Source organism: Watersipora subatra, chromosome 11, assembly GCF_963576615.1.
Source record: "Watersipora subatra chromosome 11, tzWatSuba1.1, whole genome shotgun sequence".
Lineage (NCBI taxonomy): Eukaryota > Metazoa > Bryozoa > Gymnolaemata > Cheilostomatida > Watersiporidae > Watersipora > Watersipora subatra.
The window spans coordinates 43,662,239-43,734,327 of NC_088718.1; the positions used below are offsets into that span (position 1 = coordinate 43,662,239).

General features: G+C 33.2%; 2 protein-coding genes and 1 long non-coding RNA gene across 3 annotated transcripts in view; 1 reads left to right on the forward strand and 2 right to left on the reverse strand.

The window, feature by feature from the left end:
• Positions 1-328: 328 nt before the first annotated feature.
• On the reverse strand, positions 329-4,835 carry LOC137408171 (uncharacterized). The gene is made up of 3 exons (XR_010980046.1): positions 4,775-4,835; positions 2,668-2,864; positions 329-417 (listed from the first exon to the last, which is right to left on the reverse strand). It is a non-coding gene; the product is annotated as an uncharacterized lncRNA (long non-coding RNA).
• Positions 4,836-5,074: 239 nt separating this feature from the next.
• Positions 5,075-47,435, reverse strand: LOC137408105 (tenascin-like). Its single transcript, XM_068094499.1, has 16 exons — positions 47,415-47,435; positions 44,346-44,520; positions 40,107-40,195; positions 38,686-38,863; positions 38,297-38,416; positions 30,785-30,937; positions 30,434-30,543; positions 29,367-29,575; positions 28,556-28,764; positions 26,029-26,148; positions 12,688-12,852; positions 11,025-11,176; positions 8,908-9,040; positions 6,559-6,664; positions 5,545-5,726; positions 5,075-5,130 (listed from the first exon to the last, which is right to left on the reverse strand). The coding sequence occupies exons 1-16, from the start codon at positions 47,433-47,435 to the stop codon at positions 5,075-5,077; spliced, it is 2,178 nt and encodes a 725-aa protein (XP_067950600.1).
• Positions 47,436-65,240: 17,805 nt separating this feature from the next.
• The window catches only part of LOC137408107 (monocarboxylate transporter 14-like), a 12,386-nt gene continuing 5,537 nt past the window's right edge, over positions 65,241-72,089 (forward strand). The window contains exons 1-4 of the mRNA XM_068094500.1: positions 65,241-65,505; positions 66,237-66,380; positions 67,971-68,222; positions 69,294-69,388. Coding sequence (XP_067950601.1) covers positions 65,241-65,505; positions 66,237-66,380; positions 67,971-68,222; positions 69,294-69,388 — 756 coding nt within the window. The remainder of the gene's footprint in view (positions 65,506-66,236; positions 66,381-67,970; positions 68,223-69,293; positions 69,389-72,089) is intronic.

The following is a 72,089-nucleotide window of genomic DNA, read 5'->3' on the forward strand; positions in this document are numbered from 1 at the left end:
CTTATTATAACACTATACTTATGTGGTGATAAAACTAACAAACATGGAATTAGATGTTAAAGCTCTGTTTAATTTTTTGAAGATATGCTGAAGCACACGAGTATTATCACTTTCCCGCCACATCATAAAGATGCACTTCAGAAAAGGCTTTTGGTATTTCATAAGTGGGATTGGCATTTTCTGGTTGTTTGTTGGATGTGCTTGAGAAACTATTAACAGAAGTTTCTGCTCTGAGCTCAACTGTATCAGCAATAACATCATACTCAGTGTTGGTTTGGGGAGCTGTCACTCCTTCATCTTTATTCTCTTCTTTCCGAATCATTTTAACATATTTGACTAGTAAGATGGTCAGAAGGCAGGTTGAAATAATGCCATATATTATCAGAACAATGATTCCAACTGTCCATCCACTTAAACCTAAACAAAAATAAACAACTTAGTAATCACTGTATTCATTAACTAAAAATTCCCCTGTCATACAGCCCACGACCAAATTGACAATTCACATCAAATCAACAGATGGACCTGGGTCCATTTTGTTGGCTGCAATGAACTTGTTAACAGTGTCAGGTCTAACCTGTTGCACGTATGACCTAGTTGTATTTGAACATTTTATGTAATGAAATGCTTCTCATTACATCCAGTACATGTGAGCTGTGATATGTTGTTGTCAAGCCTGCCTAGAATGTTGTTATGCAGTTCTTAAAAATCAGGAGAATCTTAAGATGAAAAAGGAAGAGTGTGATGGAGAGGGCAAAATTGGGAAGAGCAATATTTTTTTGTGCAATATTTGATGCAATATTTCCACGGTCCATGATGTCCATAAAATAATGATCACTATCTGGAAACAAAGGGACTGCCAAGTCCATGTCATTTACATTGCCTACAATATCTACTAAAGAATTCTCCAAATCAAATGAGTTGTTGTTGTTATTATTTGAGTAGCGTGTTGTTGAGCATTAGCATTAGATGTTGATGGTTGCTGTGTGGACCTTCTATTTCTCCTCCTATTTCGCAGTAATAATTGGGAGACACGTGGACAGCCACTGCAACGTCGTGGTTTTGTGGGAGGTTGTGTGTCTATGGTAGTTGTCAAGTTGCTTTGAAATTAAATTCAAAAGGTCAATTATGCAAAACAAAAGATTGTATAAAAATCAGAGCTAATCTACTACTATCTCAAACTTATGTTTTACAACAATAAAATAAGTATTAATTAAATCTCTAGGCCTAACCTACTGTACTGTATGTAATTTAACTAACAACAGCAATAATGAAATATGTTTATTATATCTCTGAAATGCAATATTACAAGCAAAATGGCAAGCTGATGTGTAATATACACAGTTTGAAAGTTGGTTATGTTGAATGTAGAATGATTGTGACAGCGGTCTGTAACAAAAAGCAAGCATTCGCATTCACACGTCTAAAAGTTTCCAGCAAACTGGAACAAAATAAAAAAATGTTCTTGTCATAAAGGGGCACTGTAGTTGGTCCCTGGCTTGTACATGAGATGCAAAGAAGTTTGGCTAATGTTCTAGATAATTTAATGAAACCTTTGGTAATTGGACAACAAGCATAGGATGATAAACTGTGTACGCCTCAAACGGCTACGTTTATTACAAAAGCCTTTGGCAATTGGACAATGCCATAGACTGGTGAAATGTGTATGTTTTTCTCATGAAATGCGCATGGCTTCATGGTTCTACTATCTGTTGCACGGCCTTACGGGAGTTTTGTTGGCCGGTCTTAATTTTGATTAAAAAGGCTTGTCAGGTTTTAATGGCGATTTTGGGCCAAATTATTTTTTCTATCTATGTATAATCCAATAAGATGTATAAGTTTTAGGATATTGCGGACATCTTTCAAAAACTTGGTAACATATTTAAATAAGTTTATATGTGTTTTGTATTATTATTATATTTGAACGATTCCATAAAAGAATGGTTAAATGTTTTGAATGGATTTCAGTACAAGGGTTTGGGTATAGCCGATGATGAATAATTTTCCTGAGTTGTGTGCACATATGCATTTATCATAAGGCTCCCAGACACTCGCTTCGCTTGTGTTTGGTAGTGGAATAAAAAGTACATACGGTTGTTTACTTTTGTATTATCATGTTTGTCTCAACAATGGGTAATGGTAACTAGCCAGAGCTAAGTCTTAATCTGAAGTTCTGCTTCTGGTTGCATCACCAAATGTACATTCATGCTGAAGTAAAACAAACAAATGCCAAAAGATTATAATGTTGTGCAGTGTATATCGCATTACAATCAGTATATTACATGGGACACAGGGGCACACTGTCATGCAGCTCTACTATGTATACTGTGTAGACATCAAAGTCAACTATGCCCTAGCTGACCTTCATGTGTAATGTAACCTCTTACCCATAGTTTTGCTAGATGATTAGAATAAAAAGAATTAAATTTTAACAAAAAGGTTCAATCAATTCAGAAAAACTAAGTTGTTCTCAAATATGTCCAAATAATGAGTTAAAATTAATTAAAATAAGTTATTGAGTTAAAATACTATTTTAAATTTCTGTGTATTTATACTTACATAAAATAATTTGATGTGACAGAGACAGTTTTCCATGTGCTGAGAAACAGAAATAAAAAATGGGTAGGAAATGTTAAAGTAAATGTAGTTAGAAACCATGCTACTTACCAGTGGCGGAAGTTCTTACATGTATAACAGTTGGTGGACCTTCCTCTCTTTTCTCATCTACATTTATGTATGCAGTCAAATTAAATTCATAGAGTGTGTCCGATCGTAAATCAGAAACAGTGAATTGCTTTTCTTCTTTGCTGAGATCAACAGAGACAATACTTCATGTGGTAAGGTTGTATCTCAATATGTACCCTCTGCAAGTGCATACATGGAATATGTGTTTGAATACACTAGATACGTAGATGGTGCATCCAGTTGTAATTCTTTCACAAATAGCATTTTTATGTCTAAGTCAATGCTAAGTGCTGAATCTTCTTTAGGTGGATGCAACATTGAATAATGCATGCCTTTGAGTCTGTCATGTTTCAACGATAGAATTGGTCAGCCGGTAGCTGCATAAATTTACCATTCACTATTAAAGGTACACGCTAATGTAAAGCAGTAGAGAAATGCTAAGGAGCTTTGATTTATTCAGAGCAAGGGCAAATGTGTTAGATTACCTAAAGGTAAACTAAGAGTTCTCGAAAGTACTGGTGGCATGCTAAAAAGCTATGAAGATCAAATACAAATAAATGCTCCGAGTGCAGCCATTTTCTGCCGGCTAAATGTTGTCCAGTCTGTGTAAATACCTCTGACCCAAATACTTTGCACCATTATCAATCTTTTTTTTTCTTTTTTTACCTGACATGACATTTTTGGTTTTTTATTTTAAACCTACCTTGACACTTCAATGTAGTCTAACCGTGCGATCATTGACAACATTATTTTATGTAGACACAAGCCACAGCAGTTTATTTGTCTATGTCTTGTAGCTGATGTAGAAACCATGTTTTTGAAGTTTAGCATTATGTAGAGCTGAAAATCAAACAGCCCAAACAACCAGCAATTTTGAGCTGTTTTTTGGCATGCTACAAGACTGCTGAAGGTCTAAACCTAATCCATAAATGTACGCTTAGCAACTGGTGATATATTGATAACTGGTGAGCGCTCAGTAACCGGTGAATAGGCAGTAACTATATCCTGGCTGTTGGAGAGATTCCATGCAAATGTGCTTATAATAATCATTATATATAATCAGTATATATATAATATATATATATATATATACATATATATATACAATGTATATATATATATATATATGTATATATATATATATATATATATACATGTATATATATATATACATGTATATATACATACATGTATATATATACATGTATATAAATCTCAGTGTTGGCCTACTCGTAGCGATAAAGTTTTAACAATAAGAAATCTGTGGCGCACTACATTTGAGCTCGAGTCCCCTAGTTCTGCATTTATTTAATACACAGACATTTATCCAATAAATAACGCTCTTTAACTGGCTATAATATAGAACAAATAATCACATACTTATTGTACCTGCCAATATTTAGCTAGCATTATGTGTGAAGCTATACTAAGAAGATAACTATGTAGGCCTACCTAGATGTTAAGGAAAATGCTTAAACTATTGCAAGATCAACGCAATACGTATAATAGAGCTGCAGTAGACACTCCAGCTGGTACAGTACGAACTATACAGATATGAACATAGTAAACATAAATAAACACAGTAAACAGAAATAAACCAAGACTTTATCTTAAAATTTAGATCAGTAAATGTTGTATATATTGATTAAAAGTCAGTTTTCTGGGCAAAAAACTTTTTATTGCCCATGCAATGTCAGGCATTCACCTAGTATTTAAATAAAACTGACTGGAGGCAGAACTGAATTCATATGACTGGCTGGATGATGAGAAAGACCTCACCTGTTAAATATAAACATAAAAACTGGCATAGTTTGCTTTATTGTGTAAAAGAAAGATAATACTTTATAAAACAATAAGAATTACACAAACCCACTATGTAGAAACTTTAGAAAAAGCTCTAATTAATGTATGCTCACTTTTTAGATTTTCCCTCTAATTGATTAATTATCATGATAGATGGAGAGCACTAATACAAGATCTGCCGACTGTCGTTTCCTTTATAAAACGGAATTAAATGTGATAAAAATCGCATTAGATTGCTCTTGACTTGATAAATTGCTAGCTATAAGTTCAAAAATGTTTAACATACCGGACATCTTCACTTATAGTCCAACTCAGATCTACTGACACTGATGAAGTACTGGTAACCATTAACTCTGCTGGAAAATCTGTTGAGAGAAAAAGAAGATATCAGTTTATGGCAGAAAACTTTTGATTTCATATTAATAAGAAAATAGCTGCAAACAACAATTTGGCTGAAGTATTCTTATTTTGAACAATATTTGGTTTTTAACTGGTTCAGTACGCTGAATTCTGAACCCTTATATTTATATGATCTAGAAACGTAGTTAACTTTCATATTACTAATTAAGATAAGTCTGAAGTATTCTTAATTCTGCACAATCATTTGTTTTAAAGGGTTTGTAAATTTGATGTTAAATGAATCTGAAAATTTATACAATCAATAAAAGCATAAGTTTGTATAGTATTATTCACCTTATGGTTTATCAGAATTAATCAGAACAATTTCACAGGCATTTCTCATCATTTATGTAATAAACTAATTTTCACAACTTCATTTGCTTTGGGCTAAGCAAGTTTCTCAAAGTAAAAAGTCAACAATTTGTGTCCTCCTAATTGTCATGACGTTCCCCTTCTATCTCCCCTCTTAACCCTCAGCTCTGGTCATTTATTTTGCTTCTAGGCTAGTCAAAATTTTAACAGGCACTATAAAAGGACATTACATTTTGATAATCATTAATATTTCAAATTTTATTAAAATATTATAAGCTTATATTATATTTATAAATTTCATCATACAATAATATTTAAAACTTTAACAATATAATATAAACTTACCTCCTCCTTTTGTGGTTCCCGCAATTGTAGCCGTTCTCCCTTCAAGTATCTCACGATTCCTGATCACATAGCCTACTAATGTGATGTTATATGCAGTGTTGGGTGACAATCCTTCAATAATGTGGTTTGTTCGACTCGCTGATATGTTTACACGCTTTTCATTGTATGACAGAATGTATCCCCTACATAACAACAGCGCGTTATCAGTCTATAATTAGACTTTTCTCCATATATTTGAAAATATTCTTTACATGACAACATATCTTTTATCGGTCCACCATTGTACAACTCCAAAATCTTGATATCTCAGAACAATAATTCCTAATAAATGCAATTGCATAATTGCATAATTATAATTTTAATTATTGTATAATTATTATCATAATTGTAATAATTGTATAATTGTATAATTATGATTCCTAATAAATACATTGTATTCCCATGAACTATCTAATATATTGATATCTGAGCCAAGCTAGTCTGAGAACGAAAAAGTCAAATAGAGTCGCACTATACTCCCAGTATAAGCAACCGACACACTATTGTTGAATATTCTTAATAGACAAACTTGTACCAGTTTATCAACTTTTAGACAGGGTTTTGCCAAATTTAAACTTTATGACTACTCCTTTAGACATTTGTTAATTGAATGTGTGAACCATCATTTTAATCAGCACAATGTAAATATGAATAGATTATTGCACCAAATCCTGTTGAGTCAAAACAGATGTTTTTAATTTCATATTTACGCATCTAATTAAAGAAGAAGACAACTTCAACAGTGTATTGAACAATTATTTTAAGGTTGTCAATAAGCTCATAGTTTTTTAAAAAACAAAAAGGAAAGCCAGAGCATTGCAAACACAGAAATATCTCTTTAATGCTCATGACAACAGTTTTATTTTAGTTTTACTAGGTACCCATACTAGTGAGTAAGGAGGTGTAAAATTCATTTAAAATGTTTCTAGCCAAAAGATGCTGTCTTGTGATACTGAGTTGGAGTTGTCTACTCACATAATGATACCATTTCTGTGTTCTTCCGGAATTTCTGACCACCTTAGCTCTATGGAGGTAGCAGAGCTGGATATACTATTGAAATCTGCTGGTGGAGCAGTAGGGGCTACAATAAAGGAAAAATTCCTCATTTGCGAGAAACAAATTTTATTGAAAATTTTATAAAAAGGGCTTCTTTAACCTGTTGTATTAGGAGCAACAGATGGTAATGCATAACTTTCATTCTTTTTAAGAAAAATGTGTAAAATTTATAAATATGTTTATGCTGTTATAGCAGTGTACCAAATTTGGTCTGCATTCATTTAAAGCCCAATTTCAGTCCGACTCAACTGTTCATGGTCATGCCTGCTGGTAATGCTTCATGTATTATTAAGATCATCAAGAACAGCTTCATCATTATCTTCTTCATCGTCATCATAATCATCATTTTCTAATTCAAATTTGTCATTAAAATAAAGGTTACCAACACCTAATGTTTTGTCTGCTCCACTATCATCAAACGTATTCAATACCAAATTTATAAAAAGCAAAAAATGATTGACAAAAATATCTAAAATTGGAATAAAAACTAGCAGTAGGAGTTCCAGTCTGAGAATCTATATAAGAAATAAACTGATTGGTTTCACGCTGCTGCTTAGAATTAGCTAGCCTGTCTTGACCAACTGTTGCTTTTGCGGAGTTGACCCCCACCCCTTTGAGCGGAGCAAGCAAAACAACAACTTGTCAAAATACGCACTGCAGCTGATGCATCAGCTGCATTGAAAGGGAGTTGTTCTCTTCTGTCTATGCGACCTGGCTGCGATATTACCTATGTCGGTCGCTCCAATGGTAGTCGTAACAGATTTAGCGCAAAAACTGATGTAGAAAATAATAAGATGAAAGCGTTTAACCGGAAACCAGTCTCTGCGGTAAATTTTAGTAGAACTTAAGAATAAAATAAATTAAAAATAAAATCAATAAGAGCAAATAAAGCTGACTGATAAAGAAGTACCAATAAAACTGACTAAGCACACAAATAACAACATGTTTAGCTGCTCTTGCTGTCTAAGTTCTTAAGTTCTACTAAAGTTTACCACAGAAACTGGTCTCAGGTTAAACGTTGTTATCTTATTTTTTCTACATAAACTTTTGATAAAATAAATCCGTTATGATTACCAATAGAGCGACCGACATAGCACTGGAGCTAAGCCGCATAGAGAGAAGATAAAAACTCCCTTTTAGGGCAGCTGATGCATCTGGTGCAGTGCATATTGTGACAGACTGTTGTTTTCCTCACCCCGCTCGACGGGGGATAACTCCACAAAAACAGCAGTTTGTCAAGACAGGCTAAGAACCAGCATGTGCAAACAAGGCTATGTGGAAGCTGATATACTGGCATCTGACTTCAAAGGACTAACACTAAATACCAGCTGGTTGCTCTTTTATTACAATAAATCTTTAGTTACGTTGCGTACAACATCACATATATGTATGTGTCTGTGCCACATGGTTTGGTTCCTTAATTTTTAAACACTTGCATTAGCTAGCCCCATTTCCAATCATCTATCTGAACACTGAAAAGTAGAAAGCAAACTGGAAGACAAAGCGTATCTGGTGACGCATACAAGTTATAAATACTAAACTTTTCTAAATGTCTGCATTCAGAGAGCTTGATATTCATGCCTGTTACATTACCATAGCTGACTTAATAATAGTCAAAAAGCATGTTGTAGAAGAAAATATAAAACATGCCCACAAGAAGTAACTTGTTTGATATAAAAACTGATTGAGGATAAGAAATTGTTACTTTAGTACTAAAACTTTTCAATAAAATTTACACTAAAAATTCAATATAGATTAAAAACTTAACGTAATTTGGCATGTTTGAATCTGCCAAATAAACAATTTTATGTTCTTTTCTACTAGTATATTTTGTAGAGTGAGCAAGCCAACTTGGATACTAGAACTCGCGTGTTTTAACACTTTTCATTTACACACTAACAATTCTGTTCGGATAAAATTTTAGCCCCTTGATGCGTAGTGGCTAAATTTACATATATTATGTTATGTTTTATGTTTTTAGCTATATTCTTCTCAATTCAAATAGAAAATTTTAAGCTAAACTCTAAGAGCAAACTTAAAACAAATATATTTGTATTTTAAAACTTTCCAGTAAATGACACCAGATATTTGTTAGTAAATTGTTGTATAGCATAAATTCAAAAAATTACCATAATTGCTTTCATAAATATTATTTCAGCAAATAACAAAAGCTGTAGATATCATTAAAATTCTTTTCAGCTTTTAGTGTATAAAATTTGACATACATGGCATTTTAATTGTCAGAAAGGAAGACTTTTACGTAAATACCTGCTTGTAGAGTTCTAGTTTTCCTTGTAGCTGCAGACCCCCATCGAGGAAAGCTGGTCATAGCTCTTACTAATACAGTATAGTTTGTATATGGCCTGATTCCGTCAGATATTCTTATGAAGGTTCCTGAAGTCTAAAAAATATAACAAAATTAAATGTGGCTAGAACAGCGAAACAAGAAAGTAAATATCATATATGTAAATAGCATAAACAGTATTATAAGCGTGTTTAAATGGAGAATACTTGCACAAGGTATTACAAATGTATGTATATAGAAAATACTTGTATAAGGTATTACAAGTGTATGTATATAGATAATACTTGTGCAAGGTGTTACAAGTGTATGCATATTGAGAATACTGGTATAAGGTATCACAAGTATTTTAATCGATAAAGTGGTAACTTATTTTGGATTGTATGAAAATCATGTTTGCCTGCAGTAGTCAAGGCTACCTGTAGTTGAACTAGAAATAAACTGGACCAAACCCCCCACCCTTTCATTGACCACTCGGTGTACCATATACGCATTCTGTTGATTTACTGGTTGCCAGCTATCGGGTTCCGCGATTGTTTTTGAAATGAACAATTAGATAGCTACGAGACAACAGGCAATTATACAAAAAAAAATTTTCCTTCATGATGTGCTTGCCCGTTTTTACCTGCCTCATGTCCAATTGACCAGTTAATGCTTGTAAAATTTTATCGATTTTTGAGACCAATGATTAAGAGAGGATGATGAGTAGCTTCTTATAAAATAGGTGAGCTGATTGATAGAGTGTGGAGATCCCACTTATTATGAGATGGTCTCTGGAGATGAGCATTAATAAATATGGATACTTGTTTAAAAAAGCCGAACATTGACATGCCCCCACATTTACACAAATTTTAGATATTGCTTAAAAACTTTGCTGCTGACAATAAATATTAGGTCAGCAAAAATCATTATTTATATTCAAAGATCACTGCATATCACTATACCACATCATCAATTTAGATATTTTAATAAAGTGTTTGTAGAAGTAGCAATGCTGTAGGAGAGTTAAGTAACCTGTATACTCTCTAGCTACATGTACTTCTCACTTTATTGCTCTCAGTTTAATCATGCTGAAGCCTCACAATACCCATATATTTTCTACATAATAGTTTAAGTAGTAGGGCACGTTAACAGAAACATGTGCGCACACAATGACAAACTGGAAGTTATTAACAGAGATTTTAAATGCCCTTAAAAGTGAATTGAGCCACAACTTCCGTTTTATCCAGGAAGGCTAGGTTATGTAACTATTACAAAGGAAAGCCAGTTTTTCTGTTCATACTCTTTGGTTTGCGAAATGCAAGATTAAATTACTTTCAGTTCTAGGAGGACAAAATCTGGTTCAACAGTACACAAGCTCTTACAAGTCTAATTAAAGTTATTATTAAAAAAAATTGTTAATTAGCAGTTCGAATATTTTTACTTCCACGCTGCCAGAACAAATCTCAAGCAATGACCAAACCGCGACACAGTAGCTGAACTTTTTATGTTGGTTACTTTTTACCATAAAACTATTTCCTGGTTTCAATAGTTTTGCAAAATATAAACAGACAACTTTGAAGACTACGAAAAAATTTTTTCTGTAATACATCACCATACCATTGGTTAATAAATCTATATGTATATTTCTAAAAGTTTGTCATATGTTTGTAGGATTGATTGTCCGGCTCTAGATCTTAAAACCTGGGAATAAATATTTCGTACTCTAGAACATTTGATCTCAGACCCTACCATTCACCAGTCTCCCGCCTTACCCACTAGACTACAGAAATCAAATTGCTAGCTTGCCAATATAAGTCACTATATGAGAGCAAATACCTAACTGCTTTACGTATGATGCGGGTCATAGCATAACATCATGAGAAGCTGTTCGCTGACATTATTAAACTAGCTAATAGCAAGCAACTCTCACTACTTCTCATTGTTTATAAGACAAAACACTTTCATGATATGCAGTTTGAAAGTTAGAATGGCAAATGTTGTTATATGTTAAATACAAATCAATTTTCTGTCCAAAGACTTTTCTATTACCTGGGCAATGCCAGGTGGCACAGCTAGTAATAGCATAAATTGTTAAACTTACACTCCAGTTAGAAACAAGGGTTTGAGATGTGCTGACTTGAATATTATACTTTTGAATATTTCCATTTGGGTTAAGTGGAAGTTTCCAACTTACAGACAGGTTATAAGAATCAGGTATGATCTGAAGATTCTCGACAGGTCCTGGAACTCCATCTAAAAAGTGTAATGTGTTATTGGAACAAATTAAAAGAGAAAATAAAAACAGCTGTAAAGGTCTTCAAACTTTGTCAAACAGCTTTTAAACTTTATATCATGCATAAAATGGTTTGTGCAGGTCAAATAATTTGAAGAAAATAAAACAACTATAAAAACCTTTAGATGTAAATGTAAAATAATTAGCAAGTAATAGCTAAATTAAGCCGATTTTGCCGGAAATAAAAGATGATTCAGTAATGAGACAATTAATAGGAGCTGAGAAAATGAAATAAAAAGTGTTATGAGAATAGAAATAGAATAGAAAATGATACTGCTCTATCAAAAGCTATCTATCAAAGCTTTAAATATGGCGCTACTGGTACTTTTCAACCTTGGTACGAATGTAAAAAGGAGATATCGGACTGTCTTTGTCTGATTGAATGGCAAGAGAATGTAGTGTCCCTTTTTCACGGAGACGATATAATTATCCGCGTGAGAAGAATTTGCCTTGACCCAAGATATAGTAATTGAGCCTCACAAAAAAATTTTAACAGGGGCATCGTAACGCTTGGCTACCTCGGTAAAATAATCAGCATGTGCTATAGCTATAGCCGGAATGACAGACAAACATACTTTGAGAAATGTATACATAGAGATGTTGAACATTGCAGGCTTCTGCTAAATGATTGAGAGTATGAATACGGTAGGTGAATAGTAAGAAGCCATAGTACTATTATAGTCTGTAGCCATGATATATTAACAATACTATCGTCAGTGGCTATGATATATTAACAATACTATAGTCAGTAGCCATGATATATTAACAATACTATAGTTAGTAGCTATGATATATTAACAATACTATAGTCAGTGGCTATGATATATTAACAATACTATAGTCAGTGGCTATGATATATTAACAATACTATAGTCAGTGGCTATGATATATTAACAATACTATAGTCAGTAGCCATGATATGTTAACAACACTATTGTCAGTGGCTATGATATGTTAACAACACTGTAGTTAGTAGCCATGATATATTAACAATACTATAGTCAGTAAGCTAAGATATGTTAACAATACTGTGGTCAGTAGCTATGATATGTTAACAATACTGTAGTCTGGTAGCCATGATATGTTAACAATACTATAGTCAGTAGCTATGATATGTTAACAATACTGCAGTCTGTGGTCATGATATATTAACAATACTATATTTAGTAAGCTATGATATGTTAACAATACTATAGTAAGTAGCCATGATATATTAACAATAATATAGTCAGTAAGCTATGATATGTTAAGAATACTATAGTCAGTAATCATGATATACTACTAATATTATAGTCTCTAGTCATGATTACTAGAAAAATCGATTTAAATCTAACTTTTTTATTAGGTAATACATATTCATAAAAATTCAACTGACCTACTGTAAGTTACCCTTAATTTAGTTAACTATGGCTTACATAGTGTCTACCAAATCAACCATTTAAAACTTATTTGGTTTTAAGTCAGCACTTACCTAGTTTACTGGTGCGTCCACCAACAGTAGTAAATTCACTAGATTTGTAACTACTAGAATTAGCGGCATCTTGAACTTGTGTCCTTACTGTGAAATTATACTCAGTGTCCACAGTAAGTCCATTATATTTTATTCTATGGAGACCAGACTCACTAATCACCTTACCTAAAATAGAAATCATATACCTTGTTTTCCAGTACATATCTCAATTCAGTTTGCTTCATTTACACTCTCTTACTTTTTACTTTCAGCATAAAAATAAGGTTTATATTTCTTTCTGAACAAGCTTCAACACAACCATAGGTTTACTCTCAACACCTTGGTAAGAGAACTTATTTTGAGCGATTGTCTTTGTAAACTGCAGGTAATTACCTGCAAGTATCTGTTAATAAGCTGAAACAGTGGTTTACAGAACAGACAAAGCAGACAAAGCAGTTTAACCTCTGATATTATGCGAGACTCTCTCTGTAATTTGATCTAGTCTTCCTCCAATTGTCTGATTTAGCAAAATTTCCAGGCTTTGAAAACTTCCTTCAAACCTACTTGAATATGAGTTGCTCACTTCATGCTTGGTCAGAGTTTTCCTCGGCTAATTTTCTACTTTTTAACTTTAGTTTGAACATTCCGTCTCAGCAGAATATCTATTGGACATAGAAGTCATTGCGACCAGTTGCCAAATTATTATTTATCTTATACGTTTACGATTGAGTCGGACCCAATGTCAATGACTGTGAGCTAAATATGTATATTCCAGTTTTGCTAACTGGTTGCCAGCTACTTGGTACAGGCATATAAAATCTAAAGTGTTTGTATAGGTTCATGCCACACGAGGTAAAATAAGTCTTTCAGGTACACCTTAATTTTTATGATATTCTGCTTGGTGCGGTCTTCTTTCAATATTGAAAAAAATCTAATTAATGATTGTTACCCAGCCAAGCATAAAACTAATAAAATGGCTGTGTAAGTTTTCCTTTGCTATCTAATCGTTCTTCATGCGTAAATTTACAAATGAATGAGGTACGATGTAGACCATACATTTACTAGTTTAGATTTTGTTGCAGTTCTGTAGTGTTCAGGCTAAATAATCTCTCTAATATTCCGTTTACCACATATTATCGATCATTAATTTTTACCACTATTACAAATTAATTGTAAAGGTAATCATATTCACAATAGTGCATAATAACTAATTATTATTGATTAGTTATTATTAATTAATATGGCGTAATGCTCAGTTAATTGACAGTTTTTGCTTTCCTCAACAAGAAAAGGTATTTTATTTTCACTATATTGAATATGTAGTGTTTAGATCCACACATGATCTGATAAATTGAGCTTACATTCTACTATGTTTATGTAGTTTATTTGGTCTTGTGACTGACCCATAATGCCTTGGATAGTTTAATTTTAATTGTATAGCGTGAGTTTTTACTCTAAATACGGCGGGTTGAATGACCAGAAATAAGATTTGAATGTTTCATCATGAATGATTCGACTTTAAACTAAACAAACAGGCAGCGAAATGAAAAATTGATAAGTACATATTTCTTGTAAGAGACGAGTACTGATGCAATGCTTTCTATGTTTATAGCAAAATATAGCATTCCCTTTAAAGAAGAACTTCCACCAGTACTGATGCAATGCTTTCTATGTTTATAGCAAAATACAGCATTCCCTTTAAAGAAGAACTTGTACTGATGCTATACTTTCTATGTTTATATAGCAAAATACAGCATTCCCTTTAAAGAAGAACCCAGTACTGATGCAATGCTTTCAATGTTTATAGCAAAATACAGCATTCCCTTTAAAGAAGAACCCAGTACTGATGCTATGCTTTCAATGTTTATAGCAAAATACAGCATTCCCTTTAAAGAAGAACCCAGTACTGATGCAATGCTTTCTATGTTTATAGCAAAATACAGCATTCCCTTTAAAGAAGAACCCAGTACTGATGCTATGCTTTCAATGTTTATAGCAAAATACAGCATTCCCTTTAAAGAAGAACCCAGTACTGATGCAATGCTTTCAATGTTTATAGCAAAATACACCAATCCCTTTAAAGAAGAACCCAGTACTGATGCTATGCTTTCTATGTTTATAGCAAAATACAGCATTCCCTTTAAAGAAGAACCCAGTACTGATGCAATGCTTTCTATGTTTATAGCAAAATACAGCATTCCCTTTAAAGAAGAACCCAGTACTGATGCAATGCTTTCAATGTTTATAGCAAAATACAGCATTCCCTTTAAAGAAGACGAGTACTGATGCAATGCTTTCAATGTTTATAGCAAAATACAGCATTCCCTTTAAAGAAGAACCCAGTACTGATGCAATGCTTTCTATGTTTATAGCAAAATACAGCATTCCCTTTAAAGAAGAACCCAGTACTGATGCAATGCTTTCTATGTTTATAGCAAAATACAGCATTCCCTTTAAAGAAGAACCCAGTACTGATGCTATGCATTCAATGTTTATAGCAAAATACAGCATTCCCTTTAAAGAAGAACCCAGTACTGATGCAATGCTTTCTATGTTTATAGCAAAATACAGCACTCCCTTTAAAGAAGAACCCAGTACTGATGCAATGCTTTCTATGTTTATAGCAAAATACAGCATTCCCTTTAAAGAAGAACCCAGTACTGATGCTATGCTTTCTATGTTTATAGCAAAATACAGCATTCCCTTTAAAGAAGAACCCAGTACTGATGCAATGCTTTCTATGTTTATAGCAAAATACAGCATTCCCTTTAAAGAAGACGAGTACTGATGCAATGCTTTCAATGTTTATAGCAAAATACAGCATTCCCTTTAAAGAAGAACCCAGTACTGATGCTATGCTTTCTATGTTTATAGCAAAATACAGCATTCCCTTTAAAGAAGAACCCAGTACTGATGCAATGCTTTCTATGTTTATGGTAAAATACAGCATTCCCTTTAAAGAAGAACCCAGTACTGATGCAATGCTTTCTATGTTTATAGCAAAATACAGCATTCCCTTTAAAGATGAACCCAGTACTGATGCAATGCTTTCTATGTTTATGGCAAAATACAGCATTCCCTTTAAAGAAGAACCCAGTACTGATGCTATGCTTTCTATGTTTATAGCAAAATACAGCATTCCCTTTAAAGAAGAACCCAGTACTGATGCAATGCTTTCTATGTTTATGGTAAAATACAGCATTCCCTTTAAAGAAGAACCCAGTACTGATGCAATGCTTTCTATGTTTATAGCAAAATACAGCATTCCCTTTAAAGATGAACCCAGTACTGATGCAATGCTTTCTATGTTTATAGCAAAGTACAGCATTCCCTTTAAAGAAGAACCCAGTACTGATGCAATGCTTTCAATGTTTATAGTAAAATACAGCATTCCCTTTAAAGAAGAACCCAGTACTGATGCAATGCTTTCTATGTTTATGGTAAAATACAGCATTCCCTTTAAAGAAGAACCCAGTACTGATGCAATGCTTTCTATGTTTATAGCAAAATACAGCATTCCCTTTAAAGAAGAACCCAGTACTGATGCAATGCTTTCAATGTTTATAGCAAAATACAGCATTCCCTTTAAAGAAGAACCCAGTACTGATGCAATGCTTTCTATGTTTATAGCAAAATACAGCATTCCCTTTAAAGAAGAACCCAGTACTGATGCAATGCTTTCAATGTTTATAGCAAAATACAGCATTCCCTTTAAAGAAGAACCCAGTACTGATGCAATGCTTTCTATGTTTATAGCAAAATACAGCATTCCCTTTAAAGAAGAACCCAGTACTGATGCAATGCTTTCAATGTTTATAGCAAAATATAGCATTCCCTTTAAAGAAGAACCCAGTACTGATGCTATGCTTTCAATGTTTATAGCAAAATACAGCATTCCCTTTAAAGAAGAACCCAGTACTGATGCTTTGCTTTCTATGTTTATAGCAAAATACAGCATTCCCTTTAAAGAAGAACCCTGTACTGATGCAATGCTTTCTATGTTTATGGTAAAATACAGCATTCCCTTTAAAGAAGAACCCAGTACTGATGCAATGCTTTCTATGTTTATAGCAAAATACAGCATTCCCTTTAAAGAAGAACCCAGTACTGATGCAATGCTTTCTATGTTTATAGCAAATTACAGCATTCCCTTTAAAGAAGAACCCAGTACTGATGCTATGCTTTCTATGTTTATAGCAAAATACAGCATTCCCTTTAAAGAAGAACCCAGTACTGATGCAATGCTTTCAATGTTTATAGCAAAATACAGCATTCCCTTTAAAGAAGAACCCAGTACTGATGCAATGCTTTCTATGTTTATAGCAAAATACAGCATTCCCTTTAAAGAAGAACCCAGTACTGATGCCATGCTTTCAATGTTTATAGCAAAATACAGCATTCCCTTTAAAGAAGAACCCAGTACTGATGCAATGCTTTCAATGTTTATAGCAAAATACAGCATTCCCTTTAAAGAAGAACCCAGTACTGATGCAATGCTTTCTATGTTTATAGCAAAATACAGCATTCCCTTTAAAGAAGAACCCAGTACTGATGCAATGCTTTCTATGTTTATAGCAAAATACAGCATTCCCTTTAAAGAGGAACCCAGTACTGATGCTATGCTTTCAATGTTTATAGCAAAATACAGCATTCCCTTTAAAGAGGAACCCAGTACTGATGCAATGCTTTCTATGTTTATAGCAAAATACAGCATTCCCTTTAAAGAAGAACCCAGTACTGATGCAATGCTTTCTATGTTTATAGCAAAATACAGCATTCCCTTTAAAGAAGAACCCAGTACTGATGCAATGCTTTCTATGTTTATGGCAAAATACAGCATTCCCTTTAAAGAAGAACCCAGTACTGATGCAATGCTTTCTATGTTTATAGCAAAATACAGCATTCCCTTTAAAGAAGAACCCAGTACTGATGCAATGCTTTCTATGTTTATGGCAAAATACAGCATTCCCTTTAAAGAAGAACCCAGTACTGATGCAATGCTTTCTATGTTTATAGCAAAATACAGCATTCCCTTTAAAGAAGAACCCAGTACTGATGCAATGCTTTCTATGTTTATGGCAAAATACAGCATTCCCTTTAAAGAAGAACCCAGTACTGATGCAATGCTTTCTATGTTTATAGCAAAATACAGCATTCCCTTTAAAGAAGAACCCAGTACTGATGCAATGCTTTCTATGTTTATAGCAAAATACAGCATTCCCTTTAAAGAAGAACCCAGTACTGATGCTATGCTTTCAATGTTTATAGCAAAATACAGCATTCCCTTTAAAGAAGAACCCAGTACTGATGCAATGCTTTCAATGTTTATAGCAAAATAATGCATTCCCTTTAAAGAAGAACCCAGTACTGATGCAATGCTTTCTATGTTTATAGCAAAATACAGCATTCCCTTTAAAGAAGAACCCAGTACTGATGCTATGCTTTCAATGTTTATAGCAAAATACAGCATTCCCTTTAAAGAAGAACCCAGTACTGATGCTATGCTTTCTATGTTTATAGCAAAATACAGCATTCCCTTTAAAGAAGAACCCAGTACTGATGCTATGCTTTCTATGTTTATAGCAAAATACAGCATTCCCTTTAAAGAAGAACCCAGTACTGATGCTATGCTTTCTATGTTTATGGTAAAATACAGCATTCCCTTTAAAGAAGAACCCAGTACTGATGCTATGCTTTCAATGTTTATAGCAAAATACAGCATTCCCTTTAAAGAAGAACCCAGTACTGATGCTATGCTTTCTATGTTTATAGCAAAATACAGCATTCCCTTTAAAGAAGAACCCAGTACTGATGCTATGCTTTCTATGTTTATAGCAAAATACAGCATTCCCTTTAAAGAAGAACCCAGTACTGATGCTATGCTTTCTATGTTTATGGTAAAATACAGCATTCCCTTTAAAGAAGAACCCAGTACTGATGCTATGCTTTCAATGTTTATAGCAAAATACAGCATTCCCTTTAAAGAAGAACCCAGTACTGATGCTATGCTTTCTATGTTTATAGCAAAATACAGCATTCCCTTTAAAGAAGAACCCAGTACTGATGCTATGCTTTCTATGTTTATAGCAAAATACAGCATTCCCTTTAAAGAAGAACCCAGTACTGATGCTATGCTTTCTATGTTTATGGTAAAATACAGCATTCCCTTTAAAGAAGAACCCAGTACTGATGCTATGCTTTCAATGTTTATAGCAAAATACAGCATTCCCTTTAAAGAAGAACCCAGTTCTGATGCTATGCTTTCTATGTTTATGGTAAAATACAGCATTCCCTTTAAAGAAGAACCCAGTACTGATGCTATGCTTTCAATGTTTATAGTAAAATACAGCATTCCCTTTAAAGAAGAACCCAGTACTGATGCTATGCTTTCTATGTTTATAGCAAAATACAGCATTCCCTTTAAAGAAGAACCCAGTACTGATGCTATGCTTTCTATGTTTATAGCAAAATACAGCATTCCCTTTAAAGAAGAACCCAGTACTGATGCTATGCTTTCTATGTTTATAGCAAAATATAGCATTCCCTTTAAAGAAGAACCCAGTACTGATGCTATGCTTTCTATGTTTATAGCAAAATACAGCATTCCCTTTAAAGAAGACGAGTACTGATGCTATGCTCAATGTTTATAGCAAAATACAGCATTCCCTTTAAAGAAGAATCCAGTACTGATGCTATGCTTTCTATGTTTATAGCAAAATACAGCATTCCCTTTAAAGAAGAACCCAGTACTGATGCTATGCTTTCCATGTTTATAGCAAAATACAGCATTCCCTTTAAAGAAGAACCCAGTACTGATGCTATGCTTTCTATGTTTATAGCAAAATATAGCATTCCCTTTAAAGAAGAACCCAGTACTGATGCTATGCTTTCTATGTTTATAGCAAAATACAGCATTCCCTTTAAAGAAGACGAGTACTGATGCTATGCTTTCAATGTTTATGGCAAAATACAGCATTCCCTTTAAAGAAGAACCCAGTACTGATGCTATGCTTTCTATGTTTATAGCAAAATACAGCATTCCCTTTAAAGAAGAACCCAGTACTGATGCTATGCTTTCTATGTTTATAGCAAAATATAGCATTCCCTTTAAAGAAGAACCCAGTACTGATGCTATGCTTTCTATGTTTATAGCAAAATACAGCATTCCCTTTAAAGAAGAACCCAGTACTGATGCAATGCTTTCTATGTTTATAGCAAAATACAGCATTCCCTTTAAAGAAGAACCCAGTACTGATGCAATGCTTTCTATGTTTATAGCAAAATACAGCATTCCCTTTAAAGAAGAACCCAGTACTGATGCAATGCTTTCTATGTTTATAGCAAAATACAGCATTCCCTTTAAAGAAGAACCCAGTACTGATGCTATGCTTTCAATGTTTATAGCAAAATACAGCATTCCCTTTAAAGAAGAACCCAGTACTGATGCAATGCTTTCTATGTTTATAGCAAAATACAGCATTCCCTTAAAGGAAGAACCCAGTACTGATGCTATGCTTTCTATGTTTATAGTAAAATACAGCATTCCCTTTAAAGAAGAACCCAGTACTGATGCAATGCTTTCTATGTTTATAGCAAAATACAGCATTCCCTTTAAAGAAGAACCCAGTACTGATGCAATGCTTTCTATGTTTATGGCAAAATACAGCATTCCCTTTAAAGAAGAACCCAGTACTGATGCTATGCTTTCAATGTTTATAGCAAAATACAGCATTCCCTTTAAAGAAGAACCCAGTACTGATGCTATGCTTTCAATGTTTATAGCAAAATACAGCATTCCCTTTAAAGAAGAACCCAGTACTGATGCAATGCTTTCTATGTTTATAGCAAAATACAGCATTCCCTTAAAAGAAGAACCCAGTACTGATGCTATGCTTTCTATGTTTATAGTAAAATACAGCATTCCCTTTAAAGAAGAACCCAGTACTGATGCAATGCTTTCTATGTTTATAGCAAAATACAGCATTCCCTTTAAAGAAGAACCCAGTACTGATGCTATGCTTTCTATGTTTATAGCAAAATACAGCATTCCCTTTAAAGAAGAACCCAGTACTGATGCAATGCTTTCTATGTTTATGGCAAAATACAGCATTCCCTTTAAAGAAGAACCCAGTACTGATGCTATGCTTTCTATGTTTATAGTAAAATACAGCATTCCCTTTAAAGAAGAACCCAGTACTGATGCTATGCTTTCTATGTTTATAGCAAAATACAGCATTCCCTTTAAAGAAGAACCCAGTACTGATGCAATGCTTTCTATGTTTATAGCAAAATACAGCATTCCCTTTAAAGAAGAACCCAGTACTGATGCTATGCTTTCTATGTTTATAGTAAAATACAGCATTCCCTTTAAAGAAGAACCCAGTACTGATGCTATGCTTTCTATGTTTATAGCAAAATACAGCATTCCCTTTAAAGAAGAACCCAGTACTGATGCAATGCTTTCTATGTTTATAGCAAAATACAGCATTCCCTTTAAAGAAGAACCCAGTACTGATGCTATGCTTTCAATGTTTATAGCAAAATACAGCATTCCCTTTAAAGAAGAACCCAGTACTGATGCAATGCTTTCTATGTTTATAGCAAAATACAGCATTCCCTTAAAAGAAGAACCCAGTACTGATGCTATGCTTTCTATGTTTATAGTAAAATACAGCATTCCCTTTAAAGAAGAACCCAGTACTGATGCAATGCTTTCTATGTTTATAGCAAAATACAGCATTCCCTTTAAAGAAGAACCCAGTACTGATGCTATGCTTTCTATGTTTATAGCAAAATACAGCATTCCCTTTAAAGAAGAACCCAGTACTGATGCAATGCTTTCTATGTTTATGGCAAAATACAGCATTCCCTTTAAAGAAGAACCCAGTACTGATGCTATGCTTTCTATGTTTATAGTAAAATACAGCATTCCCTTTAAAGAAGAACCCAGTACTGATGCTATGCTTTCTATGTTTATAGCAAAATACAGCATTCCCTTTAAAGAAGAACCCAGTACTGATGCTATGCTTTCTATGTTTATAGTAAAATACAGCATTCCCTTTAAAGAAGAACCCAGTACTGATGCAATGCTTTCTATGTTTATAGCAAAATACAGCATTCCCTTTAAAGAAGAACCCAGTACTGATGCTATGCTTTCTATGTTTATAGCAAAATACAGCATTCCCTTTAAAGAAGAACCCAGTACTGATGCAATGCTTTCTATGTTTATGGCAAAATACAGCATTCCCTTTAAAGAAGAACCCAGTACTGATGCAATGCTTTCTATGTTTATGGCAAAATACAGCATTCCCTTTAAAGAAGAACCCAGTACTGATGCTATGCTTTCTATGTTTATAGTAAAATACAGCATTCCCTTTAAAGAAGAACCCAGTACTGATGCTATGCTTTCTATGTTTATAGCAAAATACAGCATTCCCTTTAAAGAAGAACCCAGTACTGATGCTATGCTTTCTATGTTTATAGTAAAATACAGCATTCCCTCTAAAGAAGAACCCAGTACTGATGCAATGCTTTCTATGCTTATAGTAAAATACAGCATTCCCTTTAAAGAAGAACCCAGTACTGATGCAATGCTTTCTATGTTTATAGTAAAATACAGCATTCCCTTTAAAGAAGAACCCAGTACTGATGCAATGCTTTCTATGCTTATAGTAAAATACAGCATTCCCTTTAAAGAAGAACCCAGTACTGATGCAATGCTTTCTATGTTTATAGTAAAATACAGCATTCCCTTTAAAGAAGAACCCAGTACTGATGCTATGTTTTCTATGTTTATAGCAAAATACAGCATTCCCTTTAAAGAAGAACCCAGTACTGATGCTATGCTTTCAATGTTTATAGTAAAATACAGCATTCCCTTTAAAGATGAACCCAGTACTGATGCAATGCTTTCAATGTTTATAGCAAAATACAGCATTCCCTTTAAAGAAGAACCCAGTACTGATGCAATGCTTTCAATGTTTATAGTAAAATACAGCATTCCCTTTAAAGAAGAACCCAGTACTGATGCAATGCTTTCAATGTTTATAGTAAAATACAGCATTCCCTTTAAAGAAGAACCCAGTACTGATGCAATGCTTTCTATGTTTATAGTAAAATACAGCATTCCCTTTAAAGAAGAACCCAGTACTGATGCAATGCTTTCTATGTTTATAGTAAAATACAGCATTCCCCTTAAAGAAAAACCCAGTACTGATGCAATGCTTTCTATGTTTATAGTAAAATACAGCATTCCCTTTAAAGAAGAACCCAGTACTGATGCTATGTTTTCTATGTTTATAGCAAAATACAGCATTCCCTTTAAAGAAGAACCCAGTACTGATGCTATGCTTTCAATGTTTATAGTAAAATACAGCATTCCCTTTAAAGAAGAACCCAGTACTGATGCAATGCTTTCTATGTTTATAGTAAAATACAGCATTCCCTTTAAAGAAGAACCCAGTACTGATGCAATGCTTTCTATGTTTATAGTAAAATATAGCATTCCCTTTAAAGAAGAACCCAGTACTGATGCAATGCTTTCAATGTTTATAGTAAAATACAGCATTCCCTTTAAAGAAGAACCCAGTACTGATGCAATGCTTTCTATGTTTATAGTAAAATACAGCATTCCCTTTAAAGAAGAACCCAGTACTGATGCAATGCTTTCTATGTTTATAGTAAAATACAGCATTCCCCTTAAAGAAAAACCCAGTACTGATGCAATGCTTTCTATGTTTATAGTAAAATACAGCATTCCCCTTAAAGAAAAACCCAGTACTGATGCAATGCTTTCTATGTTTATAGTAAAATACAGCATTCCCTCTAAAGAAGAACTTCCACCAAGTTTTAATAGATTTTATCAATAAGTATAAACATTTTTCTATTGTTTGTGATTGTTTTTGATATTTGAGAGGATCTGATTGCCAGGACGATTTTAAGATTAAAATCAATAAAACTTGATTACGATTAAAATGATCAGATAATGCGAAAGTGTGATTATGACGTTGATAGTTGCAAATGAGCTGACAGAATAAAGACGCGTAATGCTGCAACTATAACAGCTAGTGGCATCCTTTTGCATGTATTTTTCTCTCGAGTATTTGAACTGGTATCAAGTCTGGTTGATTTTAATATTTAAGTATTTTGGCAGTCATGTCACACCGAACATCAAAAACAATCGCAAACCATAGAAAAATATTGATACTTTCTGATAAAATCTATAAAGGTTTTGTTAAAGTATATATGTAAAAACTTTTCCTTATTTTCTCCAGCCACCTGACATGCATACACTAACTACTAACAATCTTTAATTAACAGTACACAAGTAGACAGTTGTCATACAATTTTATTACTTTACCTTGATAAGATTAGATAACTGCCAGTTGTAGTCATGCTTCTGTTAATTAATAAATTTCACAAATACCTGTTTTTGGTCAGTGCCAAACTTGTTTATAACTTTACTAGCAACCTATTACAATACATTTTAATAATTTTAAAAGCTAAAAGTTTTTTACAAAATATTTGCTTTAATTACTGAATTTTTATAGGACTGCCAAAATTTAATCTTGCAACTTTTATAATTACTGATACAAGAAATTACTAGGCCATCCCGAGCACAAGGAAACATTGTCATGAGTAACCAGTATGTGCATAATTAACTCTTTTGCAATCAAATTTGTTTTTTTTGCCTGAATATACTGTGATTACATATTCAGTGAAGCTTAATAATTGATAGGAACGCATGTAAATCATCATAACTTTTAAATCACTCGGTATATAAAAATGTTTTGATGCAAAATTAATCATCATCATTAATAGCGAAAGAATTTTTGCAAAGTATTTGCTTTATTTATTGAATTTTTAGATTATTGCCAAATTTTCCTCTTTCAATCTTTATAATTACTAGAACATTGGCAATGTCGAGCTCCAGGAAAGATTGTAATGAGTAATTGCTATGTGAATAGTTGATTCTTCCTCTACCAAAAAAATCTATTTGCTTGAATATACTGGGATTACGGGTTCAGTAAACCTGGTATTTGATAAGGACGCATATCAATCGACATAGCTTTTCAACCACATTATATATAAACACTATAAATACATTTTGGTTGTACTATTGTTTAATAGCATTTACCCAAATTCTATAGATCTAACATTAGAATTTTTTTAGCTGTAATGCGTCTATCACGACTGGGCATTGCTAAAAATAAACTGTGACAAAAATAAAACATTTTGCACATCAAAACTAAGATCAACATGTTAACATATTTTCATTAGCTGAATGCATGCAGATAATCGTTTACTTTTGTTTAAGTACCGATATGATACGGTAATTTAGTGGTGATAGGGTAGTGTTAATGTTTATGAGTCTAAGGTCTGGTGTTCGATTCCAGTGTGAGTGCAACTTTTTTCTAAGTCTGCTAGAGTGGATTTGGACAAATGGACAGACACTGATCTTATTATAGTATAGATTTTTAAATGCAGATACCTTTAATGCGAACTACAAAACCATAGTGCAGATCATATCACCTTATGTATTTTTTTACGTTAAACAGTAATAAATTTAAAGAAATACAAATAGGTAACACATAAAAACAATAACTTCATGTGATTTGAAAATGCCCAGCTAGCAGTGCACAGTTACTAACCAATTGTTCTTGTATAAATGCATCCTGACGGTTATAATGGCTTTACAACATTTTTTTAGTTTTGTTTTTGAGAGAAAATTTCTGTAAAAGCATTGAATTTTGGTTTGTTATGTAATTTTAATGTAAAAGTGTTTTAAATTTTACGTGATAAAAACCAAAGTTTTCCACCGTTTTCCTGTCATACAAATATATACATACTTATATCTCTGATAATGATCGCCTTAATGTACAAATTTTGCAATGTTTGAGGTAACATTGTGCAAAATGCATAGTTTTGTACTCAAAGGAACTTACATGTATGACAGACTAAAGTACCACATATTACAGGTTCACAGCCTTCCCATTCTTCTTAAAATTAGCATTTTAGTGCATAAGTTTTTATGTATCCTGATTAGCATTGGATTCAAAAAAAACTCGTCGATTTACAAATTAGACAGCATCTTTTCACGAGTGACTGCTGCAGATTTTTCAAATGTTGAACAATGAGATTGTGTAATATTTTTCAAGCAAAAAAACCTAAATACTTATTGTTTGTTTTGAGTGTCATGTTAACCAGATCTTTGCACTATTCTTGTAGTTAATACAGAAAAGGCTTATCAAACTTTTTGGTACCATTAAGTTTATAGTAATTAGCAAACAATAAAATAATTTATATTGTGCTATGAAATAAAGTTGGTGTTCAGCTGAAGTTCCATCACAAGATATAATTTACCTTCTCCTTGAGGTGAGAGGCTATAGTTAAACATGTCAAATCTACCAGAAAAGGTCAAGGTAAAGGTGAGAGAGGTTGATGATTTTTCTGTGAGCTGCAGTCCTGTCACCGGTCTTGGAACTATAAGATAAATTGAAACTTAGTTTGTTAGTTATCACCTTTTTTTAGTACACTTTGAATGCATTTAACAACAGCATATAACAAAATAGTATGTAGTTCATACAAAAAATAGGCCCCAAATTTTAAATATATTTTTACACGAAGCGTTGAAGACAAGCAGATGCTGAACACTAATAAATTAAATTGACAATTTAACGCCATTCCTAATTTGATCAACTTTGTTAATAAAGAAAAAATGTTTCTGTTTTTACCCAGACAATTCTGAATGTAACTTGGTGATTATAGCAATTAAACCATAACTGTAACATACAATTTCTATTGTATTTACTAGGTAAATCAGACACGCGGATTACGACTTTGTAGTCAAAATAAAGGTAGGTCCACTAACTTTCAGAGTAATGAAGGCTCTTTTACAGCGTTTTAATATTGGTCTCGGAAACAACACGATCGGCACAACAAGCTCCGCCCATAACTACATGACGTAACCTAGTTTTTTAAGAATGGAAGTTAGGGATGTTTTGTCCAATTTAGAATAATAGAGATGGGTGTCTTAAAACCCATTATTATCTAAATTCAGCCTTCAAAATAACCTCAGTCTTTTCTGAATGGCAGATAAGCTGTTTAGCGTTGCATATTTAAAAATGAGCTCAAAAAGCGCAAAAACAATGCTATTTTGTGATAAAATCGTGCTTTTTGAGCTCATTTTTCTTGGCATTCAGCCTATTAAACATCGTGTAACAAGCTACAAACAATTTTAAATAATTTATCTACCTTTCATAAAAGACTGAGATTATTTTACAGGCTGAATTTAGATAATAATGGGTTTTAAGACACCCATCTCTATTATTCTAAATCAGTCTAAACATTCTTAATTTGAGTTCCTAAAAAGCTAGGTTGCGTCGAATATTTATGGGCAGAGCTTGTCATGCCAATTGTAATGTTTTCGAGACAGATATTGAAACGCTTTAAAAAAGCCTTCATGGCTTTGACGGTTAGTGAACCAATCGATATTTTGAGTACAAAATCGGAATCAGCGTGTCTGATTTACCTCAGAATCCGATAAAAGTTGTATGTGATAGTTATGGTTTAAATTCTGTTTCATAACATTTTATGAGTTGAAAATATTTGCTGCCATTTTGTCAAGAAGCGTTATTGAAAACTAGAAAAAAAAAGCATTTTAATGTTTATTTGTCAGAAGATACATTTTTTTCTGTTTAGCAAGCAGTAGACAACATACATATCACTACATTAAATTACTTTGTTATATTACTTTATTGGCAATAATTACTTTTTAAATACGGCAGATCCTTAAACAACTATTAATTTACTTTACTGAATAGTTTAGAAAAAAATCTATTAGTTTCAAGTAAAAATTGCACACACACAGTTTACATTTTGCCTGCTAACGCTCAATGCTAGTGTTTTATATATTTGAAAATGAAAACTTTCATTTTAAGAAAATTTTGTTCTTGATTTTTTAGCAAAAAGTGAGATGAGTAGCTTGTCATCTTTACTATGTTTTTTTCGTTTCACTACATATTTTTTCATTATCCCTCTTTCTCTTTCTATCTCTCTCTAACTTTCTGTTTTGCTCCATCTCACTCTATGCTGTACTCTCATTCTATGTTGTATTCTCACTCTATGTTATACTCTCACTCTATGTTGTATTCTCATTCTATGTTGTACTCTCACTCTATGTTGTACTCTCACTCTATGTTGTATTCTCACTCTATGCTGTACTCTCACTCTATGTTTTACTCTCACTCTATGTTATACTCTCACTCTATGTTGTATTCTCATTATATGTTGTACTCTCACTCTATGTTGTACTCTCACTCTATGTTATATTCTCACTCTATGTTGTACTTTCATTCTATGTTGTACTCTCATTCTATGTTGTACTCTCACTCTATGTTGTACTCTCACTCTATGTTGTACTCTCACTCTATGTTTTACTCTCACTATATGTTGTACTCTCACACTATGTTTTACTCTCACTCTATGTTATACTCTCACTCTATGTTGTACTCTCACTCTATGCTGTACTTTGACTCTATCTCATTTTTTAACTCTTTCTCTCTCCCCTCTACCCTTTCTCGTTCCATTTATCTGTCTTTTTCGCTTCCCTTATTTTTCTGTTTTTCTATTTTTTTGTCTCTCTCCCACTCTATAATTTCCTCATTATCCTCTCTCTTTCTTTATCTCATTATCTTTGTCTTTATAACCTTTTCCATCTCTTCTCTTTTGCTCCTTTTCATTCCATCTCACTCTTTGCTTTATCACACAATATATTGCTCTTTCATTATCTCACTCTCTTTTTCTCTCCCTCTCTCTTTCTCTCGCCCTTTCTCTCACCCTTTCTCTCCCTCTCTCTTAACCTCTTTCTCTCCCTTTCTTCCCCTCTCACCCTCTCTCTCTTTCCCTCTCTCTCCCTTTCTTTCCCTTTCTCTCTCCATCTTTCTCCCTCTCTCTTCTCTTTTATTTCTTTCTCTTTTCCATCTCTCTTGCTTTTTTCCCCTTTCTCTCCATCTTTCTCCTTTTCTCTTCTCTTTTATTTCTTTCTCTTTTCCATCTCTCTTGCTTTTTTCCCCTCTCTCCCTCTTTTTTGCTAGTGAACTGATTTTAAACAGTTTGCAATGAACATTAGACAATCTAGTCTACTAAATTAAACTTCTTTCAGAGATTGGCTTTTAATTCATTGGGAACTACTTTAAAGGAAGATAAACTATTATAGAAATATTTATGAAGCACACTTTGAAGTTTTTTTCAATTTTTGCCATCAAATCAAAAATTATCTAATAAAGCTTAAAAAACTTAAAAAAGAACAATGTTGTTTTCTCATAATGTGGAAACCAATTAGTCGAATTGAGCCTTACAGCAAAGCTTTTCATTGGACTGCTTAATGTTGCTCGTATTGTTATTATTAATTTTGTCGTTATTATTGCCATTGTTGATTTTTTTATGTTTAGCCAGCAACAAGTGAAAAAAACTTGTTGACTTACTTAAAAAAACTACTTAATAAATACTAATAAATAATAATACTACTAAATAACTTACTTTGAAAAAAACAATCAGCAACCTTAAGCAGTCTACATATCAGGTAATTAATCCCTTTATAGATATGTGCAAACATTCTAGATATATGTTATGTATGTTGGCTCAATGACACTCCATGTTTTCTTGTTTCAGTTTCTCTTTGCTACCATTGTGTCACTCACCTCTCTATGACACGTATCTTTACAGCATTTTGAGTAGACAAACACTTACTTGCTGTGTAGTCAATGATGTTACTTGAAGAACTCATATAGCTGTTAGAGTTGATAGATACAACTGATAGCTCATAGCTGTAGCCTGGTTCAAGGGTTCTCAGGAGTGTAAATTTAATGGCATCGGAAGTGTTTTTGTAGCTGCTAATAGCTCCATTTTCCTAAATAACATAATCAGAAAATAATAATACAAAAAAATTAAAAAGTTTCATTTATGCTTGTGTCAGGTGAGCTACTTTAAAATATGTTAGTTGCAAATCTAACAAAGCTAACTAAATAGGTGTAGGAGTTCTGTTAATTATTTTCAAGTTAGAGTGAGTTAAGCTAATTTGGAGTTGTACTACACTTTTAAAGTGTAGTACAACTCCAAATTAGCTTAACTCACTCTAACTTGAAAATAATTAACAGAAATCCTTGTAAAGTAAACACTTGAAGCAATGAATTGAGTAGAACATTTATACAAGTGGGTCTAAATTAGACCCACTTGTATAAATGGAGTTTTGCTACACTTTACACCCACTTGTATAAGTGTTCTACTCAATTCATTGCTTCAAGTGTTTACTTTACAAGGCTGAAACAAGCTAGAAAAACGTTGCTCAGCTGCATGTGTGCCATCAAAATTACAAAATTGTACACTACGGTATTTCGATAAATTACATCAGACTTATAGGTATTCTCACTGGTGATCTGTGACAGTTAGTATGTTGATTAGTCAGCAATTCAAATTTTACTTTAGTTACAAAAGTTTTTGGTCTAAAACAAAAATTATAAATTATATAAAAGTACGTTTCTATATATTAGCATATATTGCCTTCCATGAAAAGTACACTTATGTTTATGCATATGCAATTCTTGAACACAGAAAGTTTTCAGCCATTACATTTTTTGTGGCTAGTTTTAACGCAACCAGCGCTTGCAGCAACTTTGTTAATATAAATTTTACTGACGCTTTCAACACGATATATTTTTCTAATTTTTATTAGACATCAGTTAGTATAGCTGAAGTGTTATATATTTACTGTAGCATTCCAGTAGACTCTATAGTAGGATACATCTCCCTTTATATCACTCCATGATAAAGTCACATTTTCTTTGTTTTCAGTTACAACGCCGAGATTTCTTGGTCCATCTGTAAAATATTTTGCAGTGTTGATGTTTTTACTTATATATATTCATGAAAAAATTAGCCAAACTATTGTTCAAAATTTGTTATGTTAATTTATGTTAATTAGGTAATGGTGTACTATATTAATGATAATGATAACGGTATATATAAAGAGCAATGATCTAAGTGTGTCTATCTATTTTTAACTAATTGTGTTATTTTATTAAAAATATGCAATGGATAGGTAGCAGATATGGCAAAATACCTGGAGTTATGTCAGCTTCAGTGTTTTTGCTTGATATTGAGCGCGATACAGCTGTAAGAGTGAATGTGTATTCTGTTTCAAATACAGAATTAGGAAGTGTGAATTGTCTGGTAGAATTGTCTGCGCTCATACTTGACGTATTTCCACATTCTCCTACAATCATATTATATACACATGTAATACATATACAGGAAGCAAATGTTCAACCTAAACAAGTAATATTGTTACTTTGTAACTATAGGTAATATATTTAGGAAGTAAAATGTGAATGTGTATTTTTTACTATTATGTTACCAAGGGTCATAATTTACACCAAACTTTATATTTAAATAGTCTTTGTTAATAGTTAACTGTAGTTTGTCCCATGGTCATAATTTTTGTAATTGTATGTTCATAAAATTTAATTTGTATAAACTAAACAGCAGCAAATAATGAAGCATGTTTAACTGATTTTAATCTGAAGGTTTATTTACTGCTATTTAATTGTACAAGTTTTGGTTAACTTCAGATTTGAAAAATAAAAATGTTTGCTTCGATTTATTTAGAAATAGTACATTCCATGAAACTTATGTTCCTCTAAATACAAACATAAAATTAATACAGTTCTTTTATCCCTGGCTAATGTACCTGTTTTCCCTACACTAATTTTTGCTGCAACAATATTTATTATTGCTACACTCCTTTACACAGTAAAAACTCTATGAGCACACAACTTCTGGGACTACTTTTGTTTAAACCACAAACAACGGGTTGTTAAGCAATACACTGAATGTTAAGTTTTACCAAACCTTTTGCTCGCTTCTGAGATTTATACTTTATCAACGTGAAAGTTTTATGTAACTTTTGATTATACTAAAAGCATTGTGGTGCAAACCTAAAAAGTCACCACACTGCTTGTTGCTGTTGTTGTAACTAACAAATATATTCAGATCAGCAAACAATAAGTGGCAATCTGCTAAAAACCGACCGAAATCACCTTTAAATAACGACTGTTTCTCACAAAACTCACACGAATCTTCAGCAGATACTGTAGCAGCCCTGGTACTCAGCCTGCTGAAATATTGTATATCATATGAACTATACTAGATCATGTGTTTCTCGAATTAAGTTGGTTTAATATTGGTTGAGGTGGGTCAATGTTCTAACTCAGATAAAAATTTAGAAGATACCACAATAGCCCTATCTCTGTGCTGTACTCAGCCCACTAATATATTGTATGTTATGAAAACTATACTAGAATATATTCTTTCAAAATTAAGTTAGTATAATACTGAGGTAGGTCAAAATTCTAGCCCATAAATACATGTACAAACATAGACTCAGGCCATTAGCCACAATATCTGAGTACAATAAATAAAATGCCTGAACACAGGCTATCAACACACCCTCTCACTTAGCTGGTTAGACATGTTTATATGGTCTGCACATAGCGGTATGGCTGCTTAATTTCTATGGCTGTGAATACTTACTGATAGAATAAATCACTACATAGTCATTGTAGAATTACATTAGTTTTACTATCAGCTTAGTTCCTGATTGCAACATTCAAAACTGTATATCAACCACTTCCTGTTTATGGCATTTAAAATTGTATAACGATAATTTAGAATGATTAAACACTTTTACAGATTAAACTGCTTAACCAATATCCTAAAATAACCAAGTATATAAATATGATTACATAGAACTAAAAATACAGTGCTGATATATACTATGTATGTACATATAAATATGTACTAATATTTAGTGCCAACATATATTATACTAACTGCATTACCCATCTATGGGAACCGATTCGCGTACAGTTGTCTTTCATACTGCAAAACAACTCCAATTATGCATTCTACCGAAATTGTTGCTTTGATCAGAGTATGCATACACATATGCAGTCATACATGTTAATAATGTTGCGGAGGACAATGGAAATCTGCAATGTGTTTTACAGATAGATGCATGTAAAATCTAGTGAATATTCTAGATTCATGCTTCTAGATTCATGCATCCGTTCATACTCGTCAATATTTGCAGTTGACAATCGCGCTCTTTTGCCGCCGAGTTCCCAACTCGGCCAGCCAGACTTTACCCGCCTCGCAGGTGATCATCACATGCTTTCACTCGCCTCGCAATCAATCGCCTCGCAATCAATCGCCTCACAATCAGTCGTCTCACAATCAATCGCCTCGCACATGCCTCGCAATCAAACGCCTCGATATCAACTGTCTCCTACTTGCCTCGCACTCACCACGCAATTAATCGCCTCGCACTCACTTTGCAATCAATTGCCTCGCAATCAATCACCACGAACTTGCATCTTTCATACTGTAAAGCAACTCCAAATATGCAATCTACTGGAATTGTTGGCTTGATCAGACTATGCACACACATATGCAGTCATACATGTCAATAATTTTGGGGAGAACAATGGAAATCTGCGATGTGTTTTACAGCTAGTCTACAATGCATCAGTCTCAAACCACTCAAATTGGTGTTGTCCTATTTTTGTATAGACAGCTGATAAATAAATTGACATTACTAGGCAAACTGAATTTTTTCAAACTGGCAGTGTTAAAAATTTCGCATCTTTCAAGAGATTGCCCAAAATATTTTGCTATCGCCAGCATTTATTTAATTTTATGGAGACTTTTACATGTTTAAAACACTAATCATAGCTCACCAGTTCTTCGTCTATAGCCTGTGTTTTGACAGGGTATATACAAACAGTGCAGTAACGTGGTTATGTTGATAAAATTTATATGTATAACAGCACAGACAGCATAGTTTCAAGGTAGATACAGCATTAGCATATTTCAATAATAAAACCTAACGCCAACATGATAGCCTTTTTAGGAGATACAATAAGGAACACGAATGCATGAAAATATATATATGTATAGGCCTACTGAAAAATATGTTAGAAATTGCTGCATGTGGATAGTATGTACATGTAGGTATAACAGAAAATGAAGAACATAGCATGAAATAACAATAACATAATGTTAATTCAATGCAAGCATGACAAAACAAAACAATGTTAATTCGACGCAACACTGCCGGGTAGACAACAATTTTGTTTTTCTGTCAGGTGTATGAACCAACTGTTTTCAGCTTGTGCCTACTTTTGAGCAGGCAACGTGCAGCTGGCCATGGTTAAAGCAGGGTGACAGTAAGTCAATACCAGCTGCTCTCTTTCTTCTCACCGTCGCCTATCCCAACGCTCGGAGTACCCGTGCAAGTTTTGTAGTAGTAAGTTACAGTACTCGTAGCCTGAAAAAAGATAAAGGTAACTCAGCTGCGAAAGGAAATGAACATGTTTACTATCACCAACAGTAGCAAAAGCAACGTTTTTAGGTAGTGGAGATGTGGCGATTCATAGACAATACACCATTGAATGATAAGTACTTACCTTTTTTAAGTAGAAACTTAGTAGGTAAAATGCAGCAGCGATACCCGTGCAAGTTCTGTAGTAGCTGTAGTACTCATGGCTGGAAAAAATAAAGTAACTCAGCCGCCGAAGGAAATTTAATGAACATGTTTACGATTACCAACAGTGGCAAATGCAATGTTTTTAGAAGTAGAAATGTGGCAGTTTATTGAAAATACAACATTGAATGATAAGTACTTATCTTCTTGAAGTAAAGATTTAGTAGGTAATTTTCAAAGCGAAAGATATTTTCTTGGTGACCAGAAAAAAACAAACGTTCACGTGACCTTCCTTTGGCTTCGTGACCACAGTAAAACTTATAAACAATATATTTCGCCAATGATATTTCTGCAAAACGTGAGTGTTTTGGTTTAACAATAGGCAGTCTAAACGGCATCTATGCCGAAATATATTGTTTATAAATTTCACAGTACGACCGAATCGAAAAAAGAAAAACCGCTCTGTAATTTATTGGCTACTCATATTAATTCAGTTCGCTTCGTACAATCAAAGCGAAAAAGGAAAGACTGCTCTATAATTTATTGACTACTCCTATTAATTCAGTTCCCTTCGTACGACCAAATCGAAAAAAGGAAAGATCGCTTTACAAGGTGGACTAACACACACACACACACACACACACACACACACACACACACACACACACACACACACACACACACACACACACACACACACACACACACACACACACACACACACACACACACACACACACACACACACACACACACACACACACACACACACACACACACACACACACACACACACACACACACACACACACACACACACACACACACACACACACACACACACACACACACACACACACACACACACACACACACACACACACACACACACACACACACACACACACACACGCATGCACACGCACAAATATACACACAGATCTTTTGCCATTTTTATAATAGATATGTAGACTTGTACCAATATATAGTGTTTATGTATACTATATATGTAGACATGCACCAATATATAGTGCTGATATATACTATATATGCAGATATGCACCAATATATAGTGTTGATATATATTATATATGTAAACACGTACTAATATATAGTGCTGATATATACTATATATGTAAACATGTACCAATATATAGTGCTAGTATCTACTATATATGTAGACATGTACCAATATACAGTGCTGATATATACTATATATGCAGATATGTACCAATATATAGTGCTGATATATGCTGATATATACTATATATGTAGACATGTGCTAATATGTAGTGATAATATATAATATATATGTAGACTAGCTGTCCAACCCGGCGTTGCCCGGGTTGAACAGAACAGTCCTTGGACCGAAAATTGATTTGTATTTAACATACAACAACATTTACCATTCTAACTTTCAAACTACATATCATGAGAGAAGTGTTTTTTGTAGTTGAAATAAATTAAGAGAGAAAATAAAACAACTTTGAAGGATCTCAAACCTTTTCAAAGAAGAACAACTTTTAAACTTCATGTCATGAGAAAAAGGTTTTGTGCAGGACAACTGATTTAAAAATAAATAAAACAACTGTAAAGGTTTTTAAAGCAATGTAAATTTAAAATTTCATAACTTTCAGCGACCTATATCTTTTGATAACGTGTAGTAGAACCTCAGTTTTTGAACAGAATCAGTTCCAGAAGGTAATTCGTAAACCGAGATGTTCGAGATCCGAAAATTTTTTTTTCATTAAATCAAAATTATGTAAATTTTAATCCACTCCAAGGCGAGAAAACAACTTCGGTAAAGTATTTTTTCTACATTTTACACCATAAGCTGTGCTTTCTAAGCTTGTACTTTTAGTTGCTATTTTACACCATAAGCTGTATTTGTACCCGGGCGTTACCCGGGTAATGAAAAAGTCTTTGCACAGAAAATTTATTTGTATTTAACATATATAACAACATTTGCCAATCCAACTTTTAAACTACATATCAGGAAAAAAGTGTTTTGTGTAGTTGAAACAATTTGAAAAAAAGATAAAAACAACTGTAAAGTTTTTAAAACTTTGTCAAACAACTGTAACATTCAAACTTCATATCATGAGAAAAGTGTTTTCTGCCGGTCTAATAAATTAAAAAAAATAAAACAATTGTAAAAGGGATTAGATGTAAATGTGAAATAATTATCAAGTAATAGCTAAATTAATTCGGTTTTGCAACAATTGCAATAAAACATGATAAGGTAATGATACAATTAATACTAACTGAGAAAAAAAAAATCCTGAATATGTTGAATTAATAATAGCAATTCTTGCATAAAAGTGTGTGTGTATAAAAAGGTTATTGTTCCACCAGAAGCTACCCATCAATTCTTTGAATACGACGATACTAAAAATTATGACAGAATATGGTAATATTTTGTAGTTAAAATTTTATTAGAACAATGTCTGCCAAAAATGGTTGAATAAAAGAATAGTAGTAATAATAAAAAATGGAAACTAATCAAGTAATAATAACAGTGATAGGAAAAGGAATAATGTTTAAACTTTAAACACGAAACTCAAATTATGTTTAAAAGAATGCAAGTTGAAATAGTAACGACGATGAAACCAACTTTAAAAACACTTCTATTATAAACTTCAAAAGTCATAAGAAGTTTATATATGTAATAAAAGAATGTACATTTATGTATCTATATACATATATTTCTCAAAGTATATAAGTGTATGTAAATATAAGAGAGTGAAAAATAACTGATACTTGCAATCTTACACGATAAATCTAACAGTAATCTTACAAATGTTTGTTGCAAAATGTGAAATTAATTATGAAACACTAATTGGTTAGGTTTAAAAGTAAAGATGTGTAAGCTAATACTTCTAGCTGTACAACCCAGCGTTGGCCAAGTAATAAAAAAGTCTGTGAACAGAAATTTGGTTTGTATTTAATATATAACAACATTTTCCGTTCTACCTAAAAACAACTGTAAAGGTTTTCAAACTTTGTCAAACAACTTTTAAACTTCATATCATGAGCAAGATGTTTCTTGCAGGTCAAGAAAATTAAAAAAATAAAATGACTATAAAAGGGTTTAGATGTGAAAGTGAAATAATTAGCAAGTGATAGCTAAATTGAGTGAATTGCTACGATTACAATATGAGAAAGTTTGGTAATAAAAAAATTAATACGAACTGAGAAAACAAAATAAAAATTTTGAATATGTTGAACTAATAATAACAATTCTTGCATAGAAGTGTGTGTATAAAAAGTTACTGTTCCACCAACTGCTATCTATCAAAACTCTAAATACAACGATACTGGTACTACTATATGTAATGTAAAAATCAAATATTGTAGTGTCTTTGTCTGATTGAAGGTAAGAGAATCTAAATTCTAGAGGCTATTCCTACTCGAGATATTACAATTGTTCGCGTGAAAAGTATTAGCCTTTACGGCGAATTAGCAATTAAACCTTAAAAAAAACCGGAAATAGAGGTTCACAAAAACGCAAAAAAGGCATCGCGTTTCATAGCGTTAATAGAATTTAATCGCTAAATTCTAATACCGAGAGAGTCTACTGTCAATATCGTTTTGCCGAAAAAAAATTAGCCTAATACATTGAGGACAAAAATGTGCATGTCATGAAGCTAAAAGAAATTCATAGATTTGTAATTATTATTAAAGGAAAACGATGAATAGGTTAGGTATAGAGGGGCACTAACAGGAGATTCCTGTTAATGCGCCCTAGCGGTGAAAGAAAAAAGCACAGAATAGCCACACTCTTATATAAGCTGCATGGCTCAAACCATCAAAAAAAGTAGCGGCTAAGAGTCCGAAAAGTATGGTACTCAACAAGGTGGAACTACACATAACGATTGCCATTTATATAGTAGATATGTACTAATATATAGTGCTGATAAAAATCAGTGAGTGAGCCAACTTCCTACACTAACACCAACTATAATATATCAAACATATTTTAGAATGTTTATCAGAACTTTAAACTCCAAATCAATTCTTTTTGATGAGTTCTTTAAGAAATTATAAAATCAATAGAGAAGTGAATCACTCAATCATTACTTATCATCTTACCAATAGAAGGAAAGCATCTCAAAGCAAACTTCTCAACTACGTGACCATTCGTGTAGTTCCAGGTCAGAATGATATCACTTCCGAAGGCTTGTGCTTTGAGGGCTATAGGCTGAGAAGGTCCTAGTATGATTTAAAATACAATAATTTAGAATACTGTACGTGAGAACTTGTTGCGACTAAAATTCGAATCAAAGACCCCTGTTTTTAGATTTAGCACTCTCCATTCAGATCTATCATTACTCTGCTTCAAGTTGTTATATTTCCAGATGTTTATGTACTTACTTACACTGTTTTCTACTCTTTTAACATGATACACCTAGTTGATTCTGCTATGAGCTGTACAACAATGTTACTACTAACATTTGAAACAGACACTGATTAGTTCTTACGTGTTGTGAGAGTAGCTAGGGGACCTGGTGTTCCAGCACCACCAGTTTCAGTTGCAAAGGTTATAACCAGAATATCATAGCTCTGTCCAGGTGTTAAGTTGGTTATAGTAGCAGTAGTTTTATTAGTCCTGTTGGTGAAGGAGTTGATCAAAGTCTGCCCTGTTACAGCATGCTGAGCCTGTGGTAGCAGAAGGATTCAGCATTCACATTTTTTTACGCCCAAGTGGCTCTACTAAACATTTAGTTACTTTTCTAAAATAGTAGTATAAGAATAAAATGTGGCATTGGCAGCAAACAACACACAAACAGTAGCATCACAAGATTTCACAAAAAAATTTAAAATTTAAATAGTAATCAATAAGTGTATAATGACTGTCATTGCACTTCTTTGCTACTCATGTTCAGTGATAAGTACAGTGATACTCATGTTCAATGATAAGTACAGTGATACTCATGTTCAGTTATAAGTACAGTGATACTCACGTTCAGTGATAAGTACAGTGATACTCACGTTCAGTGATAAGTACAGTGATACTCATGTTCAGTGATAAGTACAGTGATACTCATGTTCAGTGATAAGTACAGTGATACTCATGTTCAATGATAAGTACAGTGATTCTCACGTTCAGTGATAAGTACAGTGATACTCACGTTCAGTGATAAGTACAGTGATACTCACGTTCAGTGATAAGTACAGTGATACTCATGTTCAGTGATAAGTACAGTGATACTCATGTTCAGTGATAAGTACAGTGATACTCATGTTCAGTGATAAGTACAGTGATACTCACGTTCAGTGATAAGTACAGTGATACTCACGTTCAGTGATAAGTACAGTGATACTCACGTTCAGTGATAAGTACAGTGATACTCATGTTCAGTGATAAGCACAGTGATACTCATGTTCAGTGATAAGTACAGTGATACTCATGTTCAGTGATAAGTACAGTGATACTCATGTTCAGTGATAAGTACAGTGATACTCATGTTCAGTGACAAGTACAGTGATACTCATGTTTAGTGATAAGTACAGTGATGCTCATGTTCAGTGATAAGTACAGTGAAAAACAGTGATAAATATGTAAATTATTGGTTCTTTTAAAACATAACTAAAAAGTATTTAGGTAAGTCCACTTATGTGGAGCTTAAAGCACTCACGTAGCTAAATACCTTCAAAGTTTGTAAGCTATTCAGCAGTTTATGGCAGGCGTAGTTGTTGTCAATGGACTATTTTGAAGTCTACAGTTTCAAGTAGAAATTAATGTTTTGGAAAAATCTGAACACAAAAAACAGAAAGGTACTTGCTGAAGTTGGTGTTTGTATAATTATTTGTTGGAGCATATGAGAAAAAGGGACTGACTAGTGTATTCTCCATACAAATAACAATACTAAAATTAAGAGATGTGACAGTTTCTACTCACCATATAATAGCCAGTAGCATTTCCTGCCCAAGAAATTGTCAACTCTGTTTCTAGTGGAATATCTATTGCTAACGCAACATCCAAGTAACCTGCAATATAGAAATGACAGTGAAATCGAATGGTCTCGTTAAAACATATTCTGAGTTAAGTACAGTCAAACATGGATAACTCGTCCACGGATAGCTCGAACACATGGTTAATTCGAACATTTCCTTTGGTCTGTTCCCACGTAATGATAAATTGCTATAGATAACTCGAACTCAACACTGTTAATTCAAACTGTTTTTTGCCCAACGGCTACCGAAACGGTTGTTATCGCTTTAGAAAATCACTTTATTCAAAGCCATAGAGGTAAACTTCATCTTTTCGTAATTCATAAGCATCGTTATTACCACCATCGGCAAAATATTTTTGTCAACGACTTTTCTAAAAGTTTGGTGAAATTTGATTTATACTGCGATACGATGAATAGCACGGGCTAGCCGGGTCACGCGCGCAAGGATTTTCGCCACGCACATACAAAACAAAAATCGCATGTTGTTTTGTATGTGCGTGGCAAAAATCCTTGAGTGCGTGACCCGGCTAGCCCGTGATGAATAGTTTTCCGACGTTGATTCCGTGTTGAATCAACGTCGGAATGTTGAATGTTTAAAACGTCTTAAAATTGTTGTAATACGTTGTCCGAGCTACAAAAAACTATTCATCGTTGGACCTAAACACAGAATACGTGTGTACATTCAATAAGTATCTATTAAAAAAGCGTGAGTGATATAGAATGTACCGTAAAACCTCGTAAAACTTCTAATTGAACTGCCTCGGAGTGTTGCTCTTAACGAATCCCAGGTAAAGTAAGGTAATCTGCATAAACTTCATGAAAAAACGGCAAAATTGATCGTGGGTAAAACCCCAAAAGAAAAAAATGTCTTTTCTTTTGAGCATTTCAACAGCGATCAAGTTTTGCCAATGTCAATCTAAAAAACATCCTGGCAATAACATCACCTCAAACAACAAACCAATCTCAAGTGATAGAAAAATCTCTATACTTTTTCATGAAAACGTTTTAAACTTTACATTAGAAGCATTTAATTTGAAACAAGCCATTTGTGCTTTTGATTTATATTATAGTTTGTATATGTACATGTATCTACTAATAAATAAGTAAATATATGGACTTGTGACAGTGCTCTGATAACTTGAACGCTCTGATAATTCGAACACTTTTGTTCGGTCCCTTGAAGTTCGAGTTATCCATGTTTGACTGTATATAGCTGCAACATTATACACAATGCTAATAATGTCCCTTAATTGCTATACGCTGTGTTAATAATGTAGATACAATGTTATGTTCAGGGATGATAATTTAGCTACTATATTAGACTCAAGGGGCATCATGCGGCTGCAAAGTTATACATAGTGGTAATGGATTGCCCACAATGCTATACAAAGTGATAAAGGTGTACTGTAGCTACTATGTCACACAAAGTGATAGTGATGTAGCCAGATTGCAACAGAAGTATTGAAACACAACAATAACTTCATAGGTGGTCACGTCTGTGTTACAATTATTTAATATATTTCTGATGATTGACATTAAACTGCTCTTGCTGCTTTGAATAATAGACCCCTGTTAAGCTCAAAGACTAAGGGGAAAAAGTCAACAGAAAATGTGGCAGTTCTGTGGGTTAGATCCCGAATTAAGTACTAGAGGAGACAACATATATAACCATCTTCACTCATTTTAATAGTTAACAAAGCAACAAATAAAAACTGTAGCACTGAGGAAAATAGCCAGACTAAACCATTCCTGCCATACAGACTTAGGAGAACAGGTAGAGGGCATTCTTCACCCTGCTACTTAAATCAATACTACGAAGCAATAAAGTATGGAACAGAAAAAATAAATTCATTGTATGAACTTCTTCTTTAACTAGCCAGTTATTGAGAACCATCAAAAGGAATGAATTAAATCTGGAAAGAGAGAAGTTTATTTAGTGTAACAGATGAAAGGATTGCTGATCAGGTCAGGCTAAACAAAACAAATAGGCTGGTGTCTCAGATTATGGTTGAAGGTATAAAAAGTAAGGTTTTTGATAGGACACTAACAGATAAGGCTGAGGAATTAAAGGTAGAAAGACAAGAGATACAACAATAAATTGATAAAAGAAGGTAAGAATGAGAATAAAAATGATTAAAAGTAGATGATGATTTATTTATGAATGATGACTCAAGTAGCTGGAAGAGATATAAAAATGAAAGAGAGAATATTTGAGGAAGTTGCCAAACTGTTGGAAAAAAAACTACAGGAACTGAAAAAAAATGTAAACGAGCATTCAAAACATATAACAATAATGATGTTCGGGTTACCAAAGGATAAGATAACCAAAGGGCAAAATAAAAAGCTGAACAAATCAGTGAGTTGTTTTGAGTTGACCAACGACATGTGAACCAACGACTTAATACATGCTGGAGCAAGCATAGTCTTAGAATCATTATTGTTGCTAAATCAGCTAGAGAATAGATTAGATGAACACAAAAGACTGGAAGTACAGGCTGAATAAGAAGCTAACTAATTAGTGTAAATATTTAAAAAACTAATGAATGAAGTACAAATATAAAATAGAAAGAAAAATGTTTGAGACGATGAATGATAAGTGAAGCAGAGACAGTGTGACAGTAACACAGTGACAAAACATGACAACTCCTAAAGAACTAGCTGTATGAAAATGGTTAGAAAAAAATTTGTAGTAGCTTAAATAGAAAACAACATAACGGTGTACTACAATTTAAATTGGACGCAACTCTAGCATTTTCAAGGAGACTCTAGGGACTCTTCATACACATAAGGCTGATTTAGGATAGAGCTCACATTTAACCACTGATTGATTTGGAAGTCAAAGCAGCCAGTCAGGGAAATCTTCTTAGAATACTTAGAAAATGAGTATCGTGATCTGATTGTACTAATGAATAATGATCAAAAGGATTTATTGCTTTAAACAGCAACCTTGTAATACAACTGAATGATATACTGAGAAAAGGTAGACGACTGAAGTGGATGATCACAAGAAGAGCAGTTCTGTCACCAAATAATCATGAGAAAAGGTAGACGACTGAAGTGGATGATCACAAGAAGAACAGTTCTGTCACCAAAGAATCATGAGAAAAGGTAAACAACTGAAGTGGATGATCACAAGAAGAGCAGTTCTATCACCAAATAATCATGAGAAAAGGTAGATGACTGAAGTGGATGATCACAAGAAGAGCAGTTCTGTCACCAAAGAATCATGAGAAAAGAAAATGTTCAATCAAACTCTTTGCGGAATAACTTAATGTCTAAAATTAACACAAATGAAGGATATCCTTAGAGTCTATGACTATGATAAATGATATACTTACATAACAGTGATCATAGTCATAGAGACTAGCAGTACATAACAGTTATCATAGTCATAAAGACTAGCAGTACATAACTGTTATCATAGTCATGAAGGCTGGCAGTACATATCAGTTATCATAGTTATAGAGAATAGCAGTACACAACAATTATTATAGTCATAGAGACAAACAGTACACATCAGTTATCATAGTCATAGAGACTAGCAGTACTTAACAGTTATCATAGTCATAGAGACTACCAGTACATAACAGTTATCATAGCCATACAGACTAGCAGTACATAAAAGTTATCATAGTCATAGAGACTAGCAGTACATAACAGTTATCATAGTCATAAAGACTAGCAGTACATAACTGTTATCATAGTCATGAAGGCTGGCAGTACATATCAGTTATCATAGTTATAGAGAATAGCAGTACACAACAATTATTATAGTCATAGAGACAAGCAGTACACATCAGTTATCATAGTCATAGAGACTAGCAGTACTTAACAGTTATCATAGTCATAGAGACTACCAGTACATAACAGTTATCATAGCCATACAGACTAGCAGTACATAAAAGTTATCATATTCATAGAGACTAGCAGTACATATCAGTTATTATAGTCTTAGAGACTTGCAGTACATAACAGTTATCATAGTCATAGAGAATAGCAGCAGATGACAGTTATCATCGGCATAAAGACTAGCAGTACATAACAGTTATCATATTCGAAAAGGTTAGCAGTATAATGACTATAAGGAAGCAAGTAAACATTACGTTAAATCTAATACTGCAGCGCTAGGTGGGTGCTAAAACTTTCATATGCAAGACTGATTTAGTATGAAACTTATTTCATACTTGGATCACTTGTTGATTCTATTGTGGTGCTGGTATAAGATTCAGTTGAGGTGGTGCTAAAATCAGCTGGTGTTGTATTGAGATCAGACAACGTGGAAAAGGCTGTAGATGTTGTAGTCTTTGTAGTTAATGCAGTAGTTGTGCTGAGTGTAAAAAACAACATCAAAACCTTACCCTACAACACAAAGAAATTAGTTGAGTGAGAACTCTAGCTGATCCATATCAAACGTAAGCTAGAAGGACACTACTTGGTTCATTGTAGTTGTTCTTTTAAACTTGTTTCTGTGGTAGCATTTTGCCTATTGATAGTACAAGTGGAAGCTATCTGATCTGATACCTTTTGTGTAGTCCTTACCAGAGGTTCAAAAATAGAGCTGATTTTAGCACATGTTTACGTTTGTCTTACATGAATTCAAAAATAGTGAGTTGGTTTGCACACTCTAAGCACGAAGGCTTTTTTGGCATCACATTAGTAAATTTATTGCAATAAAATATACTATTGAGCCATTTTTGTTTTCTAGATTATTTTGTTTGACAAACATTGACAAACATTAAACTACTGAACGTGATGAAACATGCGCTGCATACATGGACCTATTTTTAGAACAATTGCTGGATGCAGAGGTTACTGTGTGAAGTACCTTTGTGTTTGCTGCTGGATAACAAAATATTTTGAAAAGCTGAAAGCTGCTATAAATACATATAACTGCTGAGATAATTAATAATACTTTTTACTCCAATGGTGGAAAATATATACTTTGGTTTGATCCAAACCAGTTGTTAAGTTGCATCAGAAAACTACCAGGTTTACTTTGCAATAAATATCACTGTGATCAGCTGTAGGATAAACTTCATATTCATCTGTTGTCATAGTAGTTATATACAATACATAAGAGTTTGTTTGATATGTTATGATATTGAATTTGTTTGTGATTATTTGAAAGACACAACTATACAAACAAAAGAGAAAGTGACTCTGTATTATGTAAGATGATGAATAGTTAAACTCCAATCACCATATGATGAGCTCAGAAATAACATACAGGTAGCGAAAGAGTGTGCAGTTTTATGGATGGTGTTTAACTGAAGTGAAAATTGGTCATTTTTTAGCCGAAGTTGAAATTTAAAAGTTTTATTAGTATATTCCTAGCAACTGCAGCAGACACACTTTTTTATTTTGACATTTAGTTATATATACATGTACATATATATATATATATATACATTTAAATAGGATTCTCCAAGCAACAGTCAATAAAGCTGTCTGTAGCCATAGGATTCTATAACACTAAAGTGCATTGAAGATCTCTGCTTAAAACCGTAGTTGCTGCAAAGGTCTATGGTCTCAGCAGAGTTCATGGTCGCTTTCTATCTCAAGGTGCTCAACACGTTCTAAAAATAGTGTGGGGCTGCAATTACAAAATATCAAAGAAGTCAATCTTCAATTAGCTGACAACAAAAAGTTTGTTAAAAAGAGGTAGCGTAACTTTTTTTAAATCAAAAAAGTGTGCATGCACAGCTCTATTGACAGAACCAGTCTTTAGAAGAAACCGAATACTATATTGATTTTGAATACATGTAGAATGGCTTAATGAGACTTTAGAGCAGACAGGCAATACCTAAGCAGAAAACTATGATTGTACCACTGACCAGTTTCTAAGTGTTATAAATTGTCAGAGACTAAATGTGAGAATGAATATTGAGAATGACATTGTTCAGTCTCTGCGATCATGCAGAATTTTTTCACTTCTCATTGTGATAACTTATATCATAATAAGTGGCTGAACCTGAGTGCATAGAATTCTTCATTTTTGAAAGCAACAAAAAGGGTGCTTCATCAAGAATTCTAAGGCTTTATGTTAATGGATTCAAAAGTTGTATAGAATGTTAAAGTTTTATCAACTATTATAAAAGGAGTATGTAAGTAGATTTGACATTTGGTTAGTTTACTTGAACCATCTCAAGTACTATTTCTCAGTATCCCTTTTCTTATGCAAAAGGCTGACAGAGTGCTATTATCTTCCCCTCAGTTACTAACTCCAGGGCTGACAGAGTACTATTATGCCATCCTGTTACATGTTTTACCTATTTCAGAGCTGACAGGTTACTACTAGAGCTCCCTCAGTTTCCTACTCCAAGGCAAAGGGTACTAGTATATCTGAATGTTATTGATTTTACCTATTTCAGGGCTGACAGGGTACCAGTATATCCTCATGTTATCGGTTTTACCTAGTTCATGGCTGACAGGATACTAATACCTCCTACCAAGTTATCAACTTAAGGGCTGACAGGTATTAGTATAATTCCTATTTTACTTACTATCAATGAAGTGTGATACTTATATTTATACGCACTCAAGACCCTTTTAGCTTTTACCAAATATTTCAGCCTAGGGTTAAAAAAAGAATTATTTGAATTTAAAAGCTCATCTAAGAAGTTGACTCTTTGATGAAATCTACCACAGCTAAGCCAATCTAAAGATGTTTGCCTTGGACAACTTGACTTTCCGCCGCAGCTAAACATTAATTTATTTTTATTTATCAGTATGTATGTCAAGCCAACTATACTACTAGCTAATTTCACATGACAGGATTTGGCTTAAAATAGCTACCGGCCTAGAAAATTATTGACAGGCTGAGGGTAGTGGTATTGGTAAACCGAGTTATTTTAACCAATGTATTCTGTTAGGTTAGCATGGCAGTTATGAGTTCCATCTTTTATGACTTGTGTTTTTTATATATGAACATTTCTTTCTTTCAAATTCACATGTGGCCATTCTATCAGCCAAACCCTGAACTTATGCTAAACCTACAGCAAATGAGAAACAGTTGAATTGCACAGATTTTTGCGTAGCTCATATTCTCATAGTTTGCAACAAGGCTAGCGAACGACAGCCAATATAGAAGTATTCAACACCATAATACAGCCAACGCTTTATAAATAAGTCTGATACGTCCTAATCCTAGTTGGTTGTACTGTCAAACGTACATTTCCAAATGAAAAAAACTTGACTAAGCTGAAATTGTTACTTGTGTTTCTTATAAAAACACTGAAGTCTGATAGACTTACCACAACTTGAGCAGGAGCCATTTTGTAATCTTGTTAACAGCTAATATTGAAGAACTCTTAGCTGCGTCTGCATAAGTTTGTTGAAAGGTTTTGTGACTTCCTCTTTTAAAGTATGTCAGGAGGAAGCTATCAGCGATGGCAATAAAAGAAGTTATGAATATAGACCATATTATACTCACTGGAGTCTCATTGAAATAATGTTGACTAGCTACTTGAGCTTACTAATCGTGGTCCTTTGTGCAAACACACGGCTTTGATTGGCTTTTTCAAGACACTTTGTCACAGGTCAATAAAAGCTATTGATAAGAATAAGCTCATGAACAAAGGACTAAGAAGAAGAAATCTGAGCGGGAGATTTGACAACAGTTTGATTGATATGATGCTCAGAGTGCATCGCGGTTAATGTTTAAATTCGATCAAATTTTGTCTGGATAAGCAGCTGGTAAACCTTTTTTGCAAGTTTTATGTCTGACCTTCTACCTTAAAGCTTTGTGTTTTGTGTATATGTGTTCAATTTTAAAACTTTGCCCTTTTTTTAAATTTCTTTTCAATCTCAAAACCTTCTGCTAATCTTGAGTCGGGCTTTTAGCTGTAAAGCTTTCTCAATGCTATTGTAGTGTATCAATAGCTATTAGAAAGTACCTACACAACTTGGTAAAAGTTACAGAGTCAATTTAATACACTGATAGCTATTAGGTAGTACTTACATAACTTGGTAAGAGATACAGTGTCAATATAATACACTGATAGCTATTAGGTAGTGCTTACACAGCTTGGTAAGAGATACAGTGTCAATATAATACACTGATAGCTATTAGGTAGTACTTACACAACTTGGTAAGAGATACAGTGTCAATATAATACACTGATAGCTATTAGGTAGTACTTACACAACTTGGTAAGAGATACAGTGTCAATTTAATACACTGATAGCTACTAGGTAGTGGCTACACAGCTTGGTAAGAGATACAGTGTCAATATAATACGCTGACAGCTACTAGGTAGTACCTACATAACTTGGTACGAGATACAGTGTCAATATAATACACTGATAGCTACTAGGTAGTACCTACATACCTTGGCTAGATATACAGTGTCAATATAATAGACTAATGGCTATTAGGTAGTACCTACACAACTTAGTAAGAGATACAGTGTCAATATAATACACTGATAGCTATTAGGTAGTACCTACATAACATGGTAAGAGATACAGTGTCAATATAATACACTGATAGTTATTAGGTAGTACCTACACAACTTGGTAAGTGATACAGTGTCAATTTAATACACTAATAGTTATTAGACATTGCCTATATAACTTGTGTGGAGATACAGTGTCAATATTATGCTATTATCTATTAAATAGTTCTTGCATGCTTTGGTTAGATAAACAGTGTCAATATAATACACTGATAGCTATTAGATAGTACTTATTTAAATTAGTAAGAGATACAGTGCCAATGTAATACACTAATAGCTATTAGGTAGTACTTACTTAATTAGGTAATAGATACAATGTCAATAATTATAATAAACTAATAGCTATTAGGTGGCGCCTACATAACTAAGAAATACAGTGTCAGTATACTACACCAATAGCTAGTAGGTAGGTCCTACATAGCCCGGTAAGATATGCAGCCTCATTTCAATGCACCACTAGCACCACTTTTTCAATACTTATATCACCGTAAAACCACATGACTGTAAATCAAAAATTAGCAACAAGTCATAATATGACAAACCAAAACATCAAAGTTAAAAAAGGACATCCAGCTAACCAGTAAATTAAGGGGTATCATTTTTATACTATTACAGCCTGTCCTGTTGCCATTAATTCTGTTCAGCAAATTATATTGCTCTAAGCTATGATTGACAGAGCACCGTAACTAAAAATATACTTGACATGCTGATCCAACATTACATTGCCTAATTGCCTTGAAGGGTAATTATACAGGACCAAGGCTTTTAGGATACTGTAGAGGAAACTGCCAATCCTCTTTAATTCCGACAAAACAGTCACGCAATAATACTGATTGGTAAACTCCAATGAAATATATATTTATTAAAATAAGCATCCATCAAAATATATTATACATTTAAGACAGGCAATAAACCATATGTAAACATGAAGAGAGTCTGCTCATACAACTCTGATTTAATGACCGTTTCAAGCTCAATTTACATGTATATGTTTTCTTTCTTTATAGGCTCTACCCCCTTTTTCTTGATTCCGCATTCAGTTTGCTATGATGGTCTTATCGGTAGTCTGGGTGTTCTTTATGGTGATCCGCTGAGAATGCAGATGTGTTATCCGTGATGTTCTCCTGTGTCCGAAAGGCTCAGCCGTGTGCCCGTGGTGACCAGGAGGTCCATCGCTATGGCCACGGCGCTTTGCCATAACAATACCATATTATTCTGTTTGCTAGCCAATAATCAAGCCTCTAATAGCTTTCTTCCAAAAAAAGTGTGTTATCCTTTTTTTCTTCCTCATATCCAAATTAAAAAAAAAAAACAATTTTAAATGATTTTCTCATTTTTCCAAATTGAATTACAGTAAATGACATCTAGACATCCACTTCAAAAGGATATTGTTTCAAATATTCAAGTGGTTAAGTATTAAGATCACTACTAATTTTGGTACAACTCTATCAGGTCTTCACAGTGTCACTGTTAAAGTGAAACTATACTACATCCATAGTTCAACAATATACAGCTGCGTAGAGTAATAGATAAAATTCTAGCTCTAAAACATTTTATTTTATATCGAATAGTTGTTGGGTTTTACCATGTAGCCAAGCCATTCTTGCACACTTACTGCTTTTATAAAGCGCAATAATAGTCTGCCTTCCATTGTTTTATTGAGCAAAATCTATACAACAAACCCACCTCCTCACAGTAAAGCCCAGTTCTGACCCTACCGTAAGAGCGGCAGTGGTGCCACTGGCTGCTGAAAATCAAGTGGCCTACAAGTATCAGTTGCAAATTTTCTCAGGCCACCGGCAAAGGTCAGTAAGTTGGATTTCTTTATGGTCCTCAGCGTAGATTGCAGGATGCCACCAGCAGTCAAAACCTTTGCACAGGCCGCCCAAAAGAACCCAAAATGTATTGTATGTACGATTTCCATAATTTGGATTTTCTGATTAGTTTATATTTCCAATTAGGGTAAAAGAATTAATATGACCTTGACCTGAAAACACATGTTATACTTTAATTCCATGCGTAAATGATAGCAGTGTTTAGAAGCATACAAATCCTTAATTGCGCGTTGACCATCGGTACCATAGACACTGAGAACATAGAACCTCTTTGGGTGCGGCGATGACCGCAGGTACATCGCCCCCTGTCGGTGGGGTGAAAACTGGGCTTTGCTAGCACAACTCAAGGGAATATATTGTTTTATATCATTACATAAGGCAACCATTTAACTTGATGACCGGACTTGCTCATCAGGAGCCACTTGAGAAAGTAAGGATAAGGCTTGGGCAATAGAAAGACAGACGAGACTAGTTGTAAAAGCTAGATGAGCCAAGCAAACTTTAATTTATATATATATCTATATATAATAGTACTCGAAGTTTGACGGGCAAAGACAATACATAACAATAACATTATTAAAGTGGTAATAAATCATAAAAAATCTTAGTTAACCAGACCTAATCCGTCTTAAGTCCGAAACTTAAAAACCCATTTTTTAAGTAAAATAGATGCACAATCCTTTTTATGTACATGATAAGATAAATGCACATTAGGAAAGATATATGCATATTAGGAAAGGTAAATGCACATTAGGAAAGATATATGCATATTAGGAAAGATAAATGCATATTAGGAAAGATATATGCATATTAGGAAAGATATATGCATATTGGGAAATATAAATGCATATTAGGAAAGATAAATGCATATTAGGAAAAATCTCGAGAGTGAAGTTTTAAATGTACTAAGTTGAAAAGTGGGTGATGAACTCTTTAAAAAAAATTTCTAGTTTTATTGCATTTTAAGACAAAATACTTTAAAAACTCCAATTGAATTGAAGCCACTATAGGAGAAGAGTTGAAAAATAAAGACCCACCCATTACATGAGTGCCACCTCCAGTTGATTGCCACTTTGACACGCCGAGATCTTTACAATTCCATAATAGAAAGGGATCAGTAGAAAAGTGTCAACAAAATGGTACCAACAATTACTTGGTTACTTCAATAACAATTAATTCTTTTTTTGTTTATGTTCATAACGAGGTTCATTTTTCAACTCCAAAGCTTTTTATTAAAGCTTTGAAAGTAGCAACACACATGTACAAAAGATTAAAAACTGGATCAGGCTAATTATAGTAGCTTCTTGTTTAACTTCGTATCAATGCTTCAACGTAAGTGAAAAACAGTTTACATTTAAAATGGTATATAAATGACTAGTTTTAGGCTAAAGTTTGCCTTTGGTGCAAATGAGGGTAAAATTAATCATTATCGGTACAAATTGCAACGCATAAAAGTTTGAGTCGGCCAAAAAATTGTTTAAACGCTAATATCAACTATTTCAACAGTGTAGAAGAAAAATTGAAACAAGAGTCGAGGTCAGAAGACAATGCAAAAGGTATTGAACAGCAAAAAAGATGCAATTTTTCCAAACAAAAATAACAATTATAACACAACTGGTCAAGCAAAGGTTGCAAATATTTTGACAAATACCATTTTTGACAAATACAACAACATACAATGTACAACATACAAAATACAATATACAACATACAACATACAATAAACAACATACAACATACAATACACAACATACAAAGTACAACATCCAACATCATACAACATCATACAACATCATACAACATCATACAACATACAATACACAACATACAAAGTACAACATACAACATACAACATACAACATGCAACATACGACATACAACATTATACAACATTATACAACAACGTACAACATACAACTTGTGAGAACATATGTTGCACTCTTAAAATGTAACATATGTTGTTCCAAGTGATGTTCCTAAAGTGCAGTTCTTTCATTGACTGTATAGCTTTGATAAAACTCTTTTGCAGCATGAAAACTGGCAAACTCTACATTTGCACCAAATTTTGAAAAGCTTTAGTTTGGTGTTCCTTGTAGAATTTTAACAGTTTGGAACACTTTTGCTGACATTGGGTTCACCAGTAACGGCGGCACTTAAAAAAGGATTTTCTGCAATGTTTGCGATAGTTGTGAGTTAAGCCTGGAGAACATATCAGTAGAAAGTCCTATGTAAAACTGACAGCGTTAAAACTATGACGCCTTTTGGGTACAACAAGGCAACTTATAGCATGAGGTTATGTTGGTCAAGGCATGGTCAGGCTGCCAAGGAATGGCAACAGACAGAAATAGGCTACATATAAGTTTGGAAGCTTTTAGCTATGTGGTGCTTTTGCTACTTTCTGAAACCTAAAAGAACAAACCTCCTTCTGAGAAATTAGCCTAGCCAATCAAATTAAATTGGTGATATAATAGAGTTGCTATAGATGATTTCTTTCACAATGCCCTCAACAGAGATATTAGGTATATATGTATGTCGTCAGTGGTTGAAGCCACGATCTCCGTTGATGCAATGCAGGCATTAAATATTATAACAGTTTCAAACATGATGAGGCATGTGCTTTTATTTCATTTTTCATAAAAATTGGACATGAATTTGTGCAAAAAGATGTAAAGAATGCTGGACTAAGTATCTGGTAAAACTAAAGTTTTAAGCCTTCAGGTGTTTAAAGCAAATAATTGTAATTATTCGTGACACCAGAGCTAAGTTACACTCGGAGCCAAGTTTGTTGAGCGACATGATGCAGTGCCAAGGATTAACACCAGAGCATTGCAGTTCTCTAAAATAAAGTTGGCTGAATCTTGTTAATATTTTTCAGCTTTAATTTTACCAGAGCTTGATACACAGTTTGCATTCATAATGACAGAGTTATCCTCTCCTGGCAGTGCAAAAAAATGCTTCCGGGCAAAAGATTTTAATAGAGCTGTTTAGGATATTTCTTAACTACTATCCGTATCCTTATGAAGCTGATTGATCAGTTTAGAAAAAAGATAAATTGACTAACTTATTGTTCCTTTTGTTTAATTCATAAAAATTACAAAAAATTTGTTGTGCCTCATTCTATGTTGTATCTTATGTGCTGTTTCTATGTTTTTCATTCTTTTTTTTACAAATACAAACAACAAGGTTTTCCTAATAGAAATTGGTTAGTAAAAAAATATTTCAAGGCTCTCTTATAACGTTTCGTTAATTTCTGAGTAACTGCAAACAAACCAAAAAATGTCAGGAATCATAAATTCTTTTACGAAAAGCTTTTAGGTGATTATCGTGTACATCAATTTATCAATTGCTGAGTTATCTTTTCTCCTTCATTTTATTTTTGTCTTTTATTTTTGTTTCTTTTTTGCAATGAGTCAATCAATAAATCTTTTAAAATTTTTGGGTTTAAAATTTATTGGGTTTGAACTTATGAAGTTGGTCACAAATCCCACAGGGGTCATAATCCACAGCTAATCCTTCATATCTCTTCATGACCCAGCATATCATGACCGAGCATATCATCAAACAGAAACAACAGTTAGATTACCTCAACTACACTTATAGGTAAAAAACATCTACTTCACTAGATTAAAAAGCTTAAATGCTTTAAAGCCTGATTTATGATCATTCCTGTCTTCTTGAGCAGAAAGTAATCCAGCTAGGTGAGTTTCAGTGTAATTACTCCTTCGTCTCAAGTCAGGAGCTAACAGGTGTTGACTTCAAAAAAGTGACTTGAAAAGCCACCACTTTTAAACGCATTTGCTATAGAATAAACTAACTAACTGCCTGTTAGGTCCCAGCTTCATGACTACCTATGCTACGGCAAAAATTGATCCTCATTGCCCCTACTCTTTTATATTTCTCATGGTTCTGTAATTTTTTCAATGAAACAAACCAAAGAGGTGTTGCTCTTATGACCTCTCTCAAAGGTCTTTAAAACTAAAGTCTAAAAACTAAAGTCTAAACACTGTCATTTGATGGCCAACTGAGTTTAAAAAAGTTTTTGTAAATTTAAAGTGATATTTACTCATCAGTTTAGTACAGCTATTTAATTCTTCACATTTCTTTGAGAAAACATTTCCAAAATCTTTTCTAAAACTTTCTAAAATATTTCTAAAACTTGACTGTCAAACATTTTACACATCAAGTATTTCAGCAACCCAAGTATGAGGGAAAACTAGCAAAGAGAAGGTTGCTTGACCTTTAATCGTGCTCTCTTTGCATTTTTAAAGACTTTTCTAAAAAAGAAATACTCTTAATTTTACAACAAAATATTTCTAAAACACTCATTATCAAACCACTAATCTCACAAATAGACTTTTCCACTAAATTTTGCGAGTGAATGCTAACAGTACCTGCTCTACTTATAAAATTCCTTTTTGAAGGGAAAATATTTTAGTCACAGTTTGCCAAATAGATTATTTCAAGCTGAACATTTCTACAAAGTTTGTATCTTAGAAAGTTTTTTTTTTATCGTCAAAATATTTGACATTCATTTTTAAGCTTTAAAGTGGCCAAACACATTTTATGTGGTTTTTATATATTCTATTCATGGCTCAAATTTTTCCAAAAATAACGTGCAAGTATTTTTCTACAAATATGTTATGATAACATTGTTGTGAATACAAAATGATCAATTTTTCTACTCAGACCCTGTCATTTGAGATTTATTGCCTTGCGAAGCCTGTGTCATAAATAACCTAAGTTTTGCGTGTTAGTTTTACAAAAATTAGAAAAACATAGTTAAATTTTTTTGGCGGATAACATAATTATCCTCCCAAATATGTAGTGTGTTTATTTTGTCATTGAAAAAGATATATTGACCTATTGGCAATCAGATGAGCAGGAATACATGGCATACGGTAGTTAATCCAAATAGATTATTTTTGAATCAGAGAGCCTTAGTCTAGCCACAGAACTGCTTCTATCATCTGCATATGGAAAATCATTTACATTGACTGGCTATAAGTGTTGATATTAAGGTCAAGTAAAAAATTCCTCTAAATGCTTACTACTTGCAGATAAAATCCAGAATAAAATGTGAAACTATGAATAGCCTAACAGTAAATGGTAAAACAAATTAACATTGTAATTATCATTTATATTTATGTTGTAATTACGTTATATTTAGTATGTGCATTTATGTTATATTTTCATTGTTTATCATATGTATTTAAATAAAAAAATTTAAAAGATCTCATTTTGTGCGTACTGAAGCTTGCTGTACAATGCATAATATTCAAAAGTATTTAAGGGTTTGACTGTAGTTCATGATGTCGAACTATACTAGAACTTAACTGGTCATTATGTTTGTTGCTTTTGAAAAGCTGAAACAATATCTGAAAAAGCTTTATTGAAAGAATGAAGAGTATGAGTGAATATTTGTCATTTTATATTGACTAAGTATTAGCATTTGCATCCAAAATTGAAACTATATGTTTCAGATTTTTGATTTCGAATTTAGTAGTTTTTGGGTATCTTTGGCTACTTCTTGTTGTTTTCCGTCAGCGTTGATTTTATTGTATGTAACCTCTAATTATAATCCTTAGTTTGATGTACATTGGTACCAGATGCGGATCTTGATATACCACTTGATACAAGTCGTCATCATCTGACGACATCTGACCGCTGTCGGTGATAGAGGATCTGGTGAGGCATGCATCGTAAATTTGCGTTCCACAGATGCTAATCCATAGTTTTAATCCGCGCTCTAATTTTCAAGCACAAGGTTGTTATCTACCGTTTTCTCATGTATGGTATACAACGTTGTAACCATTAAACTCTAGAAGTTGACTTGTAAGAATGATTTATTTCTTCTCCAGAGCCTGCGGATGTTATATGCATGAGAATGTTCTTTCATTAAATCACCTTTGAGAGTTGCAACACAGGTGTGATTTGTATTATTTTGTTCTTTTTTTATTATGCCTAACTGTAGAACATTGACATCAGACATAACATTTTATAATAAATAACCATATTGCTTTGAAAAATAAGGAAACATTCAGGACTAGTTGTCAAAAATGGCTAACCTCTGTTCTACGGGTTGTGGTTCGATTTCAGAAAAAAAAACTATGTTGAAGAGCATCTAGCTTCAAGGTACTGTCCCCCCTCTCTCTCTTTTTCTTTTATCTCGCGCGATCTCTTTCTCTTTCTTTCTTGCTCTATCTTTCGCTCTCTCTCTCTCTCTCTCTATCTCTCTCTCTGTCAAATCAATTATTGTGCACCAGGCTGAACCTTAAACTGTGAGCAGACCAACTTACAAACTACATATTCGTTCAACCAGATAGTAAATGTACTGCAACTACACGCTTTTAATGAAGATGGATTAGATTGGCAAGTTTACACATATATAATAAATTTAAGATGTTTTGACATGATATATATTCAAAGGTTAGAATAAATAAACTATTTACTGGCATGAGAAGCAGCTGTGGCCTGTTGGTCTAGATCATGTGACATGTGAACAGAAAAATGTAGCTCAAAGCCTAGAAAAGCTTATGGCGGTGACAAGAATGGAATCTGTCAAATCTCGGTCAAATCAAATCTTGCAGAGTAGTATACACCCTAACAGACAATCAGCTAGCAAGATTTTAGTAAGAATAAAGATACAAAGAATCATTCTCTAAGCTACATAACAGTAATAGACATACATGGAATAGTATAAATTTGAAGTGTTTCGTTTGAAAAGTACTAACGCATGAAATAACAGGTCAAAAACTTGAGAAACTGATTCTATCCATCACTAATTCGGTAGATAATTTATTAGTGCTTAGTTCAAACATAATGGGCTATCTTGTCATAACATTACATATGGACGGTTCATTAATCAGCAAGCTTCTTTAACTTGTCGTCTTTTCATGTCAGTGATGGTGGCGTAAAAGCACACCTTAGTCTTGATGTTCATACTTTGTGAGTGATGGTGGAGTGAAAGCACACCTTAGTCTTGATGCCCATACTTTGTGAGTGATGGTGGAGTGAAAGCACACCTTAGTCTTGATGCTCATACGTTATCTTTTGTGTGTTGGAGATAAATCTACCAAAACCAGAATTTAAAGAACTTTAAGTTATACAAAGAACCTAGGCTAGTTTAACTGTCATCAATACAATCAATCGATACAATATTTGTGTCAATATTAAAGGTGCAGTTTGAGCAGTTTATCACGGTTCATAGATTGAGTAAATGGTTTAACTGATGTCGTCTGACTTTGTGTTGACTTATAATAAAAACTTTGTAGCTATAATGCTAAAGTTTGAAATAAGTTTGCTCACATATAATATGTGAGTTAACAAGTGTTCAGTAGAGAAACTTTAATAAAAAAACTAACTTTTCACACAAAACTCTATGTACCTGCCATATGTATTAGACAGTGTAATCATAATTAATAAATCCATGCAAGGCATTAAAGTGTTTAGAACATAATTAAGAACATAAACTGGGATAATCTGCTGCAGATCAAGTTTCTAAGTCCTTAATTGCTCTGGACAAACAAGTTCAAGATCATAAACTCAGCTTAAAGGTATATGTACATGAAGCTTATTTTAAATATTAAAATTTTTGACAGGCATAACCGTGAAATGTTGTTGGTACAAGATAAGTGGTCTCCTTTTACAAACAAACACAACAGAGTGTTTTATCTTTCAACCTGTTGGTCTGAATCTTTATGTGAGTCTATTCTAACAATGATATGAAGATAATGCTTTGTTTCAATAGACTTTAGCAATTTATAGTTATCTTACTTTTCTTCTTTCTCTTCTATAACTGCATAAATTTGTTTGTTACACGCTATACATTTTGAGCTATATGCCATTATTTTGTGGTTGACTAATATTAAAGTTTTATTATGTTATTATTATGTATCAAGAACTATAGTTTCACACATTTTTCATAGCTTTTATGTCGGCTTAGGGGAAAGTTTGTGGACAATGTGTGGTTACACTTGCAGGGTTTATTGGGGCAAGTATTAATTTAGTAAATTCAAACTAAACTAATCAGCTCAAAAGCATTCTGTTACGTTTATTAAGCTAAGTAACTTCATTTCTTGAGTGAAGACTTAAAAACCAGAGTAGATGATATAATTGATGCGCAAAAGATGATAGCAAAAGAACTTTATAAATTCTGGTGTTCAAAAAACCTAAAAAAGATCAGAATATAGTCTAGAGTCATTTTTGCTTTTGCATTTAGTAGTTTACTCTGTTTCCAGGTTCTGAATATTAGCTTTTTTTGCTGACAATAAAATACCCTTTTGAACAGATTCAGTTTACAATTAGGTAATATTGAAAATGTATTATTCTAAGTATAATGCTAGTTTTATCAATAAGATATCACTAAAAATCTTTTCAAGTGAGCAAAATTGTATTAATATTGTCTGAAAGTATTATATCAGAATTATAATTAATAATAAGAAATATTATATTGAATAGCTAACAGTGCAGCAGTAAATGCGCTATTGCACACCTAATGCTACTTTAATGCATTATTGAATAGCTAACAGTGCAGCAGTAAATGTACTATTGCACACCTAATGGTACTTTAATGCACTATTGAATAGCTAAATGTGCAGCAGTAAATGCGCTATTGCACACCTAATGGTACTTTAATGCACTATTGAATTGCTAACAGTGCAGCAGTAAATGCGCTACTGCACACCTAATGGTACTTTATTGCACTATTGAATAGCTAAAAGTGTTGCAGTAAATGCGCTATTACACACCTAATGCTACTTTAATGCACTATTGAATAGCTAACAGTGCAGCAGTAAATGCGCTTTTGCACACTTAATGGTACTTTAATGCACTATTGAATTGCTAACAGTGCAGCAGTAAATGCGCTACTGCACACCTAATGGTACTTTATTGCACTATTGAATAGCTAAAAGTGTTGCAGTAAATGCGCTATTACACACCTAATGCTACTTTAATGCACTATTGAATTGCTAACAGTGCATCAGTAAATGCGCTATTGCACACCTATTGCTAATCTAATGCACTATTAAAGTTCTCCTACAAAAGATGGTGAGCTGCCAATTAAATGACAATGCACTTAATATAACTTCAATGAGGTTTGGATTGTGGGTGAGCATTTTCATGTGTGTTTAATGTGTACATTTGCAGTAAACCTATTGCTAAATTACTGTTTCGGCACTTAGTGCATTACGTAGTAAGTATTGCTACTTTAAACACACGGCTGAATGAGCAAGATTAAATAAAGCGCAATATTAATGATTATTGCTGTTTTGCATTAATGAACTCAATTAATTAAATTAAATTAATTAGTGCATTAAATGCACTAATGAATATTGATGCGTTATGTGAACTGATAAATGAGTATCGATACATTAAGTACACTTCTATATTAATATTGCTGAATTAAATGAATTGTTTAACAGGTATTGCTATATTAGGTGCATTATTTACTAGGTATTGATGCATTAGGTGCAATATATAACTGCTATTGCTTGATTAAATGTACCACTAACTAACAATTGCCGCATTAAGAACAGTATTAGAACAGTTTGGCTGCAATAAATTCACTACTGAATAAGTATTGCTATGGTAAATGCTACCACTAGTTAACTATTGCATAAGTATTGCTGCATTAAGTACACTTCTGAATTATTATTGTTATAATAAGTGCACTATCATATAATTGTGGCTACAAAAAGTGCATTATTGAATAGGTATTGCTACAATAAATGCACTGTAGCACAAATATTGCTACAATAAGTGTATGGTTTAAAAATTACTGCTACAGTAAGTGCACTATTGTATGTATCACTATATTAAGTGCACTATTGTGTAAGTATTGCTACATTACAAGCGCTATTGTGTAGGTTTTGCTACAGTAAGTGCACTGTTGTATAAGTATTGCTACAGTAAGTGCACTATTGTATAAGTATTGCTCCATATAAGTCCAATATAGTATAAGTATTGCTACAGTAGGTACACTTTTGTATAAGTATTGCCATGTGAATGTTCAAGTAATGAAGAGCTTCTATGATAAATTTACTCAACAGTGTGTTGCTGAAGGTTTAGATGCTGACGTCCGCTGACCTAGATTTTACTAATGTGAGTTTTGAAATCTCCTAACAACTATTAACAACTATAATAGAACTATAACGACTGTTAAATAGAAGCAATATACATTTATTAAATCAGGATTTTTGCCTTTTCCTATACTGTTTTTTATTAGTAGTTAATTCAAAGTTGCATAGCACTTTAGACATTTTCCCATAATAATGATTGATGAACCACAAACTATTTTGATGGTAATTAAGATAGGCAATGCAATTTTACTTTAGTCAAGCAAGCAGCAATAGTTTATAAAAAATTGTGAGTTCAAATAGCTGAAAATTTACAATTATATTATTTGCTAAAAAGGCATTTTATCTAAATTGTTGAAAAACTCTGATCGTTGGTGTAATTTTGCTTGAAGTTTTTGCAAGAAAGAAATAATATAGGTGGTGATTAAAGTCATCCATAAAAAAGTACTTAACACAGGACTCCAACTCATTAAGTTTCTCTTACCGGTGCTAATGAACCAGATTTGTGCAATTCTGAATAATTCGTTACCGCAAAAAGAGTTCTATTCTAAGGCATCAAAGCATCCCTTTAACATAAAAAATTAAATGTGACATTAAAATGCATGCAATGCATTTTGTCAAGAATTCGTAAAACTCACAACTATACGGAGGATACATTGGGACAAAACTTTATTGTAGGAGCTAAAGCTGGTGTGACCTAGAGGTAACGGTCAAAATCATCGTTTATGTATTTGTGCTTTCATTGACGTGCCTACGGCATTGAGTCATTTTATAGGCAATCACTTTCAAAGCATTTAAATGCTTTAACCAGAATCAATCGATCAATATTCAATTAGTTCAGTTTAGTTTTCTATATATGGATTTAGTATTAAAGCTGAGAATAAAGGCTTAGCGCATTTGATTTGTTGCGAAAAGCAAGTTCGTGTTTAAATGAGCGTAGCTAGTAGCTGCAGCGGTACTACAGTGGCTATGGAAGGAAAGTTTTCCTGAATTGATTTTCAGAAACTAATGAAGGAATTAGAGCTAACCAAATCAGCGAAACGTAAGTCAAGAGCTTCTAGATAGTTATACTTGTGTCTTAAAATTTTGAGTAGAAAACCTTTCAATGACTGTGAGTACAATGTTAGTTACATCGAAATAAGTACATACGAAAGTTGTTGTACACACACCCTTCTTATTTTACCTGGACAAGTAACTTATAGACAGTAAGATAAGTCTTTTTAGTAAGGCCGACATTAACATCATGCAACTCAGAGGGTGAACATGCAGTATCTATAGAAGGTTTATCGGCAGAATATTTGACTTTTCCTTTTGAATCATGAATGACAGATATTAACTACTATAGATAACTGTTGGATTTTACAAGCGTATGAGTAGCTGTTGAGATTACAGGTCTGCATAAACTCTCCGAAGTAACAATGCTAAACTCCAAACAAGCCAGCACGTGGTTACCACACATTAATAGCAAGTTTATGACACAGCCAGTGAGCAAAACTCAATAAAAGTGCTTTATTTAATCAATAGGCTACTGCACTCTTTGGTTTTCATGATTGACTGTTGGTTATTTAGACAGCTGCATCCGGGTTTCCACCTTTTTTAGTAGACTTGTATGGCTGCTGGTTCTGTAAACTTGTTCTAGAAATCTAAATACATAGTTTGGTAAGAATTATAGAATAATCTATGTAATAGATCAAATGGAATCTATGCAATATAGAAATATAAATGTTCTCTAGGATTGATGCCTAACAAAGTGAACTAATTTTAATCTAATGAAACAAACTTTTAGTGCAACTTGTTGATTTAAATATTCTAAAAAGCAGTTTTGCAGCTTTGGCAAAAATTCCTTTGTGCTCAGGCAGTCACTTAAACCCAATCGTTTCCTAGCTGATTCAAGCAAGGATGATTATCATCCTTGCATGAATCATCCATGCCATGGCAGCCATCTGGGTTATGCCTTTCACATAGTATATTAATTGTTTCATGATCTAAGTGTATAAAGTATATATATTTTGTGATAGAAATTAGATAGTTGGAAGAGAATTTGACGTAATACATACAAATTTATAATGATATAACTATGTTATGCTAACTTGTTGTTGCTATTTTGGCAGCTAAAAGCTTAACACACCTGAGTTTGTTAGAGACAAAACACCATATATCAAAATAGTGACATAATTTAAGTTTATTAGATACAAGTTTATGCGTTTGTGTGCATTAAAGTTTTATTGTGAAACCATTGCTGATTGGACAGACAGTAGCTAGAGATTTTCTATCTACATGTAGATAGACCAACTTCCGTAAGAAACTGCCAATGAAAGCTAAAACCTGACAGATATGCATCAATGATTTCCCGTGTGTACTTGGATTTCATTGTTTTTTTTCCAGTAAGCATATTTAAACTTGAGCTTGATAACTTACCAACTAGTCTTAGCCAACTGCATCTAGATTGGTGAGTAAAGCCTAAATGTGTGTATTTTGACATAACCTAACATTTTGCTAATGTAAAAAGCAACAAGCTCCTTTAACTTGTTAGGTTTTTTTGCGGCAAGACTTTGCAGTAAGGGTAAATGTAGGTCCATAGGCTGAGAATTGGTTTTCATGTGCTGTAGGCATATCTACCTTGACTATAATGAAGAGAACTTTGAGTTAGAGCTAAGGAACCAGGCTAAGCTAATAGAGGCTACCACAGCTTTCATAAATGCACAATCTTCCTGTCAATAATACAGGAGGAGTTTTGAGTAGTTCACCAGAGTTAATAGGTTAGCAAGCGGTTGTCCTTATAGGGTCTGACTTTCTGTTGTCTTATAACATAACAAGTTTTATAGCAATTTAACGCAAAGTCAGGCCTCATAAGTTCAACCATTTACTTACTCTATAAACCTTGGTGAACTACTCAAAACTACACCTTTAGTATTGACACAAACATAGCATTGATGACGATTTTGTTAAACCTTATTTTCTTATTCTGGTTTCTTAACTCCGGCTCAAAACTCTTGACATTCTAGTCAAAGTAAATTTACCTACAAAACACACAAACTTTTTTGAGGATCTAGACTTACATCTGCTTTATCATGCAACAATTTAACACAATTTGTTGTTTATAATGCTCAAGATTAAAATAAACTTACTCACGTATAGTATGTAGGTGGACAAGTGTTTATTAGATATAAGTTGACCAGAAAACTCACTATCCATCATAATTAGATGCACTTGCCCTATATAGCAGATGGTGTGATCATAGGTAATATATAGTTTCTGCTTGCGGTAGTTTAGAATATACAAGTACACATAAGTAATATGCTAAGTTCAACGCATATAAATGTCCTTAGTGTTTTCAGTAAATCACGTTCTGATAACAGAAAACTTAGCTGTAACATTTTCCCAGGTCACCTTCTTTTTTGCTAATTACAAAGATACAATTTAGTTTTTAAAGTGTGAGTAATGCCTCAATTCAGTTTTTTTGACAAATTATAGCCCAACGTCATTCTGCGTGCTTTAGAGAACATGCTCATAACAATGCATAAAATACAGGCACAGAAACTCATTCATACAGTGTGGTGTATCAAACAAGCTAAATGCGTTGATATTGAAGTTGACAGATAATATAAAAAATGAGGTGAGACATTCACAACCCACTAGTAACATTTTATTATAGCCTCATGTTATGAAACTGACAGGAGAAACTATGTAAGGCTATAGCAATCTATTATAAATAAATATATTGTCTATGAAAGAATGATGACTATAACAATAGTAACATCGATCTTGCAGACTGCTGTCTTGCAATTTACTTCCTCATTCTACTTCACCCTTTGAGCTGACTGCTGAGTGAGAAGATAGAGGAAAGATGAACTATATATTGCTGATAAATATATACTATATATATAGTGTATATATATATTGTATATATAGTAGATATATGTACAATATATATACTTACATATTATTCATGTTTTTTATTCATAAGCATGCTAGCGTAATATCCGGCGTTGCACGGGTATTAAAAAATCAGCTTTTAAACAATGAGAGGTAATGTAGTTGCCTGCCACTTATCATTAGCCTGGCACATTGCCAATGGCTATTTTGAGTAAGGTTACTAATAAGAGCTAACTACTTGATTTCGTAGTTGTGCATGCGTAAAACTATGCTACCGTTCTCTGTGACATTGTGCCGTAACGGAGAGCGGTAGAGTATTTGCACCCACTTAGCGACATATATCGCCTAATGAACTCTATCAAGCTTGTGTGGCTTAGTTGGTAAGGGATAAGGCTGGTGAATGGAAGGGTCTGAAATCAAATTATCTGCAATGCAAGTTTTTTATTCCAATATTTTAATAGCTCGAGCCGAGCCACCCGAACTACAGGCAAACTTGGAGATTTATGTACATAGATTTTAGTTATATATAAATAAAAAAACTTTTAGCAATATACATGCAAATGTACAAATAATAATTTTACCTTTAGGCTATACATTGATATATACAACTAATGACTTTTAGCTATATACATTTATATATTTAACTCATAATTTTGATAGTACATAATAATATATTTGGAATAATAAATCAGGAATAATTAAGCTCTGATCACCTCTAGCAAAGCACTTTTTTAAATTATTCTTTGGAGAATAAAGTTTAACAAACCGTTGACTTACATGTTTACTTGCATCCAAAACACTCTTAACCGCATTTTTACTTTAGCTTTGATCTGATTATGGAGATGTCTGTGAAAGGCAATGGTGAAACACAGGCTAAAATGTCAGTAGCTAAGAAAATGTGTACAAGCCTCAACTACAAAAAGGATACAGGCTATGCGTGGGTTGTCCTGCTGATGTCTACCCTCTCTCATTTTGCCCATCTTGGTTTTACGTTTGGCGTAATCGGAAACATGACAATTGTTAATCAGACTCACTTTGGTATTGGACTACAGCTGAGTAGTCTGATCGGAACCATACACATGGCAACCATCTTTTTCTTTGGTATGTTGTGGCTTCTCTATAACTTTCCCTCGATAGATACAAACATGTAGACACAAAGTATGGCACTATTCTAAGCTTGTAATAATGTTTGCTGATTGATAATAATACTACTCATGATACTGTATGATCTACATGCCTAAAATGACGCGCACTAAACTGGACATATGTGGTATTACACTAGAAGCTTATAATATTATACCAGGTTTATGTAATATTATCCTGGACATACACGTACATGTACATAGTATTATACTAGACATACATAATATTACACAGAAAATTATATGGTATTATACTAAAACTATGCAAAATTATCCTAGACATATATAGCATTATAGAAGACTTGTATAGTAATATACCAAACATACATGTACTATGTTACTACTAAACATTTATATTGTGTATAAATCACAATTATTTTATAGCTAACATTACACTTGATACAGCTACCATATTCCGCAAACAAAGAACTTGATCATAATAAAGAATTTGTAATACTCACAATAGTTGCTTAAATTTTTTATCTAATTACCAAAATGGCTAATTATTTCAATTAAAATTAAATATTCTTTCACTATATGTTATTTATTTTAAAAAACCTGAGCTAACAGAGGCTTCTAAAATCGAATTTTTCAGCTATAAAATTGTTACATTTTACATACTGTAATTATAAACCAATAAACATCACAAAACAAGTAACTATCTATATTATAGGTCATTTTATGTTTCAGGTTTAATATCCTCCATGCTGGTAAAGAAGTTGGGCTGTAGGGTAACTGAGATTTTGGGAGGCATCTGCCTTCTTCTAGGATTAGGACTATCATATTTTTCTAAAGAAGCGTGGCACGCAATCTTGCTCTACAGTCTACTAAGTGGTAAGAATAGTCTAAAGTAAAGCTACGCAGGTAAAACTGTTGTAGTACAGGTATATCGTGTTTTACCAGATTTTGACTTCCACAAATCTTGATAACACCATCAATAGTCTCTGTTAGTGATGCCTCTTCAGATGTGAAGACATAAGCTGAAAGGATTTTTACTAAACAAATTTTACACAAGGAATCAGGGTAGATGTTTTTGAATATGACAACTGTTTGCAATGGAAAGACACTGGTGCTACAAAATAAGAAAGATATTTATTTTTTCTAGTAATGCGAATGTTTAAAATCGTAAGCAGGAAGTAATATCCTTCTGCCCTATGCTAGTACCCTGGTAGTCTAGTGAGCAATGAGAGATAGTCAAGTGTGCTGATAAAGTACAAAGAATAAGTATGTGTATAATCATTCTGATTAGGATTGCAGTCAGTTCGTGCAGAGGTTAGGGAGTAGGTCAAACAAGTCGCATGTCATGAGATTGAGTCCTTTTGAAGACTGTTTTTTATCACAATACTTAATCTTGGCTCAGACAGACAGACAGAAGGATACACAGACTCCACTCTTATCATAGTAAATACTTTATGTACATGTAAGTGTTTTATTTATATATGCCAAAGTTCTGCAAGTAGGAAAACCAGCCTATGGCTTTTACAGCATCAGACAGTATCTGAAGTCAAACGTAATGATTAATCTTTTTATTTAGCTGTTACCAATAAATTTTGTTTGTAGCATCAAATATACTAGTTGCAGACAACAGGGCTCAACTTATTTTTAACTGCTGCACAGTTGAATTAAAAATTTTTTTTTAACTTCTTTGGTATTTGAAATGGATTCTTTTAAAGAACAACAGTAGAAGTTGAGGATTGTTTTTGAAAAAATTAAAAATGTTAAAAAAATCGCAATTTGTTCAGTCTACATATTTGATAAGATAATGACATAAAATTTATAAATTAATTGTAAAATAAGTCATTTATCACTAAAATGAAATGTATATAAACACTATTCTAACTTATTTTGGCTGTTGGAAAAGATAAGCCACTCACAGTAATAGTTTGCAACCGAGTTGACAGTTTACCTGGCAAGTATATTTTTTGGTTGGCAGAATAGCCTATCATAGAAGACCTTGCCTAAAGCCCTTGCTATTTCATGATAAATAGACACTCGATCGAAATTTCAATACAGGCAGCATTCCCATTACAGATAGTATCTCTAATCAAGTTTATGTGCTTGTACTTGTTAGTGTGAAATACATGCATTTATGATCATTATTCAGAGTTGTCTGTTCATAAATTATAGATATACTCTTAGTAGAGCTGCATGTAAATGCTGAATGTTTCAATTTTTTTGATGAATGAAAAGTGAATGCTCTGTTTCCCAGTCAATCTTTTGTAGCCACTCTGTCTACGCATTGCAAAACAGCGCGTTGAAAATATGTAGTTCCATAAGAATTTCCCATAAATCACGCATATTTCACTTGAGCGCATAAGAAACTATTTATGACAAGTAAGGAGCACCAGCAACACTGCAGTCTGAAATGATTGCTTACCAAGTGCTCAGGCTTTCCTGCTAATAGTGTCTATTTTATACTTGCAGCTGTCGGGATATCCTGCACTTATGTCGCGTCATCTCAAGTTCTAGCATTGGCCTTTGACAAGTATAAATACCTCGCCTTTTCTGTCGCAGTTCTTGGGCAAAAAGGTGGAGCAGTAGCGTTACCCATCACGTCTCAAACTCTGTTTGATCGGTATGGTTACTCTAGGGCTATGGCAATCATGTCAGCGTTTCATCTCATTCACATCATAGCGGGTTTCCTCTTCTTTTCTCCAAAAGATGGCATGATTGATGGTGAGTGAATACTAAGTGGATACGAATAATAATTTGCATCAATATTAAGAGTTATGCTATCGTGTGTACATCTGTTGACATAGTCCTAATGATAGAAAGGTCAACTTTATTCTTTAGAGCTAAAGGTTTTTGAAGTAGATGACTTTTTATGCAAATTTGACATAATTTTGCAGGTTTATTTCTCAATTTATACTTGCCAAATAAATATTTCACCCTCAAGTGAACAATATTTTTGGAGTAAGTTACAAAGAGTACTTGTAGCGGTATTTTTTAGAAAAGTATTTAAACAATTTACATGTAAATTCTTAGACTTTATGAAAAATAAACTTTATTAGCAATGTCGGCCGTTTACTATTGTAATGGCTATTGTGTAAAACGAATATTAATTTTTGCGAAGCATAAGTGATTCTAACCATTTTTTTCTATGAAAGTTGAAAAAGCAATTTCCAAACGCCAGTTTTATTTGCTTAGCTGACTTCTTCTTTTAATTTTTGTTTTTTTAGTGAGGAATAAAAACTGCTGTCTCAAAGTTCAAAGGAAAAAACAGTACCAAATATTTTGAAGAAACTATCAAATATGCTCTATCTTAGTGCTGCCTCTAGCTACTCTTACCTGTTACGATTTCTCCACTTGATTGGTGCAAAAACTTTCATCAACAGCACCAACAGCAGCCGACCTTCAGCAGCCTTTATTTTGAATCTTATTAAATATCAATAACTTTCTGTTGATTGTAAAACCATCTTTTAGTCAAAATCTAAACAGCAATTTTGTTGTATGCTTTGTGTTTTTATTGGTAGATTTCCTTTGTAATGTTCCGGCGCAACAAGATGGCTTAACAATTCGTACATCAATCAGATAATTCAAAAAATTTGTGCAGGTTGAGCAAATTACACTGCTCTCTAACTAATATTAAAGATTCGCCTTAGTTTAGGTAAGAGCAGTATCTGGTCAGTTAAAACTGCAAAACATCTTTGCTACAGCTACAAGTGAAATTTTATTAGCTGCTATCAGCAGATCATATCAAGCTTGTGATGTCTACAGCATGTTGTACCATTCTATGGTAACATTCAGATATCGAAATGAAGGATACAACAAGTGGAAAGGCTGAAATTGATAGTGATACGGATGAAGGCGGTCAAGTTAACAGCGCAATGGATGCCCCTGAAGTAAGATACGGTATACGAATTTTACTTGAAATATTTCTTGTTACATTGACCTTGTTAAATATAGTGAAACTTCATTTTAAAAGGTCTGGTTACACACCAATGCTATGAAATAACCAATCATGTTGATAAATAGATTGACCAATAAAAACTGGTTTCAGTCATATATGTTCGGCAATTTTCACTGTAGGTATATTCAAGTTATTTGTGATATACTCTGAGTCATCAGCGATTGGTGATGGTAACAACATTTGCAAAAAGATTTGCATTGTCATATGTATGCTTAAGGAACAAATGCTACACATTAATAATAAAAACATCAAGGTACATAATACTGTACTTCAAGTTAATAATTTAAATGTAATTGCAAAAAAACAATAATTTTTACAGGTTTGAAGACTAAAAAATTAGCTGAACTGTTTTTTATACAGATCAAATCACGCTACGAGCTTCCATACATTTGTTACATGAAGGAACAGCTTTTCATTTGATTTTTTTTCTTTTTTTTACCATATGCTGAGTAGTTCATAAAAATATAGAAGTTTTATCCTTAGATTTTCTAATATAATTTAAAAAACTGTAATTATGGTGATAAATCAAACATTTTCGCTTGTTGTGCGTCATTATTTATGCGCCAAAGTTACAAAAAAAAAATGCCAAAATTACATCAGCCGGCACAACACTTCTTTATTTTTTTTACACCGGGTAAGCAAACTATGGCGAATACTAAAGAAAAAAAGTGACGCAGGAAAATAGAAAATTTAATCCTTTGTGGGCTGATTCGTTTGCTTTCACTGCTGATGACACTGGTTCACCAGTTTGCTTAATATGTAATGAGAAATTTGCAAACAAAAAGTCAAATGTCGCAAGACGCTTTCAGAATAAACACGCAAAATTTGCTCAAAAGTATCCAAAGCAAGATGAGAAAAAAAAGCTATTTTGTAACTGATGTGTAAGACTAATTTAAGCAAAAATCACTGTATGCATGACATTTGATGCAGTTAAATTTCAAGTTCGGCGTTTTGTTAAAAAAAGAACTGAATTAAACATGAAGTTGCAATGTTTCTTGAAAGTAACTTTATAAACAGCATAATATTTTCACGTTATGATTAAGTTGTTATTAGCTATTTTATTGCTCTTTGCATAAGTTTATTTCTTTTTCTCAGCAGTTAAATCATTATACATATCATATCCTTACACCTTTTTTGTTTTATATTGTAAACATGGTATAAAAGCGTCAAACGCTAAACAAAAAACATTACATGTAGTGTTTATGTATTTCTCAATTTAAAATATCAAAAGGGGTTTGTGGCTCCCACTGTGTTCTTTCTTGTGAAAAACAAGTTCAAATGGCTTTTTGAGTAGAAAAGGTTGCAGACCCCTGGCATAGACCAACATGGTCGTATTACGAACACGCTTTGACACCATGTTGACACATAGTGCTAATTAATTGATCATGTAGAAGCAGCATTTTATTAGTGTGTGTTTATAGCCGGGCCTTGATAGTTTGTTAACAGCGGTGTCATAACCATTTGAACTTTTATTGGTGTCCTATTGTTGTGTAAATTATTCAAAAAGCATGAATGATAAATATAAAAGTTGAAGTATTCTGAGTGTCGCATAACTATATAAATTAAATATCTGTTTCCCTATAGGCCTATGGTTATTTACAGTTGGCTGCAATACATTAAAAAAATCAAAATCACTAAAATATAAATTCCAAAGTTTTATGAGATGAACATGTATGTCTTCATTAAATTGACAGATATAAATAAACATTAAAATATGTTATAAATAGACACAGTTTACATATTAAATGAAATTATACTATCAAAGAACTATTTCATGCACACTAATGTAATCCAATAATTTATTGAAAAGCTGAACACAAACTGTAATACACAAATTCCAAAGGAGTTGTTTGATATTGCTTTATAAGAAAAATGTAGCCTCAACTTAACTATAGAAATTGAAACTTTGCACATACAAAATGGTGAAGACAAAGTTATCCATAAACAGGGAAAACAAAATTGCCCACAAACAGTGAAGACAAAATTATCTTAAACCATGAATATCTGAGCTATGTGAGAGCACAACGTTTTGTAACAACATTTACAGTTGAGGTATCCTCTAAAAGTACACCATGTGCTTTGTAATAATCATCTACTTACTGTATATAATGAACTTGATTTCAATTGGTGATGATCTTATCTTGTTCTATAATTCACAACATTTATTACAGTCGATTAGTAACTCTCATATAGAAGGCTGTTTCAGACAGACTTGAGTTCAGTAGTTGTTAAAGTTTCAGACGCACTTAAGTTCATTAATGTTGTTGCAGTTTCAGACAGACTTGAACTCAGTGATGCAAGTTGAGAATCAGATACACTTGAATTAAGTGATTTTTTTGGAGTTTTAAACAGACCTGAATTCAGCCATGTTGTTGGAGTGTCTGACAGGCTTGAATTCAGTCATGTTGTTTTAGTCTCAAACAGAATTGAGTTCAACGATGTTGTTGAAACTTCTGGCAGTTTTGAATTTATTGATGTTGTTGGTGTTGTATAGATATGTGCACTTACATACATGAAATTGAAGTGAAGAAGGACCCGGTCCTGTTCTGCCCACGCTTATGTACTGCTCCCTCAACTTCCTCGTCCTTGACTTCTTGTAACCTCTTGTAACCTCTCGTGACCTCTTGTAACTA

Bases quoted from the DNA above. Each gene is read 5' to 3' on its own strand.
- LOC137408105 (XM_068094499.1), bottom strand. From the start codon at position 47,435: ATGGCTCCTGCTCAAGTTGTG. The intron at 30,938-38,296 runs GTAAGATGATAA...ATATGATTGTAG, and splicing joins GAGATGCTTTCCTTCTATTG to GAGAATGTGGAAATACGTCA. The intron at 30,544-30,784 runs GTATTTTGCCAT...AATATTTTACAG, and splicing joins TGAAGCTGACATAACTCCAG to ATGGACCAAGAAATCTCGGC.